Source organism: Taudactylus pleione, unplaced genomic scaffold, assembly GCF_031769625.1.
Source record: "Taudactylus pleione unplaced genomic scaffold, aTauple2 ptg000178l, whole genome shotgun sequence".
Lineage (NCBI taxonomy): Eukaryota > Metazoa > Chordata > Amphibia > Anura > Myobatrachidae > Taudactylus > Taudactylus pleione.
Window position 1 is genome coordinate 11,281,004 of NW_028284580.1, and position 72,089 is coordinate 11,353,092.

General features: G+C 42.5%; 1 protein-coding gene across 1 annotated transcript; it reads right to left on the reverse strand.

The window, feature by feature from the left end:
* Window positions 1–2,437: 2,437 nt before the first annotated feature.
* Window positions 2,438–52,852, reverse strand: NSG2 (neuronal vesicle trafficking associated 2). The gene is made up of 5 exons (XM_088475810.1): window positions 52,711–52,852; window positions 52,220–52,370; window positions 45,824–45,940; window positions 14,110–14,220; window positions 2,438–5,024 (listed from the first exon to the last, which is right to left on the reverse strand). The coding sequence occupies exons 2-5, from the start codon at window positions 52,346–52,348 to the stop codon at window positions 4,833–4,835; spliced, it is 549 nt and encodes a 182-aa protein (XP_088331936.1). The 5' UTR covers window positions 52,349–52,370; window positions 52,711–52,852; the 3' UTR covers window positions 2,438–4,832.
* Between the last annotated feature and the right edge of the window lie 19,237 nt (window positions 52,853–72,089).

Consider the following 72,089-nt stretch of genomic DNA (forward strand, 5'->3'; position numbering starts at 1 on the left):
ATCTAGGATTTACAGATAAAAAAATTACCCTACACCAGAGATTCCCAAACTCCACCATTACAGTCCACATATAAGGATATCAATGCTTGAGAACAGGGGACTAGTAACTCAGTCAATTAGATTTAACTATCTGGGCTCAAGCATGGATATTCTTAAACCCTGGACTGTATTGGTGGAGTTTGGGAACCTCTGCCGTACAGCATACCAGCTTTATCTAAAATATTTCCTGGTTTTCCACGTTCCTGAAATTTTTGCATGTACAGTATATGTGTGACTTATGCTAATACCACTACTATATAAGGTAACTTCTATTTACTTTTTGTAATACTTTATATGATAATTCCATGCAAATTATCAGCAGATGTGAATTCCCACAGTTCAGGAGACATTGAAGTATTCCAATTTGTGTCTTCAGGTGTTGGAAGCCTAGGAGTATTCAGGTCCAAATTGTAGTATCACTTCCTAACAGACAGTAGGATCAGAATGGGATGTAGTTAATATACCTACATGCGGCATCCCGGCTGACGAAATCTCGGCGCCAGAATGCCACTACCTGGCCAGAAGACTGGTGATTGAATACCGACAGTATTTGACATGCCGATGCCGGAATTCCGACAGCTGGGATGCCAAACGTAAGTATAGCGTTGCTGGTTAGGTCTTAGCCGCAGGGGGTGTGTGTTAGGTTTAGCCGTCTCATAGGGGCTAGGGTTAGGCTAGGGGAGGGAGAGGTTAGGGTTAGGTGCCCCCATGGTGGGTTAGGGTTAGGCACCACTGGGGGGGGTTAGGTTTAGGCAACAAGGGAAGAGGGTTAGGTTTAGGCACTAATGGGTAGGGTTAGGGAAAGGATGGGGTTGGGGGAGGGTTAGTGTTAGGATGTAGGAAGAAAGGGTTAGGGTTACAGGGAGAAGAGGGGTGGGTAACTATACTTACTGGACCCTTGTCAGGATCCTGAGCATCAGGATGCTGCTGTCGGTATATTTAGACAGCAGGCATCCCGATTGCCGGGATTTCATACCCATTCCAATCATAATGTACAGAGCCTAGCCCTAGACTGTATATAGGCAGCATCTGTTAAAATGAACATGGAGCTTTGCAGTATTCCCATGTAGTGTGATAGTCAGCAGGGAGGCAGGTGTAGCAGTTACAGCAGAGGCAGGATGATTTCTCTACAGATGCCAGTGTTTCTGAAAATTCTGGGGATAGAGGATGTTAATTATGAAAAGTTACATTTTGTGTGGAATTTTCTTTGAAGCATTCCCTGTATGATTCTATCTGGCTATGACTAGCAATATTTCTTACTAGAATAAGTTGGAAATATGTTAATAAAAGAAATGATTATTACACTTTTCCTTTGAAGGGCTGCACAAAGTCCACCAGCTCAAAGGAGATGTTTAACTATACACAGCAAACACATTTTCTATGGTACACCATCTTTCTACATATACTGTACACACGTACTATTATATAATCATATTAATGATCAAAATCATGTTTAAAATAAAGGTGGTGATGATCGCCCTTTACTTTTAAGACTTCTGATAATGTGAAAATAGGGGATATTACAGGAAATGGAATAGGGGGGTAGCCCTAACTTCAGAGGAGGCGCTATAATAAGGAGACATTGAAACTTTTAAGCTGGCCATACACCTGCACGATTTCGGGCCGATTGCCCGATTTTTGATGAGTCATAAGATGGATCTTGTGAAAATCGTGTGTTATTTTAGTAACATACGATCCGATTTGCGCTCCCGCAGCTCCTATAATCGGATCTTATGATCAGATGTGCAGCACATCTTGTCCATCGTATCGTGTGCGGATCGTACCGTTTATTTTGTTCATGCGATCCATCGTGCAGCAATTAAAGCCATTTCAATGACTGAATCCCAATGAGCGCATGATGCACAGGATCGATCATAAGACAGATCCTGTGCAAAGAAAAACAAGAAACATGCTGTCGGGACTGCCAGGGAGCTGCGGGGAGTCGGATGGTGAGTCGTGTGTTAATGCTCGTCATGCAGGTGTATGGCCAGTAGTAGATTACAAGCTAATCAGATCTTTGCCTTTTGTTTGTTAAATATAGAGATGTGTGGTTCAGTTCTCTAGAAATCCGAAGCCACCCAAATGTTGCGAAACTGGACAGATACTAGTTGTGGTTCCAATCTCCTGAGGACCTTTGGAGATATCGGAATTTAAATCCGAATTTTAGGTTTGGATTGCAAAAATGACATGATTTTAGCTGTTTTTAAAAAAAATTATAATTTTTTTTTTAAATTCCAGATCCAAGACCAAAACACGAAGATGCATCCAGACCCAAAATCAAAACATAACAGTTTATACATGAGGACTTGTACTTCTTTAGGTGCAGATGTAAATGTTATCTTTCTCATTGTTACTTGCCTTTTACCATCTTACCAAATAACATGACAAGTTACCACCGTTCAGACACATCCAGCTTTATTGTTCCTGTCAGAAAAGAGTGCAATGATCACATCTAAATACTCCAGTCTCTTCAAGCTACTAACAAGAAACACAGCACGAAATTAGAAACAATGAGTAGCCAAATAATTTTTTGCAGTGACAATGGATTTACAGGTGATAAGAAAGTGTGGCAGAAATTAAAGATGAGAATTTGGCACTATAGTCTGGGTACAGCACATATTACACCTTCAGCTCAAGTTTATGGAGTACAGTACATATGGTAGCACAGCACATTTCAGAAAGCTCTGCACAGTTCTCACTATTATAAAGGAAATTATCTGCATTTGGGAGAAATACACTAAGGATCATTTCACTGGACCCTTAAAAGAATGTGAAACAGCAAACAGCAATGTATACATTGTATGATACTTAATTTATATGGATTTGAAGCATGTGGTTGTATCCTTATGGTAATAACATGTCCTACAATCTTTCTTAGTATACAGTCTGACTGAGTGTTGTGAGGATTGCAATCAAATATCCATTTTGAGAATGTAATTATGACTAATGGAAATGCAATGTGCCTCTTACCATGGCAGGTAAATGTGTATTGTATAAAGCACAGTCAGTTGTAATCATTTTATTAATGTGACCGCTTACTAAATAGCATTATCCTAAGCAACAAAACAAACAAAACTAAAACAGCACTGCTGGAATATAGCTCTTTAATAGAGCTGCTAAACACACTTTATGCCTCTATTCTACACAAAGGATGTTTATAGAAGTGGGTAAAGGTACAGGTCAAGCTTCCCATGCAATTCAGCCAATTAGATGTAAGAAGAAATAAATAAACTCCTAGTTAGAAAACATTGATGGTAACCAATATACTATCCAAAGACCAATAATAAAAAAATATCTCATCAGTGCTACTGTATATCAAAAGAGGAAACGTATAGAGAATGTAAATATTACAATTGAAAACGTATCTCTACTTATATTGTTATGTGGATAGAGGGGATAAATTATGATTTAGACATAACTTTGCATGCAAATTATAATAATAAGCAAGCAACTAGTCATTGGGAACTAAAGTAATAAATAATTAGTTACTAATAATTCTTAATTAGTAACTAATAACTACAGAATTAGTAGCAAATAACTAGTAATAACTAATATCTCTACTAAATTTGAACAATTACCCATAATGTATTCTATTACTCAGTTGCTGATGTTTATAAGTTGCTCTGACCTCGTGTTCTAAGACTTGTAGATGGTTAGATTTTAAAATATCTTTACACCCCGCTCCCCCCATCTTGATGTAAGAAGATCTAATGAAAATGTAAACATATATACTGTACTTAATTGCTAAGGTTGACAGGGACCACACACATACCCCAATAATACCCATTTATTATACAGTACTGGATTTCTATTTAGTGATATACTGAATCTACAGCACAAGCTGTAGAAAGACTCATGAGCTGTACTATTCTCACCCACTTAATCATAGTCGCTTCATCATTTCATCTATTTATGGTTAAATCCATTATCACTGCTTAGGAGCATGCCCATGTTATTTACAAATTTGCCCAGTACCAAATAACTTTAATAATTTAATCTTCAACCTTTTTAGCCCTAACCATTTGTGACAATCAGAATGGAGATTTACAGTATTTATGGATGCCTATAATCTCATCTCTGCTTCTGAATGAACGTTAGTCTATTATTCATCAACAAATGTATTATTGTCCAATTTTAAGTTCAATAACACTTAGTTTATGATACTGCTATTGAATAAACTATTGACATTTGTATCTATTTCTCCCTGAACAATAGCATTCCATACACAATTAGAAAAGATGTTCCTTTTGTCTGACCTGAAATATTAAACTTGTATACCCACTGTTCATGTCTAAGCACATGATGAAATGTTAAGCTGTGAGTGCCACTTTTCCTCGTTTTGTTCATGGAACGATTATGTCAGTACTCTACTGGGTAAAGCTTTTCCCAACACACAGTACAACTGTGCCAGTTCACAAAGAACAATGACAACTATTATAATTGAGCACGAAGCAAGACATTCAATTGCATATGTTTGCATTGTCTATCAACAGTGTTTTGAATTTGGCAATGTTTTTTAAAAAAAACAAACAAAAAAAAGTAAAAATTCAATACATATTTTTTTCTTTCTATTTTTAAATTGCAAGTTAACAATAAACATTGAACATGCCTTTGTACAAGGTTGTGACTTGGATACAAATTAACAATAACAATGCACAAAAAAGAAACATATTCTTGTTGTTCATTAGTGACTTCCGCAAGTTTGTTTTTAGCTTTGCATCTTCATTGTGGCACCTTATCTGAGCCATGCCCAGGACAGTGGGAACAGGGAAGTCCCTTGTCTACGTGACCTTCTAGTGACCTTCACTTTTACTAGCCTTGGCTTCATGGTTACTGGATCCTGAAGAAAGCCATGGAGAGACAGATCTTGAACTTGTTTGCTTAGCCATGCTGTAGTGGCTAATTACAGTATAAAACCTTCCTCGTGAGTTGGAATCCTGTGCAGAGTAGTAAGCGTCAAGGGAGGATGGTATGCATCTCTTATGCTACAAACGAAAAGAATTGATATCATTATTTGAAATAAAATTATTAAAATTAAAAAGTTACTTTTGTTCATATTAAATATTCTATCCTTTCAAGAAAAATTAAATGTTCAAAGTAATGTATTACTTAGGGAAATAGTGTGCTTTGTATTAATGATGTAAGTAGTTAAGCATAACTACTTTTTATGGACATCAACATCTTCGTAGACACAGGTGTGGCATATTCCCTATACGCTGGTGCTACGGTGTACTGCCTGAGTTGACATTATCATGGCTGGATCCAGACATAGGTGAACCGATCTGCTGCTTGGGACCTTGAAATAATGAGGAACTTTCCTCCTTGCAGATACTGGTGGTTGACCTCTCTTCCAGGTCAAACCACAGTAATGTGAACTCTGTACCATGGAACAGGCTACTGATCTGTTCCTCCTTCTCATCTGCCTCCTTCATTCCCTCCTCCCTCTTCAACCCCACACCACTTGCAACACTCAGTACCGATGGAGAAGACCTGCCTGGATAATTTCCAGAAGGCAGACAGAGAAGTCTGCAACCCACAGCATTCTATGGAGTCAGAGTAAGTTTGTTGGAGTGGGGAGGTATTAATGTTATGTTGGAGTTGGTGAGGAGTTAGGGTTATGTTGGAACTGGGAATGAGTTAAGTTTTAATGCTAAGTGTATGTTTGGAGGAGGGGACGGTTAAAGTCGTGCAAAGACTAGTGTGTGTGGCGGCTAATGTAGTGTGGGAAATGGTGTGGGGCATTAATGTTATGTGTGGATTGGTGTTTGGGAAGGTAATGTTATGTGGGAATTGGGATAGAGGGTCTAATATAATGTGGGTAATAGAGTGAGGGGGGTTTAATGTTATATGGCCATGTACATGCCACAAGAGGTGCCGGGAGGGATCTGATTGGATCCCTCTCAGGAGGAAATGTAAATAGAAGCCCATAGGCTTCTGTTGGGTAATGCCATCAAAAGATGGCATTGGCCACCGCATCTAAGCTCTGTAATGTATTGCATTCCGGAGCTTGGTGTATATGTGGTAAGCGGCCAAACCTCTGAAAATGTAATTCTCAGAGGTTTGAAAAAATATGCTTTGCTGCATCCCGGATAGTGTCAGGGTTAACTTTATGCGGGGACTGGTATGTGTATGGTTAATATTATGTAGGGGCTGATGATGGGAGGTTAATATTACATGGGGGCTGCTGGATGTGGAGGTTAATGTAATGAAAATTGTTTAATTCAACTTGTTAGACTGTGCAAAACACATGAATTTTGCATTTGAAAATTATAGCATATACAGTATAAAGGTAAAGCATGCTTAGTATTCCCCTGCTAAACTAAGAGTATAATGTCAGAGATACTGGTGACACCAATGCATCCAGTAATGTCTTACATTCCTTAGAAAAAACAAGACTGCTAAATATTCCAACACCTGTGATTTCTCTTTCCCCAATGTGCTAATGTTTTTATCTTTATTTCCATAATGATACAATATTCATGTACATCATTTTGATTACGTACAGGGGCGGATTGGGCCACCGGGACAGCGGGATAGATCCCATTTGGCCGGTCCCCTCTCTCCTTTGCTGGGCTGCTTTACAAAGACCGCCGGCCGGCTGCTCTGACGGGCCGGCCGCTACCGTGATCGGGCAACAGTCATGAATGAGCTTCTGCACATGCGCAGCTTCTGCTCATTCAGCAATGAAAAGGCCGCGGGAGGGCTGCTGCAGCAGCTCCTCCGATGGGCCATTGCGGAGCACGTGAGTGACACCTCACGGCTCTGCCTCCGAGTCAAGCAGCCACCACGCCCACCAGTGCAGGAGACGGGAATGGGGCAGAGAGGGTGGAGCAGCTGCAGGACTGGCACGAGGACTCAGGGAAGCAAGCGGCCACGAATGCCACGGGTTGCTAGAATACCGGAAATCCCCATGGAGGTCAGTTGCTAGCCAAACACTAGAGAAGAGGGATCAGGGGGAGGCAACATCACAGCAGTGAGGAGGCCACAGAGCATATATACAGTATATGCTTAAATATAGACTGCACTACAGGATTCTTGTAAATAATCATAGTGTATTGGCATAAACGTTTCAGATCCCCTGTGGCTGTTTACTTGACTGCTTTGAAAAAACAGCCACAGGGGCTCTGAAACCAGGTGGTGTATGCCAATACATGTATGTATGTATGATTATTTACAAGAGTCTTGGAGTGCCGTAGTCTTTATTTAAGCCTGTCCATATTACTACTGAGGTCACCCAAGCAGTTGTATTTATCAGAGAGTGCCATTTGGACACATGGATGTGCACCAGGGAGGGGAACTGTAGCGGCATTAGCATAAAGTCACAGACGAACACAAGGAAGGCCGCAACTGCGTCCAACTCAGAATCATGCTCTATGAGGAGGGATTCCGCCCCCCATGATAAACCCCACCCCATCTTCAGACCACGCCCCAATTAGGGCTGCTTCCAAAAATTTCCCAGGCTGGTTTTCCATCCCAATCCGCCCCTGATTACATATGTCTATTTTTTTACTAATCCAAAATCACTAGGACACAGATGTGTCCAAATACATTTAGCCTCCTTGCACGTTAAACAGCCCTTCTAGTCATGCTGTGACGCGACTTGGTAGCACAGAGCGTCTTTTCGTGCAACTTTTTCCCTTAACCACTTAACTGACCAATTTTTTTACCATGAACTGCTCTAAAATTGTCGGGTTTGTTTATGATTGAATTAGGTCAAGAAGATCTATTTAACACTTATCCAACACGTTTTATTTTATTTTTTTACACAGTATACCATAAAAATAGCAATTATTATGGTATACTGTAGTGATGGCCATCGATGGGGTGGCATCAGTGCTTGCTATCAAGCACAGACCATCGATGGTTTTACACTATTGATGGTATAAAAAAATATATTTTATTATATATGTAAAATATCGATATGTATCGATAAACGATACTATTGTGGGCAGCAGGGGCTTTGCTATATATTAGGGACGGCCATCGTTGGGGTGTCGATTGATGGTTATCATCGATGGGTCCATCGGCGATTGCCATTGATGGTACAAAAACATCGATAGTGAACCATTGATGGTTTGCACCCCTCAATGGCCACCACTGCTGAGGGCACTTTGGGCTGCGTGCCCATCAAATACGGGGGCTCACTTATCCATTGATGTTGGAGAACAATTGGCTCCCTGCCATCAATGGCAAGACCATCAGCCATCTGCATTTAACAATCGATGGTTTCTAACACTCCGTGGTCGATGACCATCCCTACTATAGATGTCCCATATATAGTGTCCACTATATAGTGTCCCAGCTCCCCCTCCTCCACAGCTGGGAGCTGACAGTCTCCAGCGGCTGCTCTTCTCTCTGCAGCCACCGGGTGTGGATAGAGGAGGGAGCCGGGTGCTGACAGTTCCCGGCGGCCGCTCTTCTCTCTGCAGCAACCAGATGTGAACACAGGAGGGGTCCGGGTGCTGACAGTACCCAGCGGCTGCTCTTCTCTCTGCAGCCACCGGGTGTGGACACAGGAGGGGGGCCTGGTGCTGACAGTGGCCGGTGGCTGCTCTGCTCTCTGCAGCCGCCGGGTGTGGACGCAGGAGGGGGTCCTGGTGCTGACAGTCCCCGATGGCTTCTCTTCTCTCTGCAGCCACCGAGTGTGGATTGAGGAGGGGGGCCGGGTGCTGACAGTCTTCAGCGGCTGCTCTTCTCTCTGCAGCCGCCGGGTGTGGATAAAGGAGGGGGACCGGGCGCTGACAGTCTCCAGGGGCTGCTCTTCTCTCTGCAGCTGTCGGGTGTGGATAAAGGAAGGGGACCGGGTGCTGACAGTCCCCGGTGGCTGCTCTTCTTTCTGCAGCCGCCGGGTGTGGATAGAGGAGGGGAGTCGGCGCTGACAGTTCCCGGTGGCTGCTTTTCTCTCTGCAGGCACCGTGTGTGGATAGAGGAGGGGGGCCGGGTGGTGACAGTCCACAGCGGCTGCTCTTCTCTCTGCAGCCGCCAGGTGGGAGGGGGGAGCCGGACATGAGATGCGACCATGTCAGGGAAAGCCCAGCCTGGTATGGTCGCATCTGATGCGACCATGCCAGACAAGTGGTTAAAATCCTGTGAATAGGATGCACAAGCAGCTTATGCTAATTAAAATGATATGTGGCATCAGGGCTGCCATCAGAGATTGTGGAGCCCGGGACTAACAAATAGGCAGGGCCCCTCCTCTTGGGTGGAGAGGGGGCAGTTTTTCTGAAGTGGGAATTGCTGTTGATAATGTGGGTGGAGCTACAGCAGAGGTGGGGCATTAATTGGTGCGTAAACCAGTTTTAAAAAATTATCAAAGTTTGGGCTGTGGTGAGTGCTAACATGTCAATCTGTACTATAGAAGTGAGGGTGAGAGAGCAGAGTAAGGGTGTGGGAGAACAGGGTGAAAGTGTGAGAGCAGGGTGAGGATGGGAGAGCAGGGTGTGGGTGGCAGACCAGTTTTTCATGGTGGCAGAGCAGGCTGAGGGTAGGAGAGTAAGGTGAGAGTGGCAGAGCAGGCTGAGGGTAGGAGAGTAAGGTGAGGGTGGCAGAGTAGGCTGAGGGTAGGAGAGTAAGGTGAGGCTGGCAGAGCAGGCTGAGGGTAGGAGAGTAAGGTGAGGGTGGCAGAGGAGGCTGAGGGTAGGAGAGTAAGGTGAGGGTGGCAGAGCAGAGTGAAAGTGTGACAGCAGGCTGAGGGTGGCAGAGCAATATGAGGGTGGCAGAGCAGGCTGAGGGTAAAAGAGAGTAAGGTGAGGGTGGCAGAGCAGGCTGAGGGTGGCAGAGCAATATGAGGGTGGCCGAGCAGGCTGAGGGTAGAAGAGTAAGGTGAGGGTGGCAGAGCAGGTTGAGGGTAGGAGAGTGAGGTGAGGGTGGCAGACCAGGCTGAGGGTAGGAGAGTAAGGTGAGGGTGGCAGAGCAGGCTTAGGGTAGGAGAGTAAGGTGAGGGTGGCAGAGCAGAATGAAAGTGTGACAGCAGGCTGAGGGTGGCAGAGCAATATGAGGGTGGCAAAGCAGGCTGAGGGTAGGAGAGTAAGGTGAGGGTGGCAGAGCAGGCTGAGGGTAGGAGAGTAAGGTGAGGGTGGCAGAGCAGAGTGAAAGTGTGACAGCAGGCTGAGGGTGGCAGAGCAATATGAGGGTGGCAAAGCAGGCTGAGGGTAGGAGAGTAAGGTGAGGGTGGCAGAGCAGGCTGAGGTAGGAGAGTAAGGTGAGGGTGGCAGAGTAGGCTGAGAGTAGGAGAGTAAGGTGAGGGTGGAGCAGGCTGAGCATGGCAGAGCAATCTGATGGTGGCAGAGCAGGCTAAAGGTAGGAGAATAAGGTGAGGGTGGCAGAGCAGGCTGAGGGTAGGAGAGTAAGGTGAGGATGGCAGAGCAGGCTGAGGGTGGCAGAGCAGAGTGAAAGTGTGAGAGCAGGCTGAGGGTGGCAGAGCAGGTTGAGGGTAGGAGAGTAAGGTGAGGGTGGAGCAGGCTGAGGGTGGCAGAGCAATCTGATGGTGGCAGAGCAGGCTAAAGGTAGGAGAGTAAGGTGAGGGTGGCAGAGCAAGCTGAGGGTAGGAGAGTAAGGTGAGGGTGGCAAAGCAGGCTGAGGGTAGGAGAGTAAGGTGAGGGTGGCAGAGCAGGCTGAGGGTGGCAGAGCAGGCTGAGGGTGGCAGAGCAGAGTGAAAGAATGAGAGCAGGCTGAGGGTGGCAGAGCAGGCTGAGGGTACAAGAGCAGGAATCTGTCTCCACCACATTGGAAGTGGGATCCCCCGCTGCCTCTCCTGCCTACCTGAGCTCTTCACTATCGTGCTGCATCGTGCTTCTCCCCCCCGACGATGCGGCTCCTTACTCTCCCCCGGCTGTTCTCTGCCCGGACTCTCCCTTCTTGATGACGGTTGCTGGACTGCGGCTCCTGTTCCAGGCACGCCGCTGACATTTACACTCACCCGGCAAGAGAGAGGGGCCGGGTAACAGCAGCATTGTTAACTTGGTGCTGGCCGCAAATTAATCGGAGGACAGGCAGCAAATCAGGAGCCGCTGCTGTGACTGCTCTTGATTGGCTGCCGGTCCGCGAGCTCCAATTGGTTCGCAGCCAGCAGCCAATCAAATATGTCGCCGGCGCTTATTCACTCTGCTGCCAGCCTGCCACCCGGGCCCGGGACATTAGGCCCGGCAGTCCCCCCCTGATGGCGGCCCTGTGTGGCATGCCTATATTCTGTGTGCGACTGCAGCTCTATCTGCATGTGAAATGCTACATTACAGTGTGATAGTTGCTGTAACGTAGCATTTTGCATGCAGATATAACTGCAGTCACACACAGAATATAGGCATGCTGCATATCATTTTAATCGGCATAAGCTGCTTGTGCATCTAATTTGCAACACTTTGCATATAAGATTAGTGGAAAAGTTTACTTAAATATAGGGAGTTATTTCATTGTACATGGTAGTTATATCACTGCATTAAGCTTAAGTTTTTCAAAATTGCCATTATTTTGTCACGTGTTTTAGTGGCTACATTGTATTAAAGGGCCTGATCAGAGATGGACGCTGGGCTGATGTTTATGCAGATGAGTGATTATCGGTGATTTGCGCTTGTGTCTGAGTCGCACTGCGCATGCATCGTTTCATTACCATCACTCACAGTGAGGATTTATAAGCAAAGTGATTGACATGCAGGGACCGTTTGCAGGCGGCAACGGAGGTGTGTGTCTCAGCATGCAACTGCAATCCCATACGCAGTAAAATGGCTCTGACATCTCATTTGCAGCAGCCACTCTGAGCAACCATATAATTATTCAGAAGGACAATTATCAACTGATCAGGGACCAATGCTTATTCTTTGTACGCAGTCGCTTGGATGTATGTAGCCACCAGTGGGCGTCTCAATACAAATCCCAACGACTGTGTCATTTGCATATTTTCGCACAGCCGCTGCATACAAATTCGCAGCATCAGTGGCATTAGCAGACATCTGTAAATCAGGCACTGATTTGGCAATTATCTGGTTGCCACCCATTGCCATTCATTATGCTCACTGCCTCACCACTGGGTATTATGTAGGTGTGTAACTAGCAAGTGCAGGACCCCCTAACAATTTTGTTTTTCAGCAGTACCTTAACAATACGTATTTACTCACAGTGGAACTGAATGCCCAAACATGCACTGCATATGTGCTTTTTCCCTAAGTATGATCATAATAGCCGAGCTGGGTGCTTTGGAAAGAATGGACTTCCATCACCCAAATCCCTCACTGTTGGAGCCCATAGCAGCCACATGTTACTACAGGTGAAAATGCAGTACAGGTTGAGTCTCCGATATCCAAAATGCTTGGGACCAGGGGTATTTTGGATAACGGAATATTCCGTATTTTGGAATATTTGCATATCATAATGAAATATCTTGGGAATGGGACCCAAATATACACACAGAATGTATTTATGTGTTATATACACCTTATACACACAGCCTGCAGGTAATTTTATACAATATTTTCAATAAATTTGTGGCTCAAACTAAGTTTGTGTCCATACATGAAATTCATTTATTTTTCATATACACCTTATACACAGAGCCTGAAGGTAATTTTATACAATATTTTTAATAATTTGTGCCTTAGACAAAGTTTGTGTACATTGAACCATCAAAAATCAAAGGTTTCATTTTCTCAGTCATGCCAAAAAAATTCTGTATTTCGGAATATTCTGTATTTCGGAATATTTGGATATGGGAGACTCAACCTGTATTCAGAAACATATGTGACACCAGCTTTATTGTACTGATTTGATCACTGTAGAAACATCTCAGTATTGCTCCTCTAGGTGTGTAACATACCCAGAGGTGTGACTAGTATTTCTGCTTGAAGTTTAAACCAAGTAGTGTCCTTCTCCTCTTTGTACAAACGACTATAATTTGTATACAAATGTGTGCACTTAAAAAAATAATATGGTAAACGGTAAGTAATGCAACATAGTAAGTTCTATTAGGCATTTGTTTCCAGAAAATGTCCTTTTTATTTGAATGACCTTCATTCTGTATAGAGATAGCTGCTTCATTATATGCACCCCATGGTGCAATCCTGCAGGTATAGTGTTCTTTGCCTAGAGTACATCATAACATGACTGATGGTGTTCTATTACATTGCTGTGAGCCATCATCTCCTGCTTTAGATTAATACAGCAAAAACACAACCCACCCACTCATATCACCCACTTCTGTCTATTGTCCACCCACTTTATGTCATAATAAACATTACAGTGGCTTAATGTCTGCAGCAATAACACAACTCAGAATGTTTTGGAACATTGAGTCTTAATATAAACCTTAATACATTATCTCAGCTGCACCTATCCAAGTGTGTATTGTACATTATCGTGTATGCTCTGTTTATATTTCCTCTTTTATGTGTGACATACAGTACCTTATTATGCAAAGTTGAACAAGCAGTAGCAGAAGTATATGTAGATGAGTTTATGTATGTTTATCTTACTGTTTACATATGTAACCCCCAAAGTCCAGATTTTCAAAAGTCAGACCCAATGCATGGCAGCCAAATGGGACAGAGCTTACCAAATTATGGTATTAGTAATCAGTAAGAAAGAGCAAGGCAGGGCATATTGTAGGGGCATAAACAAATCTCATACTAGTTTTCTATATGGAGCATGGTGATATTTTTATTCTGTCTAATCCACATCGAAACACATAATTCCACTATACTGTGCACAAAGTTTAAACATTCTTAAGGTGCGTATCCACTAGCAGATAGTGGAACGACAACATTGTAATCGTACAGTCGTTCCTCTTCCCCTGCAGTGCCTACACTGAACGATATGTCATTCAGTGTAGGCGCCCTCTCTCATCCCTGAACATGGTCAATCTGTTGTTATCGGCAGATTGACCGGCATGTTCAGGCGATGATTGATGTCGTAAACGACCAGCGGGAGCGCACATCGCTGGTTGTTGTCGACATTTTCATGCCCGATTAATGAGCGATTGTACGATTACAATGTCGTTATCGTGCAAGCGCTCATTAATATCTGCTAGTGGATACGCGGCATTAGCATGTTTGGATTGAATAAGAAAAACATTGCATACTGTACCTTGTACACAAATCCATCTGGACAGCTGTGATCATAGGTAAAAGCTTTGTAGACCACAAGGAACACTATGCAAGCGAGAAAAGCAAGTGCCAGACTTATTAGGATGGTGACCTAGAAGGGAAAGAAGTCAATCAATAAATAAAATTGTGCGCTATCAGCAAAGTGTAAACCACATCACTGCAAAAAAGATCTGCACCGTCGCTTCCTAAATATAATTTTTAGGCCTTACTGATGTGTTTATTTAGCTTTACTTCAATCAGAAAGATGTTTTCAAGCTGCTATTTTGCCCGTGGGATACAAAAGAGGGACACTGCTGTACTGAAAGGATTACAATCAATGGGAGGAAATTGACAGCTTCCCTCTTGCAGAGCCGAGGAATGAAGACAAGTAAGCATCATTAGGACCTGAGTGTTCTTTCTGATCTTCCTGGAACCTGACATCACGTCTTTCATAATGCATCATGAATTAAATTACACAGTACATTTGAAGGTTTTCATAGAAAAGAAAACTTTTCAAGAGGTTTGTGCTTTCCGAACATCTACTCATGAGCACATATAGGGCATGATTCAGAGGTGGACGCGTCCACGGCTATGTCATTTACCGCATCTGTGTCTTTATGCTAATGTTGCAACCAATGATCTTCCTACTGAGACACCCACTGGCAGCGGCACTAATCCATCTTGGTGCATCTTTACAGCTTACCAAAACTTACATGCATGGTGCCCTGGAAGCCCGGACCTGGGCCTCCAAATAATAGATTTCAAATAAACAATTGTAAAAACTTATTATTTTATTTATCTAAGCAAAAACATCATAAAGCATCTTTTCTTCTTAATTAGCCCCCTTCCCCCCATTTTATGCCTGGAAGGAAACAATAAAAGCGTTACTTTTTATTTATTTATGTTACCAGATGAATATTTCAGTCACTTTGTATGTACATAGCATGTGGATAAGTGACCATTTATTCCTGAGACCATCTAAATCAGTGGTTCTCAAACTCGGTCCTCAGGACCCCACACAGGTCACGTTTTCCAGGTCACCCAGCAGGTGCACAGGTGTATTCAGTACTCACTGACACATTTTAAAAGATCCACAGGTGGAGCTAATTATTTCACTTGTGATTCTGTGAGGAGACATGGAAAACATGCACCATGTGGGGTCCTGAGGACCGAGTTTGAGAACCTGGGATCTAAATAAAGGTAGCCAGACTGTCTATTTTGGCCTGCTATTAAATTGCACTAATTTGTTTGGTAGATTGCAGCATTAATTGGCCAAGTGTGCCCCATGTTTTTTTCCTTTTCTTTTTTTGCAGCTTGGTATGAGTATGAGGAAATTATCTAGTTATATGAATTAAAATGTTACTATTATTCCAGGTATTAAGTCAGGACATGGTTTACATGAAAACTGAGTGACAGAAGAGGGGTTTAAGCCCAATAGGAGCATGGAATCCCTATGGATGTGCATGTTGCTATGATATTTAAGGAACACGGCACCATTAACGTATTTTCATTTTCTCTCTATTGTAACTCATAAATACAGTAGCTAAAACAGACCCACACATGCCATTTGTATGTAAGATGTGACATGCAAATAAAAATGTGTTTGCACTGCTTATGTCTCTTAATGATAGGTCACAAAAGATTTTCAGCCTTTTCATTATATCACTGATTCCAAAGGTCTAAGCTGCCCTGTTCTACAGTAGACTGTAAGCTCTTATGAGCAGGAGCCACTTCACCCGAGGGACGAGATGTACTAAGCATCGCATCCACGATGCCGTACAAACCGCCTATTATTGGGTACATACCGTTGATAATATGCACAGAAGGACGCGTACGGCTGGGGGAACTGGGAGGCATCCGACTGGATCCCTCTCAAGGGGCGTCCCCAAAAGAAGCCCATAGGCTTCTATTGGGTTACGCTATATAAAGATGGTGTTACCCACCGGGACTAATGCATTGTATTCCGGGTGCTTAGTATTGTTCATATGAGAATTTCGGTAAAACACCTGAAAACTGCATTTTCGGGGGGGTTACCTCTTTTCTGCCCTTAGTACATAGTGCCCTATGTCTCGTTTATGCACATCCTTCATGAGCCTCAAATGTTCCTGTTTTCATTTAATGTAGGATTTATGTTTGCATGATTTTTATACCAAATGACTCACACTGCAGAGTATCATGGCACTTTACAAATAAGAAAAGATGTTAACTAATACAGTTTTTATATTTACTAAAATTCCTACACAGGAATTCATTATTATTAACATACTCAAGAGAACATTAAAGCCATAAATCAAGATAAAAATGCTTCAATTAGCTACACATAGAACGAGAGTCAGTAAACTCTTTGTGATCGAATTAATTTTTTTCTTTTAAAAAGAAGGGGATCTGTTTCTTTTTTTATTTCTTTTTTTATTTAGTGTATGAACATCTAAAAAGTTATTATGACCTAGTTCAGACAAGAGAATCTAGGAATCTCAACAGAGGACTATGGTCCATCATATACAGTATTCCCCATGCTAATAGAGATAAAGCTATCTATAATTCCTATGCAGTGATGTGTTCAGCAAGGGACACAATGGAGGCCTTCGAGGAGACAGAGTATAGAAAGAGGCGCTGTTGCGATTTGAATTTTCTGACGGACAGCCAATCAGAGCTGGCCACAGTGAAATAATCACGGCTTGCCACATCATAGCTCCGTATCCTTGTGGCAGTTTGTATTAACAGCTGTGAAAGGTATTGGGGGAGAGGGAGCCGGACACAAGACTGTAGTTGCTGAACAGAAGAAGAGAAGGAAGATGTCGTGATTAACAGGAGAAGACTTTCTGGGAAAAATAAAAGGGTTTGCCAGCCAGGGTGAAAGTCAGAAGGCCTAAGAAGAAGAAAGGGGTAAGAAGCCCAGGGGCTTGCGGAGAACAGTGCCTGGCTAGCTAACAAGGTCCAGCTCTGAAGCAACCTTGACATCTGCGGGGAAGGACTGATGCAGAGGCGGCATTCCTTGCAAATGAGGTTATCCGGGGTATCCCTCCTGTTTCCACCATGGTTGGCTGACCAACTGAGGCCTTAGTGGGGTGCCCATTTCTTTTACCACTTGGCCACCGGGGATTTAGCCCTTCTTCTATTGGGTGCTGCAAAATAGATAGGGAACTAGGCCTGTAGGCACAAGTTAATTCCTGCATTTGGCCATAATGCAGGTTAAAGTCGGGTGTTAGGTCCATGCCAGTGGTTATAGTCAGAAAATTGGCCTGTGCATGCTGGTTCCCACATAGGGGTGTGAAGGGCATGCCAGCTCCCACACCATTTTCCATGTTTTCCCACGAAATTCCCCTGTTTTCCACCAAAAGTCAAGATGTGATGTGCCCTCTTATTGCATTAACATAGACATACTCTAACACTTACACTTGCACTGAATTTTAGACGAGCATTTTAGTTTTCACTGTTGAGATTGACTATATACCACTGTTTCTATATGATTTTCTGTAAATCTACATTAATACATTGGCCACTTCGTTTCTGAATATGCTCTGTATCTTTATCCTGCAATGGTGATAGTGAAAGGAAGATTTTGACAGTACATGTACTCAGTGGCGTCCCCCCACTGAATTACTCCTGGTGTGTTGCGCGCAAAAGGGGCGTGGCCTCACAGGTAGGGGGCGTGACCACGTGGCTCGATCCCCGTTTTTAGTCTCACGATGGGTCCCGGAGTTCTGGACTACCCCTGGGGACCAGTGTATTTGCAGAGCCGGCTCCCTCACAGTGTTGTAATGCTACAGTGCAGCACCCAGCTGCTGTCACTGAGGGGGCATCTGCACTCTGGTGTCACCCCTCGGCAGGTGACACCCGAGTGCGGCCCACACCCCCCTTGTGACGCCACTGCATATACCACCACGATCCTTGTTAAATAGGCATAACCAAGCTCTGGAGGTGGAAGCAACATAATAAATAGGCCTGTATGTCTGACAAATATTTGTTGCAAGTGTACCACATGCATAAACCATTTGTACCACAAGCTAGGAAATTCAACATTTTATCATTTGATTGGATCATTTACATTATAATATAACTTTCAATATGTATTTTTGTGCTAATTAAGATTAATGGAATGAAAATCTACATTATTTCCTGGGGCTGATTCAGAAGTGGAAACAGAAGCGGCAGAGTGTATTGGCGGATGCCCGTCTGCAAGGTTTGAGACCCGTACACGCTGTTATACCGATTGGTGCATCTTTAGATGCACCATCAGCAGCATCATTGAAACTTGCACCAGTCCTATGGCAGGAGAAGTTTCTCCTTCCGAGTATGGCCTCCTATGCGTGTGGTTGAGCGTCAGTGTACAGTCATTTTCACAAACACATTTGCGACACTCTCATAACATGCTAATGAGACAGACCATCTCCGTGTGTGTGCTAAGCCACCTCCTTGTCACCGCCCAGGAACACCCACATCATTTTCAAAACAGTTCTCTGTGCGTGCGCCTGAAACTGCAACTGCGGCTGTGTACGGATACAATAGGCAGACATGCACAGTGTGACTTTGTTACATGCACAGAAGCAAGAAATCGCTCCATCGCATCTCACATCGGCAGTGAATCCGCCGCTGTACCAGGCCCCATGGGCTTTATTTACAAAGGATGACAGCAAAATACAAAATGTTAAAGGTTGGTGAAGAAAATCCTGTGATTTTAACACTTAAGCAAATAAATAACAGTTGAGTTTTTTGCGGGGAGAGAAACATTTCAAACAGATGACCTTACAAAAAATGCATTTTACTCATTGCAAAGTATTTATTTAGCAATATCAATTATTAAGAGGTATTTTTGTATTAATATTGTTTTCACTTTACTAAAAATCACCACAATGTGAGGTCTAGGGCTTGGTAATGATTTGGGGGGACCCCATTTTTTTTAAATTAATTTAATTTTCTATGCATTAAATCTAACAAAGTCTGCAGAGATCATAGTGATCTGTGCAGTGCTTCAACCAAACTCATCTGCCACAGGCAGGTCCAGGGGCAGAACTATGGGAGACAATGGAGGCGCCTGCGACTGGGCTCTAGCTCTGAAGGGGCACCTCCTCCATTGTCCACAACATATTCACCCCATTTAGGGCTGTAACTATGTACCCGGAGTGTACTGTCATGGTCGCCCAATACATGGCACCCTTTCCCGGCACCTGAGAAGCCACCATACACTAGTGGAGAGCTCTGTGTCAGACCATCAGCTGCTGCCTTCATCTATCTATAGCCTGTCTGCATGCGAATTGCTACATTACAGTGTCAGCGGCTGTGACGGGGGGGTGTACCAAATTCTAACTAGCCTCCGGGCGTCTGGGATGAACTTACGCCACTGGGCAGGTATTCCACAGTTGTTTCAGTAGAAATTGCTGCCAAATAGAGCACGCCACAATGGGTTGCCATTTAGAAACTGCCTGGGATCGACGGTGGATTCAGATTAGACAAAAAATTGCAGATTAATAAACACTCAAAAATACACATGGAAACTGCTGTCAATCTGCGGTGGTTACCGGCGGTTTATAAATGACACAGAATCCGCCGCTACGTATATTTTGCCATTTTTATTGGGTGGAACTGAAATTACTTTACACAAAAACAACTTATCAGACGTGCTCCATTTGCTGGATACGCCTGGCCGTAGATATATGTAATATCCTATGCTGCTCTACGCTCTAGTGTATGAAGCAGGTTGATCAACTGTTGACACATCTAACCCATGAACTTTATATTTGTATAAATGTGGAGTTCAAGGGGAAAGAGCATCAACAGCCGTTCGGCATAGTTGGTAATTGATATAGACTACTTTTAAGACCTGTGAATCCTGTTTCCTGTTTTGTAAATGTAGTCAGTTCAGAACCATATTGTTATAGGAATCCTAAATATCAGACTGAAAAAACAGGTTGCAGAGAAATGTAGGTAATGGAATCAATGCAGTAGATTTCATAGGTCCCAGTTGGAAATCTGATAAATGTTTGGACTTGATTCACAATTCTTTTGTTCTCGAATGCCTCTTTATCAGGTAAGGCCTGTATGTAACATGAGAATCACACTGTGCCTATGAATACAACCGCCTGCACCCAGAGACAGCACTCTGGAATCAGAAACAGAAACAATCTGGGATCAGCAGTTAATTGCATGGAATCAAATCATCCTTCTCTGTGGCTTTCATCTGCCAACTTGAAACAAAATAAAGATGAAAGCTGAAACTGTGCCCAGTTTTCCACTGGCATCCTAACACCTAGAGAAAGTCGAATACACATGGAGTCTCTTAATTATGGGTTTGAAGGACAGCATTGTTATTTTGGTAAAACTGCAATAGACAGAAGGACAATGTTGCTATAGTTTATCCATTCTTCAAATAGCTTGCTGGCCAACTACAATATATATTATATAACAAAGAGATTAAATTTAATGCAGCAATAAATGTCTAATTTAGAGCTTATTTATCAAGCAGAGTATTTTTTCACACAGACACTATACTTCATTAATATGCATAACCTTGTTTTTCTATACGTATTAAACAGGCAAAGCCAGACGTGGGAAGGTGAAGTTGCATGTTATGAATTGTGTATGTGACACATGTGTACTTAAATACACTAAACAGGGCCGGCTCTAGGGCCATTCGTCTAGTGCAGCCGAACAGGGGCGCCACCCTACAGAGGCGCAGTCCTCCCACTAACTATCCCGATTTCAGCGGGACAGTCCCGTTTTTCAGGCACTGTTCCACCCTCCGGCCGAAGTGTCCCGCTGGCGGTCGGGAGCTTGGGGACACTTAGGCCCCGCCACAGCTCTGCTTTGCTAAGCAGAGAGCAATTGGTGCCAGTGAAGCTGAGTTGATGTTGCGGGCATCCATTCAGTGCAGGGAGATGGCTGGGGGCAGCCCAGCTGCTGACAGAGTGCTGGGCTCACCTCCAGCATTACATAAAATGGGAGGTATGCCATACAGGCACATCCCCAAAATGACATCATCTAGGAGTGTGGTCTACGGAAATTAGGCCACGACTCCTATACAGGGGGTGGGAGCACCAAGCAATGATCGCACAGGGCGCTACACCACCTGGAGCTGGCCCTGACACTGAACATTATAAAAAACATTATAGAAAATAAAACACAAAGTATTCAATACAAGGTTTTCCAATAGTTAGAAGAATATTGCCCATATTGAGTATTGAGTATATTCTGAGGTGGGAGTAAAGCAAAAAAGTGCAAGAAACTGTGGACCTGGAAAACCCATGGGCCTGTTTCAGAAATGGACGCTATAGTACAGCCGCTGAGTCTTTGCATGCAGCGGCTGTGCTAAAATATGCAATATTCACAGGACACATCTTAAGTAAAAAGATGGCAACTGCCGACCTCTTGGATTCACTGCTGCGTCTGAATAACTGTGAAGAACTGGACATCTGAGTACACTCAGGTTACTTAGGATGTCCGGCAAAGTCACGCTGCGGTAACCAGTGAAGCTGCGTCCAAGGAAACAGCCACTGGCTTCAGCATGCCCAGAAAACAGGGCTGACATGCACCATTTTCTGGAAAGCCAGTGCCCCCAAATGCCAGCAGAATGTCAATCGTGCTGCGGAATTGGGGCACTGCAACAGATCTAGGCCCCATGTTGCAATGCAAGGGGTGAAAATACATTTATGGTTTTGCATGCACGGTAAATACTGGCTGCTTTGCATGTAGCCCACAAACACTGGACAGCTTTGGACACTCCCCTCCCAAATCAATCTCTCTGCACATTTTACATCAGTCCCCCTGCAGTAAAACATGTTGTTACAATTCGCGGTCAAGACTTGTTTCCTTCCAGCAATGTTGTTCCTGTTCCGCCAGTTGCTAGGCGATCTGGACGGCCCCGGACGTCATGTGTTCTTCGCAGCATGACTTGATTGATTTCTTCCCCTATTTATACACGCTGGCCCTTTGCCGCCTCACCGACTATAGCGTTCCTTGTGGATCGCTCGGCTCAGCTGCATGGTCAGCGCTCCTGTATTTCTCCTTGTTTTGGTATCCAGCGACATCAGCTTCCCAGCCGCACCATCAGCTCCCAAGCCGTTACCGGCTTTGTTGCCACTACATTGGCTTCCCAACCACACTGTCAGCTCCCAAGCTGCTACCAGCTTCATTGCCACTCCATCGGCTTTTCAGCCGCACTACCAGCTCCCAAGCTACTACCAGCTTCAAGGCCGCAACACACCATTGGCTTTCCAGCCACAATGCGGGCTCAAGGATGCATCTCACCACCAGCTCACAATCCATACTACCGGTTCTCAAAGCTGCATCTCACCTCTGGCCTACAAGCCATACTACCGGCTCTCAAAGCCACATCTCACCACTGGCTCTCCAGCCACACCACCCACTCCAGGCCACTTTTCACCACCGGCTCACAGTCCATACTACTTTCCAGCCACATTATTGGGTCTCAAAGCCGAATCGCACCACCAACTTTCCAGCCACACCATCAGCTCTCGAAGCCACATCTCATCACCATCTCCGCAGCCATATCACCGGCTCTCAAAGTCGCATCTCACCACCAGCTCTCCAGCCACACTACCGGCTCAAACCCACATCTCGCCACCGGCTTACAAGCCATACTACCAGCTCTCAAAGCTGCATCTCACCACTAGCTCTCTGGCCACACTACCTGTTCAAAGCCACATCTCACCAGCGGCTTACAAGCCATACTACAAGCTCTCAAAGCCGCATCTCACCACCAGCTCTCCAGCCACACTACCGGCTCTAAGCCGCATCTCACCACTGGCTTACAAGCCATACAACCAGCTATCAGAGCTGCATCTCACCACTGGCCCACAAGCCATACTACCGGCTTTCAAAGCCTCATCTCACCACCTCCTCTGAAGTCACTCTATTGGCTCAAAGCCGCATCTCATCACCGGCTCTCAAAGCCGCATCACTGGCCTTGAGCCACTGCATCAACTCTTCTAATTGTACTACCAGCTTTAGCTGTATCATCGGCGTTCAAAGCCGCACCATTGGCTCTCATAGCCGCATCATCGGATTCTTGGCCAAACTACTGACTACACTCTCAGTTTCCAGTATCTTCCGTTATTCTCTTGGTTCCGAAGGTAACCAGTGTACACCCCTACTACTTCGAGTAATAAGTCGAGGAGGCCACTTAAGTGCTGGTGAACATCTCCCAGTTCTAAGGGAACAGTGGGTGGCTGTTAGTGGCAGAAGACCTCGCTAGCCTGGGTTCTAGGGGTTTACATGGAACAGTCTGGTAATCTGTAGCAATGGTTTTCCCAAAGTGCACAGTTGCTTGATCTTTTTTTCTTTACTCCAACCTCAAAATCAGGCCCTACAGCAGTGATTCCCAACCTCGGTCCTCAAGGCACTCTAACAGTCCTGGTTTTAGTGATATCCATGATTGTGCACAGATGGTTAAAGCAAAATAAATGAGGTACTAATTAAGTCACTTGTGCTCAAGTAAGGCTATCCTTAAAACCTGGACTGTTAGTGTGCCTTGAGGACCGTGGTTGGGAAACCATGACCTACAGTATGTATCGTTGAATACAGTGCAATATTTTAGCAGGAATTTAGTTCCTGAACTTCTCATTAACTATGACATAATGTCCTGGGTCAAAATGTATTTTCCATAAGATAAGTTTTATTTTAAAGACCCTTTTGAGTGCCTTCTTCTAAATACTATATATATGTATATAATATATACTGTATATAATATATATTAAATAGTTTTTCTATAGCTCCACCCACAGTTCCTGAACCTATTTTTCCAGAAAAATACTCTTGGTTGAATATATACTGATCTGCAGTATGGTTTTTTTGTTTTTGTTTTTTTACTGGGTTGGGGTGGGATTGTAGTTAGGTTTGGATTTAAAATGCGTATTTTACTAATTGGTAGGTGGGGGTCAGCTAAGTACAAAATAGGTACCATAGCTCCCATGCAGGAGTGTAGCTAAGACTTTGTGGGCAACAAAGCAAAATTTTGAAGGGGCCCCCTATGCTTTTTATAGAGAAGGAAACTTGTGCTTATTTGCTATCTTTATGTTCAGTTATGCAGTGTTGAACATGGTCTCGCCACCAGCACAGTTGGGGATTGGGATGGAGTCATAGTAAGATATGGATAGGGGATCAGTGGCACACAAGGGGAGGGTGGTAAAGTGGCACACATGCCCTTGGGGGGATCACTGGGGTGAAAGGGAAACTATGGGAAGAGATCAGAGGCACACTAGAGGATTAATAAGGACAGAGGCACACATGACAAAGTTCTGTGTGCCTCTATTACTGTGCAAGCAAGGGGAGAGGAAGAAGAAAAGAGGAGAGCTGGGGGTGGGGACACATGAATAGAAGAAGTCCAGCAGTATTGGTGGTCTTTAAAGTGAAGCTTCCTATGAGAGGGGGGGCAGGGGAAAATACGTTCCATGCCTCCATGTAAAAATGGTTCTGTAGCTTCTACATACGTGCCTACCCTTCTGCAGTAGCCTCCCGCTGATATCACTTGTTTCTAATCATAAATGGTGCTTCAACCAATCAGCTCCTAACTGTCATTTTTCAAACACATGACAGTTAGAAGCTAATTGGTTCGAGCACCATTTAAGATTAGTAACGAATGATAACAAGGATATCAATTGTTGATAAATCTGGGCCAATATATCTAAGATACGGTGAAAAACTGCTGCAGATGGCATATTGCTATTGAGTTATTGAGTAATTTTGTAGCCTTTTCCTATCTTGTACATGTCTATAACTTTATCTTTCATTTTCTTAAAATGCTCTTTGGTCTTCATTTTCACAGCATTCCTCCAGATTCACAGTATGACCAATGTTATACAGGGTCTTCTGTTCATAAAATCTTACTTTTTTAATGATTCACAGGTAGAAGCTAACTGAAAGCTAATTGTTAGGGCAATATCTTTCCTCTGTGTAAATTTGGATTTTACACAGCACATGGGGATGAATATTTATGATATCAACATTATTACAGTTTTTATTTTTACAAAAATCTGCAGACATATATAGGGGAATTCAATATGAAGCGAAAACTCAGTTTTTGCGTTAATATCGCACCTATGACGTCATTATCGCAGGTTTTAGTTTTACACTGTATTCAATTTCAAAAACTTTTCGCAGGTCTTTGAAAAAAAACGGGGATAACTTTTCACCAATGAATAGGTGGCGAAAAAAAGTGCAGATTTGGGGTTTAAATTGGGGTTTAAAAAAAATAGCCTGCACCCCTGGGAATTACATTTTAAAAAGAACAGTGTCAAAAAAAAAAAATAGGGACACCCAAAAAAATGTATTTAAAAATTGGGGTGAAAAAAAAATAAATGGGAAAAAAGTGTTTAAAAATAGGGAAATAGGTTCAGGGCTATTCTGCAAGTATGCGGCAGGTGTTTTCTAGAATAAGCTATTAGGGGCAGGTGCATAGTTGCAGAATTTTTAAAAACTTACTTTAGGGACATAAAAATATGCTAGTACCCATTTTCATGTACCCCAAATTTGATGGGACCACTTAAAAAAATGAAAAAAATAACCTAAGTGCTCTTCTGCATCACTTCTTCAATGTCGGGAAAAAAACACCTGCTGCGGCTATTTAAATCCCCGACTTTCATTTGCAGGCTAAAACGGGGGTACCCATAGTGATCCCCCATGTTTATACAACTTTAGGGGGGTCCTACAATTTTTTCCAGGAAAATTTCGGAGTTTATCGCAAATCCCACTTCGCCAGGTCCCGTTTTCGTAGATTTTATATTGAATACGGGGATAAAGCGGGCGCTTGCCCGATACTTTATCCCTGAAAAATCTCCGATGTGGAGCGAAAAGTCCAGCACGGACTTTTCACTCCCATATTGAATACCCCTCATAATGAATGGTGAGTTTGAAAGTGAACTTTAAGAGTTTACTGTCTGGAATACTCTGTGTATAATTTGGAATACAGACAAATCTGTTGACTTTTTCAAGCCACTGTATATACTGTATCTCTAAGGGCTCTATTTATTAACATTATTTTTACTAAAATAAAGTGAAAAAGGGTGTTTTCACACCCTTTTCACATTATTTTAGTTTCACCTGTAGTTATTACAGGGCAATTGGAGTAGAATTAGTAAAATTCTACTCCAACCCCTAGTATCACTTATTTTTAGTAAAGCAGATCTCATTTCCCATAATTGTAATGGGAAATGTGATCCGACCAGAGTTACTAAAAATAAATTGTAAAAAAATTCTGGGGGAAGCCCTGTGATAATAACGCCACCTGGAGGTGGCGTTATCCAGGGTCTCCCCCGGTTACCGGGCTCCCACTCTGCTCTAACGGGGAGAGCAGAGCCGGGAGCCGGTACCAGTAATCAGCTATGTGGTCTAAACAGACCGCAAGCTGATTGGTGTAAAAAAAAAAAAAAAAAAATTTAAACATTTTTTTTTTACTTGCCTGAATCCAGGGACCGGTGATCGGGCCTCCGGTGATGGCTCTTCTCCGGTCAGCTGGTCTCCCATAGTGCACTGCGGCCCGGTCATCAGGTGATCGGGTCCCAGTGCAGTATGGGAAATCACCTGATCGGGAAGCCCAGAGAAGATCACCGGAGGCCAGGAGGATGTAGGTAAGTGTAATAAAGGGAGGGGTGGTCTCGGGTGTCCGCGATCGTGGGGGGTGGGGCTTAGCGTCAGTGGGGGGTAGCAGTGACGGTGGGTCGGCGCATGCGCGGGCTCTTAGTCGTGGTATTTTTTCCGAAAATACCGCGACTTGAGTGCAGATGGGATCCGCAGGGACAGAGCTTTATCACAAGCTCTGTCCCTGCAAGGGATTTATAGAAAATCCCTGTGATATTGCCTGAATTCGAAATGCGAATTCACTCGGTAATATCACACTACAATCCGCATTCAATATGCGGATTGTAGTAAATAGAGCCCTGAGAGAGATATACCAGCCCATTGTTTAGGCTAGAAGTTCTCAAACTACCCCATTACATACCATGTTTTAAGGATATCCATGCTTGAGCACAGGTGACTTAATTAGTACCTCAGTCAATTTGATTTAACCATCTGTACTCAAGCATGGATATCCATAAAACCTGTAATGGCAGAGTTTGGGAACCTCTGGCCTAGGCTGTAAACGTCATTCCAATAACATACCCTTATATTACTAGATTTTACTGTAAATTGTTTAGGCTCACCTCTGTTAGGCTCTACATAGTTTTGCAAGACTGATGCATGTTTTAAGTGACATCTGCTGTTATGTTATTTTATATGTATGCAATTTTTATATTTATATACGTATATAAAAAAAAAATCAAAGTTTAAACATAAATCAATAAATCTGAATACCAACATAGCCTAAAGGGGTGAAAAATCTTAGAATCATGCAAGATATGATGCAGTGATCGCAAATACGTGCTATAGTGTATATTTGACCTCACTGAGGTTCGGGGACTCACTTTTTCAAGATGGTTGGGTCCTTGGGGATGCGCTTCGCTGCTGCAGGAGGCAGCAGAAGATGGTATCTGGCGTGGTTGCACTGGGTGATTCAAGTCACAGTGGGTAGCGAGTTGGGGTTTCACAAGTGGCCTTCTCATATCAGTAACATCAACGTACATCATGCCATCTTGCCCTTGCGGCCGGTCTTGCCAGCCGCAGACTCGGCAGCTGTCCTGACACGCCGAGGGCTCTCAAGCTGTTTAGGAGATCACAAGGGCTAATTTATGCACGCCCATGCAATGGCATTTAAACTGTCAGACATGTCTGCGTTTTATTAACCACCCCCCATTACCTCCCCCAAACGCTGTCACTCACTTTGCAATGGATTCCTCCATGCTTCTGTAATCACAATGCAATCACTGCGCACGCAGTGTGGCTTACATTCATGCGCGATGGCAAACAGTCGCTCAGTCTGCCTACGTAATCTCCATTGTGTCCATCTCTGAATCAGGCCCTATGACTTTAAGTAATATAATGTTTTGCTTTTTCCTTTCTAACATTGTCTACATCTACCCAGATCCCAGGAGGGTATTGGGAAATTAAAAGCCCAATTCTTCCAGGCGTGTTTTTCAATCAGTTCTCCCTCTCCCCACCTCTCATATAGATTATCAAGCAACTGCTGTTGTTCCACTTGGAATATATGTGAGCACTGCATGCAAATGTTCCCTTAATGTAGTTTAGTTTTACTTATTTATCAGTCAGTGGTGCTCCTCTGCATTGCACAATGAATAAAACAAATGTCAGCCAGCTAACCATTTCCATTATCGGTTTCTTGGTAAAAACAATAAAAAAACTACACACAGAGGGCCTGATTCAGAGGCTATTTGCGTGCGTTCGCTCTAAATTAGGGCGTTTCTTTTTGTTTGTTTTTTGTTTCGGCCTCCAGGTCGCTCGCATAGCTGTGGGTGACCACCCACAGGTTTTGTGAGAGGCCTGGCGATGGTCGCGATTAGGGTGGTAGGGTCTCAGGTCTTGCAAGCCCGAGTGGACTTTCTGCTCTAATAGAGCAGGAAGTCCACTACTGACATCACGAGTGATGTCAGTAGGGCCGCCCACAAACGCCAGGCGTTCCTAAGGGAACGCCTGCGTTTGTGCAGCCACCCCCCCTCCCCGCCTACAAAACGGGGTGAGCTGTCAATCAACACTAACAGCCACCTCGTCTTTTAGTGAGCCCCGAAACTGCCATCGCTCACTGGGGTTCGCGCAGGCGTACGCTGGAGGCGGCGCATGCGCAAGGGCCAAAAATCATCCTGCTTGCGAGCGCTATGAACCTGCGAGCTGGTCTAAATCAGGCCCAGAGACCTTTCCCACACTCTTCAGTAGTCAGACGTTTGAAGATGTGGGAGTTATTAGTATCACAGAGTGTGTCATTTTATGCGCTCTGCCCATTACAAGGGTGTACGTGCGTATGTGTGTGTGTGGGAGAGGGAGCTGGCCTGGGCGATGGGGGACGAATGTTCCCTTTTGCAGCATTTGATGCTGCTTTCCAGTGCAACGTATAGTACTTTACATTGGGGGTTTTTTCAGACTGGACGTTGCCACACCTCCCAGCTTTTGTCACGTCGCCTTCAGAACCCGGGCTTGTGTGACTGTCTCATTGCCCCTGGCTGTGAACTCAACGTTCACAATTTTAAAAAACAGTGGTAGCTTTGTCCTGGCTATTTTTTATGCTAATATGCAGGCTTTCTGAAAATAAATATTGCTTTGGTGTTTTATTTTTTTCTTAAATGTTTTTTTCTTCTCAAAATGTTTTTAGATAATAACATTTACGTATAGCTATTTCTACTAGTGATCAACAGTGAGTAGCAATCAATCTTATGTAACACACAATACACTTGGGGCCTCATTCAGACCCGCTCGCAAGCGCTTGAGCGCTTGCAAGCGGTTCGACGTTCGGCTCTGCGCACGCGCAGTGGCCACACTGCGCGTGTGCAAGCCCCGGAGCGAGCAAGAAATTCTCTCGCTCCGGGGCTCACTACAAAAGGTTTTGTAGGCGTGGTAGGGGGGTGGCTTCACAAACGGAGGCGTTCCCAAACTAACGCCTGCCGTTTGTGGGCGGTCCCACTGACATCACCAATGATGTCAGTGGGAGAGCTTCCGGCTCTAATAGAGCCGGAAGCTCTCTGGGGCTTGCGGCAGACGAGACCTTACCACAAGGGTCTCGTCGCAAGCCCCGATGGTCTTGACCATCGCGACCATCAACCTGGCCGCTCACTAAAGCTGTGGGTGGTCACCCACAGCTTAGCGAGCGGCCAGGAGACTGGCTCTTTTTAGAGATGCGGCCGCCCTCATTCAGAGCGAGCGCTCGCATTTTGCTCTGAATGAGGTCCTTACTGTATACTAACAACATAAAAGTGTTACCAATGGTTCAATTCCTCATCTATGACTAATTATTTGATTCAATTAAAGTAACCAATTGAGACAGTTTGAAAAATATAATTTATTATGATTTTATAGTGCTATATTTGATTTTGTGGCCTTTTTGAATAATATGACAACAATTTGCAAAACTGGGATTTCTTTCTACAGATGCATTCTTTTGGGTTATTTAAATCAGCAAAACTTACACAAACTATTGTTCTGTATCATATAAACTTAAATACAGTCTGAGGGTGCTTTCTTTAGATTGGTTACCCACTCCAGAGGCACCTTATGTAAATTATTATATAGCATTTGACACACAGTAGTAGTGAGCACTCGTAGTTGTGGTCAGTGGGGGTTCAATGGAGAACACTCTATTGACTCCAATGCATTAACTTTCAGTGAACACAAGCAAATGGAGCTGGCAGCATCAGAAAAACAGCAATGCTCATAACTTAGGACCAGATTCTGAGTTGCATGCTTCTGCTGCTGCTTTTCCCTTAGGTTGCAGCATTTCATATTCTAATGTGACAATCGGCGGAATTGAGTCACAAATCTGAGCATCTGAAAGTGCAGGCATATACCACCCCACTGTTCTAATGTCCACAAATGCAACCATTATCACTGGTATTGGCAATTACACCAACCCCATGCTACGGTAGGTGCAAGAGATCCATCAGAAACAGGCTTCCTGTACCCTTACGCACGACTCAGAATCACGCGGAGATGTACATACACGTCCATGACTCTTCTATCAGAGATAGCCATTCTGTGCTTCTTGATACTCACTGCCACCCAGAAATGATTACTTCACACTGATCTCCATTCACACAAGATGCAGCTCACATGCACCTGCTTACGACATCGGACACATCGTGCGGCACACGCATACACCGTGTTTTGTGATTCAGAAGCATAAGCAGTTGGTTCAAAAAAGAGAGATGCGTCAATTTTCACAGATGCATTTGACTCAGAATTAGGCCTAACTAAAGTGCAAACACTAGTGGTTATAGGGTCACTGGAACTTATGCATTCCTTTCCAATAACTCTTTTATTGGCTTTATTAGCTTTAAAAAATGTGAGTAGATAGAAATATGCACTTTGATGCTAGTAGGTAAGGACCTTACAGGGCATTGAATTATTCCCTGCACAAGAGCGAGTATTGACAGAAGCATATTTATAGGGGGAATCCACTTTGCGATTTTTATGAACGATTGAACGATAACGATCGTTTGATCTTTCAATCGTATGCAAATCGTTTGCAAAAGTGTCTAAAACAACCAGCGATGCGCGTGCCCGCTGGTCGCTTAGACATCTATCATCTTTCCAACATGCTGGTCAACCTGATGATATCGTCAGGTTCAGCATGTTTCCAGATTATTGATGACCCTGCACTGAACGACTGCTGGTTCAGTGCAGGCTCATCACACGACTGACAAACGAATAAACGATTACAATGTCGTAATCGTGCAGTCATTTTCAGATCTTGTAGTGGATACCCGCTTATTCCCTGCACAAGAATATCTTAATTGTATTTCTGCTATTATTTACATGCATTAGTAGAATAACACTATCAAATTATAATAAACAGGTAGTTTATTATAGTAGTACATATCGTAGAAACATTACACATACTGAATGTACAATAATAACAGAGCTCCTACTTCTTTATAATTTAGGGCCTGATACAGAGCTGCTCACACGATGTGTATGCAAATTGCGTAGGCGTGCTGTCGCACAGCAATGCATTAGCACACCCAGTATTTCTTAGAGAGTGATCACATAGTGTATGCAGACACCCACCAGCCTGATTTAAGATACCAACTTGTGCACATCATGTCCAGGAAGTGTATGCAACCATCAGTACATCGGATGCTATCGCAGCGCTTGAGGTTGACCATGCCCTGCCGCAAGCACTGCGAGCACTTTAGTGTAAAAACAAGCCAGGTGACGTGTACTATGATGCTGTCTTATAATTATGCACACCTCTAAAACCCCGTTGAGATGCTCAGGCACGCCTGCGTTTGCACCCACTCCCCCGTTTTTAATGGCCAGCCCCTTTTACAACCTACAAACGGCTTCTCCTGTCACTCACTCTGCTGTGCTGTCTATGCGCAGAGAGCGAGTGCACTGTGAACTTTCGCTAAGGTATACACATGCGTACAATGCTTACACACTACATACCATCGACAGCAGCGAGAGTATGCATCTTAGCGAGCGGGTCTGAATCAGGCCCTTAGTCCCATGACTCTTACACAACTGTATCATATTCTTTAGAAATTAGTGTCAAACAATATAACATAGTAAAGTGTTGCATAGCATATAGGAAATCAATACACAGATCATTTTTTATTACATAGAGTAAGATTCTGTATGACACCATATTGTCCTCAGGAGTTGAGTCTGGCATGCAGGACTAGTCTTTGCGGTATGCAAACTGAAGGTGCCAGTGTACCACTGACATTGAGGGCACCACTTGTGATCTGTTTTCTACATACATGACAGATATTGGAGAAAGGACGGCATTTGGGGACATAGAGGGGAATCATAGCCAATTATGTACTCTCCTCCACACCTCCACAGCCCTAAATACTAATGTAATAACAAGCAAGCAATTTCATAGAATGACAAGAGATCAATTTTAATCCAGTGTTATCACACCCAGTGGTTTCAATTTGAGCATTTTTATTTCAAACATAATTTCCTCATAGATAATGCAGAGGAAGTGATGTGCAAAAGAATATGAGGGAAGCAACATAGCACTGAACAGCCAATATGAACATTCTATTATTATACTCCAAAGTCATTTATATTGTCAACTATGATTATATTTATTTATGTCAAATCAAGAATTAGATACTTCCGTTGTCTCATTTCCAAACTGCTCTTTCAGCATAAGTTTTGCCAACAGTCTTCCTTGGGGTATTGGTCTGTCTGCACAACTTAATTAGGTTATGGTGTATTACATAGTTTTGACACATAAAACGATCCCTTCTATGTGACATGAAGAACTTGAGTCAACGATGTTCAGTAGCAAAGATTGGCCTGAAATAGTAGTGCATATGAGAACCTTAGTTGTCTTTCCCTATTATTTTGTAAAAGCCTATCAAAACTTTTTTGTATAAACTGAATGTAAGCACTGCTTCCATATTCTTATTACTTATTTCTGAATTGCACTTAATTGTAAACTTGTACCATACTTACCTAATGTCCCAGAATTTCCTGGAGACTCCTGAATTTGGGGGAGTTCTACTAGATCCCAGGAGAGTAGCCAACCATCCCAGATCCCACTCACTCAGGGGCGTTTTAAGAGAAAAGGGAGCCTGTGTGCAAATTCAGTGCATGCCTCCTCCTCTCCCTAGCGGTGCCGCGGTGGGTGGTGCAGCAGTAGCTGGCTTAGGGCCTGATTCATACCCGCTCGCGAGTGCACAGCGCTCGCAAGTGGGTCGATGGTCTCTCACTGCGCATGCCGGAGCCAGCTCCGGCTTCCGCATAAGCGAGACCCGGCCAGCGATGGGCGCTCCGTTGCTACGGGTCTCACACTAAAAGGGGGCGGCTGTCGATGGTGATCGATAGCTTGCCCCGTTTTGTAGGCGGGGAGGGGGGTGGCTACACAAACGGAGGCGTACCCGGAGGCGTTCACCAGTGATGTCAATGGAGAGCTTCCTGCTCTGTTAGAGCAGGAAGCTCTCTGGGGCTTGCGACAGACGAGACCCTACCACAAGGGTCTCGTCGCAAGCCCCGATGGTCACAATGGTCGCGACCATCGTGACCATCACCTGGTTGCTCGCAAAAGCTGTGGATGGTCTCCCAGTGATTTTTGCTGCTCTGCATTGCCGTCCCGATGCTACAGAGTGGGAGATGCTACTCTGGAGACAACGAACAGGTAAGTATAAAGGGTGCAGTGTGGGCCTCCTGGACGCATGTGCACCGCACACCCCGATCCCATTATAGATACGCCCCTGCACTTACTACTCCCGTGAAGCAGGCATGATAACGCAACTCACTTTGAATTACGTCATCATTACCCCACAACACACAATATTGTGGCAAAGGGGGACAGGACCATAATGATATGGAAGAAGTGAGATGTGCAGTATCCCAACCTTTATATATTAAAGATAATTCTACCTTTAATCTCAAATTCTACCTTTAATCTCTAATACTACTTGTATTTGTTTCCCATAATTATTTTCCCATTGCCACACATCAAGCTATTGGGGAAGTGTTATTGTATATTTATTTTTATAAAATGGTATTGTATATTCAGACAGATCCCACCAACATGATTGGACACACTAGGGAGAGGATGTACTAAGGGGTCAAATTCTGTGAAACTCCCATTTTCTGAGTTTTGGCCACATTTTCATATGTACTGGGCTCCGAAATGGGTAATCCCATCTTTAGATGGTGAGGTTTTGGGGCATGTGTGGTTGTCTCTTTGACATGAGGTGTTTTGCAGTATATGACTTGGTGGAATTTTGTAAGAAGTTAGTGATCTTGGTGGCATGCAATAAAATTTTGCAGCCAGCAAGTAACATGTGGTGTCATTTTTGGATTATTGTCTTTTGCATATCGGCTTAATGCTAATTCAACTAACACTCTGTTGAACCTGTATAGTGAGTGAGTAATTGTATAGTGAGACATATGATTTTATATGTTTAGCTTTTTATGTTTGCACACATACATTTCCTGCATTTGCATAATAAATAATACATAATAAATAATCTGTATATGTTTTGGAAATATTTTTTTTCTTTAGTTATCAGTCACTAGGGTTTTTTTTCTGTCTCATCCTTTTAGTTGTCAATATTTGCATTTTGTGCTGAGTGATTTGGGGGTCACGGTCATATTGGGTTTATTTATTGATTCTAAGAATAATGTGTGGGGCCTTTTGAAGGTTTAATTGCTGTGCCTGTATCCCTGAGCTATTGTATATCACACAGAATGACTCCAGATAACACAGATCTTCAGTAGTACACTGCTCTGAAATGGCATAACATTTAAGCATAACAATACAATAAAACATGTTTTTATGCTTAATCACACACCATCTCAGTACACATTGATAAAACTGCACTTTAGTAAGCCTCCCTTTTAACCTTAATCCTTATATAACCCTATTACTAGCCCTAGGGCCGTAGTTAGGGTAGTGCGGTCGATGCCATGGCACAGGGCACCACAGGTCAGGGGGCGCTGTTTGGGCCTGTCGAATTTCTGTTTATTATGATTCTCACTTGTAGCTTCCTCTTACTTCATCCCCAGCATCTCCTGGCCTCCCCTATCTCTTCCCTGGCCCTTCCCCATGAGGCCATGGCCCTTTTTTGGGTGCATCATGTCCCTTTGAAAAATGAGAGGGGCGCCAATGCTCTTTCTGGCACAGGGCACCAAAAAGTCTAATTACGGCTCTGACTAGCCCGTCCTAAATGTATCCAAGCTATAACAAAGTGTCTCCCTGCCTGCTCCTTATGTGTTTTATTATTAGTGGAAACATTATTTTCATGCTTACACTACTCTCTTTGAAAACTTCATATACTCTTCTGGTAAACAGTTGCAAGTTATCCCTCAGGTGTTGCCAATGGGAAAAGGGTCTCACTTTAGTCTTATAGTAATGCCATGAACAAAAAGCATTATCATGATAAAACATTCATCACATTTTAATTTATGAAGGCAGTTGTACACCTGTCATGCAGCCATCCCAAACCTTGTTAATTAACCTAGCTTTTACAGTCCAAGGAAGCTGGTAAAAAGAAACAGCACTTTTTAGAGCAGGCTTTAAAGCCCCTAGAATGTCTTTGTGGCCCTTATTATCATAGAACCACGCACTTAAGAGGAAACCAACCCAGGCTGTCTGTCGCTGGATGAGATTTTGTGGAGGGTTAATGCTGCCAAATTGTTACACAGTGCAGCATCTATGTTATGGGCAAAGGTAACTGTCAATCACCTGCAGTTCTCTGTCCCTATTCATGCATGCATTTTATGCCAAATGACTGACAGTTACCTTGTCTCACACTATTCAGCATTTTTATTATTTTGAATGAAGATTGTGATAATGAGAGAATTAAATTCTGTGTGTCATGTCCCCTGAGGTGGTAACCTGATAATGGTATTCATTTTTAAACCTGCCCTAATACAGCTTGTTGTATGATTAAAATATAGATGATAATGAGTTTAAAAATCACTTGATTAGAGTGCTAAAACTTAAATTTTTCCATTGATGTTAACAAAATATATCAGCTTATAAAGAAATGAAGATATGGCACGGCAGGGTAAGTAATATCTTTCCACAGCACAAACATTAAGTTGAACAATGGCAGGCATAGTGAGGGTTATAAGATTCTGGCCAGACAGATCTCTCTGGTGTATAGAAGATACAGGGAATACATTTGAAACAGCAAAGAGCAGAGTAAAAGACAATCTTGCTAATGAGGACAGAAAGGGAAGGTATAGGAAGACAGCTGATATATGCCATGTATGCCCACAAAGCTGCCATTTACATGCAAAAGTTGCTTTTGCCTTGCTTTGCGCTTTGTCATAAATCATCCTCACAATTACTAGACAAATCTGTATTTAATCTTTGAGCACAACAGGAAGTAAGTCTATTACCCAGCTGTGTGGTTCCTCTGCACGACAGGCTGTACAGTAAAAAAGCAAAGCTACCGCTTGTATAAAGATTGCAAGAGAAACAATGTCACCCACATGTCCCCACTTCTACGTTTGTTGAACACTGTGATGAAATCATTACCAGGGTTTACACAGTCCTGCCACAATTTATAATAAGTTTAGATTTGACTGATTTCTAAGTGAATGTTTTGCATATCTCGCCATAGCAAAAAAATATAAAAATTGTAAAAAAATTATCTAAAACCTACCAGACAAAACACAACCTGCATATTATTGATAAGGTGCATTGATATATTTGTATAGTCATACAATGAAGTCAGAGGCTTAGCCATGGGGGTGCAGGAGGAGCAAGGGCACACCTGGGCCCCCACAGGGCAGCAAGTTCTTGCAAATAGAGAATATTGATTCCTAGTCAATCCCCATTCACCGTCAATAACTGTTGATGGCAGTGTCTTGGAAGTGATGCTGCTTATTGGGGAATGGAAAGGAGAATTCTCACCTTATGAGAGTATTATTTCACAAAGTAATTCAAGATCCCGAGGAACATAGGCCCTCATTCAGAGGCACGCGGAAGAAGCGAGCGCTCGCTCTGAATGAGGGTGGCCGCATGTATGTTTTAGTGCGGCCTCCTGGTCGCTAGCTAAGCTGTGGGTTACCACCCACAGCTTTAGCGAGCGACCAGGTTGATGGTCACGATGGTCAAGACGATCGCGACCATCGGGGCTTGCGACGAGACCCTAAGGTTGGGTCTCAGCAACCACAAGCCCCATTGAGCTTCATGCTCTGATCGAGCAGGAAGCTCCCTACTGACATCACTATTGATGCCAGTGCGGCCGCCCAAGAAACGGCAGGAACGCCTCCATTTGTGTAGCCATCCCCCCGCCCCGCCTACAAAACGGGGTGAGCTGTCGATCACCATTGACAGCCGCCCATTTTGTAGTGAGCTCCGGAGCAAGAGAATTTCTCTCTCGCTCAGGGGCTTGCGCACGCGCAGTGCGGCTGCTCTGCGTGCGCAGGGCCTTAACATCGACCCGGTTGCGAGCGTTCAGCGCTTGTGACAGGGTCTGAATGAGGGCCATAATTCCAACCACTAGCATGGTTTAGAGCATGTATGGGGAGAGTAAACAATATAAAATATGCAATTTGTGTAATATAAAGAATCCTGTGCATATTACATAAAATGTGAATTTTTGGGAATTTATGCAAACAGTGTAAGATACACTATTAGTGTATCAAACTTGCAGCATAAAACTTCAATGTACTGTATCACGCCATAATGGTCTTGATTTAGAGGTGGGGGCGCAGTGGTGTAGCGGCTGCAACTTTTGTTGCAGCCACTACTGCGTCTGTATGACAATTCTGTGGTCCATGGATGTCCTATTGAAACACCCTCCAGCCACAGAGGAAATCCGCTGATGTGTGTACAAAGTAGTCATGGGCACGGACCCCTGTGATTTGGTTTTGATTTTTGCAAACCATCCTCAAATGTTATTGTTTTGGTAAAACCACCCTCAAGTGTTTTAGTTTGGATTTGGTTTTGGTTCTGGATTTCTTTAATATTGATAAAAACAGTTATAATCATGTAAATTGAACTTATTTACATGTAATCCAAAACTCGAGCCGGGACGTTGTTCTACTCGGAACCCAAAAAATTAATCAGAGCCAGGACTCGGTTTGACTCAGACCCCAAAGTTCATGTGTGTTCGTTTTTCAGGAGAACCGAACCACACATCTCTAGTACAAAGATGCATTATTGGCAGATCATTAGCTGCACCATCGGGCATTGTACCTGCCTATGGCAGTCACAGAATTTCCATTTATCAATAGCTTCCGGTGTCAGTGGAACTGCGTCTCTAGATGTGACCAAGGGCTCTATTTATTAACATTATTTTTACTAAAATAAAGTGAAAAAGGGTGTTTTCACACCATTTTCACATTATTTTAGTTTCACCTGTAGTTATTACAGGGCAATTGGAGTAGAATTAGTAAAATTCTACTCCAACCCCTAAGTATCACTTATTTTTAGTAAAGCAGATCGCATTTCCCATAATTGTAATGGGAAATGTGATCCGACCATAGTTACTAAAAATAAATTGTAAAAAATTACCGGGGGAAGCCCTGTGATAATAACGCCACCTGGAGGTGGCATTATCCAGAGTCTCCCCCGGTTACCGGGCTCCCACTCTGCTCTAACGGGGAGAGCAGAGGCGGGAGCCGGTACCAGTAATCAGCTGTGTGGTCTAAACAGACCGCAAGCTGATTGCTGTAAAAAAAAATTAAAAAAAATTTAAAAATTTTTTTTTTTACTTACCTGAATCCAGGGACCGGTGATCGGGCCTCCGGTGATGGCTCCTCTCCGGTCAGCTGGTCTCCCATAGTGCCCTGCTGCCTGGTCATCAGGTGATTGGGCCCCAGTGCAGTATGGGAGATCACCTGATCGGGAAGCCCGGAGAAGATCACCGGAGGCCAGGAGGATGCAGGTAAGTGTAATGAAGGGAGGGGTGGTCTCGGGGGGGGGGTCGCATGGGTCCGCGATTGCGGGGGGCGGGGCTTAGCGTCAGTGGGGGGGAGCAGCGACGGTGGGTCGGCGTATGCGCGGGCTCTTAGTCACGGTATTTTTTCCGAATATACCGCGACTAGAGTGCGGATGGGATCCGCAGGGACAGAGCTTTATCGCAAGCTCTGTCCCTGCAAGGGATTTATAGTAAATCCCTGTTATATTGCCTGAATTCACAATGTGAATTCACTCGGTAATATCACACTACAATCCGCATTCAATATGCAGACTGTAGTAAATAGAGCCCCAAGTCACCTTCCAGGAATGCCCATCAACACTGCATGGATCTTCAAGCAATTTTGATATGCGTCTCCCTGGTTATAACAAATGGGATGCATGTGCAATGCGTCTCAGATGCATGCACCGAAGTAAAACATTGGGCACTTAAATGTCTTACTAGGATCCACCTCTGAATTACGCCTGAGACAGTAGGATAACCCCATTTTATAAATAGAAGTGATACACTACTTCTTAGTCATATATGTTTGAGTCCCATAAGGAGTAAGTGATCGTTGTAAGATATTTTTTTTATTTTGTCAAGTTGTGTTTCCATGGACTCAAGAGAACCCCTCACAAGGCTCCAAGGCTTACAGTAGGTGTGCAATAAATGAAATAATGATGGTTGTGTGGGGATATTTTTATTTATGATAAAAAATTATTTTAATTCTGTGTGTGCAGGGCCTTGGCAGGGCAATATTTCACCCTGTGCCAGCCCCACCACTGAACATGTGATGTCATTATGTCACAACATGGCCACCAGGACCAGGAATCCTCTGCTGTGGATCTCGAGGCTGCAGAATACCATTCCAGGCACATTGCAATCCAGATGCTGGTGTCAAAAAAGAGCAACTGTGTCACCCATAGGCTCTGCACCTTTTGTGGTGGAACTGCTCACCCATCCCTAGTTATGGTTCTGCGTGTTTTATTAACTTCATTTCTACTTGACAAACTACAGGTCCCAGCATGCCCTAGATGACAAAGTTTTCTGCTGTTATGCCTTGGCAGCCATGAGAATACTGGAAGGTATAGTACAAGTATTAGAATTCCCAACCACTTAAAGATGGCCTGGATTTTGGGACCTGTAGTGTGGTAAGGAAAAATTATATTTTCACCATATATTCATTATATTAATCCACATCCACCACTCAGGAGTATTGGAAATTTCCCAGTGCTATCAAGATGGGGTTTGACTTCTTTTGTTAGCCTGATCCTCATATGGACTTTTATCACACTGATATTTAGACTTCCAATGCTATTAATGATGACATCAAACAGTGGACCTCATTCAGACCCGCTTGCAAGCGCTGAGCACTCAAGCAGGTCGATGGTTAGGCCCTGCGCACGTGCAGCGGCCGCACTGCGCGTGCGCAAGCCCCGGAGCGAGAGAGAAATTCTCTCACTCCAGAGCTCACTACAAAAGGGGCGGCTGTCGATGGTGCAGGGAAGCTGCCTGGGGCTTGCGGTTGCCGAGACCCAACCTCAAGGTCTCATCGCAAGCCCCAATGGTCTTGACCATCGCAACCATCAACCTGGTCGGTCGCTAAAGCTGTGGGTGGAAACCCACAGCTTAGCTAGTGACCAGGAGGCCGCACTTTAAAAGAGAAGCAGCCGCCCACACTCAGAACGAGCGCTCGCATTTTGCAAGCGCCTCTGAATGAGGGCCAGTGTGTGGGGCACAATGAGCAAAGCAGCTAGACTCACTGGAAAAGGTTGCTCCCTCTGGGACTCTCCTGTAAGGGGTACTTACAAAGTCAATAAGTATGCCTGTGCTCCAGAAAGAAGATATAGAAAACATTGCACAGCCATGGTGTCTCGAGGACAGGACTAGGGAAACACTGCCCAATGGGAAAATATAGCCGTATGCTGTCCAGCCTAGGTCTGATTGGCTCTATTGTAGGAGTACCCAATGTTGTGCATATGGACCTGCTCTTCTCCATTTTTAACCTTGCTTATTTTTTTTTCAGTGCAAGAGGGCCTTGTTCTGACTGTGTGAGTATAAATGTCTGACAATTGTCTCCCAGACCACGTGACTGGTTGCCATGGTTGCTTTTTTCCCAACTGAACAAGAAAGTGGAATAATTTAAGGAAGTGAATATAAACTGCTGCTGCATAAGTTATGAGCACCCTGGAGGAGGAAAGTAATTAGGAATACATTAGAAATTAAAAATATATGTCCCTACACAATAAGGGATTTCATTAAATTCAGCCATTTAGAATAAGCTTTAGAAGAGTCTGGGCTTTATACAATGATACTTGTCAATGAACAAATAATGGCAAGAGTGTCATTGTAATAGTAAACACTGTTATGATTTACCGGTAATTACGTAATAACTCCTGCCATGTAAACGTAGATAAGGAAGTTGCACAATTTTCCAACATAAAGCTATAACATTTATTAATAAGTAAGTGCACAACTGTTTCTTATTTGTGCATTTACTTTGGAAGAATAAAGGGCCCCATTCATCTGCCGGACGTTTCACCGATTCCCCGATCTGACCAGAATCACTGATCCATCGGTTGGAAATGCAGATCGGCGACCATCAACAATCACTGATCTGTCTGGCAATCGGTGAAATTCTTCATGTTGAAAATCCCTGATTTGCTGATTCCGATCATACACTGATTGTGATTTGCCCGACCCTGGCGTCTATGGATCGGGGAATTGCTCCAATACATTGCAGATGTATGGGGGCCTTTAGATGCAGCACTCATCTGTGAAATCATCTGTTTATGAGAAACAAGAAAGTGATACTCTGCGTATGGATTGTTCAATATCGGGATGTTATGAAAGTAGAGGACGAGATCTTACTACTATGGAGGTGCAGTGTGTATTCTGACTACAGTGTAGGCTCCCAAAATGACCTATACAACATATGTATGATCATAGTATGCAGGTTGTTTTAGACATCACCACAATGTTTACTACATGTAAAATGTTAAACCTCAATAAAAGTGATGAAATCTGTTGAAGTCCAACTATTTAACCACTTTGGGTAACTCAATAACCAGGTTCAACAGTATGGATCTGAAATGACTGCATGAAAGTGGGCAAATGGTAACATACACAACATGTTTATATACAGTATATGCTTCAATGTATTCACTAAAGTCCAATCTGTTTAGATAAATGCTACAGTGTCTGCCTCATATAGATGTACTATAGAAAAGTGACTGAAATATATTGTATGCATTTGTACCAAGGTCACAGAGACTTGCAGTACTTATTCAGTCTGACAATACAACTTTTCTATCACAAAGCAGGTTATCAGTATAACAACTGACACAAAGGTATTGATATATATAGGTAAATACAGTACATGATTTATATTGCCTCCATTATAAAATATTAATAAAGTATAAGTGTCTCAATATATTGCCTCCTTAATAATAAAATACATTAATATTGGCTGCTTGATAAATTATTATTGCCCCATAATTAAAAAGGTCAATGTTATAAACCCTAATACATACTTACAATTTTCTTTTTTTCTATTCTGATAGGCCAGATATATCAGATCACATGTTGTCTTACCTGTCAGAACCATGTTTAAAAACAAATCTGTTTTTTTCTGGCAGTTTGGCCAAATGTGCATGTAGTTTGGAACTTTGGAAACTGCGGCACATGAGGCTGTAAATCCAGTGGTTTGGCTCTGAAAACTGGGCGGACCCATTCAGCGCATGCGCAGAATGGGTCCTGCGTTGCTTCATGCAGTGCCCCCTGTTACTCAACTTACCTAAAATACCTAAACTAATAAGATGCACTATAGTGTATCTTACAATACTGACATATCTTTTCTGTTGGAGTACCCCACTCAGACTGTTAGAATATGTATAAATAGAGGTGCCCCTGCACTACTTAGTCATTTGCATTAGGGCTCATTAGGGAACAAGTCATTTCATGAGGGGTTTAGTTTGAAAAGCCATGGATACCTACAGTACATGGACAGAAGAAGACCCCAGACCTCCAAATTTGTGCATTATACATGAGCCACTATATGTCTGTTCATCTCTAGAACACTTCTACAATTTTAAGAAAATTTGAATTTCTTCAGAAAATGTGAACAGAACTACGGCAACGTTTTGTGAACATGATACATATTGCACACCCCTTTATCAAAACAAAAGCATTAGCAAACACCAGCCAGTACAATACTACAGAGAGGGTGTTTTTATTTTGATTTTAAGTAATCATCATTACATTAGAAACTGGTAGTAATGGATCATAGGTATGCAGTCATATGTCGACAGTTATGATGTTGATATGTTGAAAATGTCAATATTTAACATGTCAACATCTGTAAATTGTCACCATGGTCAAAATGTTAACATAGTTTGTATCCTTTCAGATAGATTTCACTATATGTGAAATGTATTTACATCACAAGCTTTGACACTTTGAAAACATTCTAATCTACAAATGAGAAATATCTTTGAGCACTGATATACGGTACCTCAAAGCTCTCAAGTAGATCTTACTATGCATACTGTATGTGACTGTGAATATTCACCTTTTCAAATGGGGGCGTCATATATGCAGGTATGATATCTATCATCCAGAATGTTTGAGACGGGATGTAGTTATGAGACCGGTGGCCGCGATGCCGCTGGTCTCAATATCGACATCCAAATTCCAACAAGGGACTTAATATAGGCATCGCAATACCGACGCCTATCTTAATCCCGACGCCGGAATGCCGAAGGACGCCAGCCTTAATGAGGTAAGTCCAGGGCACCCATAGCATTAGCTGCGCGGGGGGGAGATTAGGTTTGGGGGGCGTAGCGAGGTTAGGGTTAGGTTTTAGTGGGGGGGTTAGGCACCCCTAGGGGGGAGGGCAAGGCACCACTGGGGGGGGGTTAGGCACTAAGGGGGGAAGGTTAGGTTTAGGCACTATCGGGGAGGGTTAGGCTACAAGAAGGGAGGGATAAGGTTAGGGGCGAGGGTAAGTATACTTACCTGACCCCTGTTGGGATACCAACCATTGGGATGCCGCTGTCGGTATTCTGAGAGGGGGCATCCCGACAGCCGGCATTACAAACCCATTACCTTTGAGACTTTCTGGTAGGTAAGTACAGATAGAGAGAGAGAGAGAGAGAGAGAGAGAGAGAGAGAGATAGAGAGATAGAGAGATAGATAGATAGATAGATAGATAGATAGATAGATAGATAGATAAGATAGACTACTATTACATCCTGTTTACATGAAATGTTTAAGTCTCCAAAGCTTTCATTGTTATCCTGAGTAGATCTCCCATGTTTCTTCCCAGGATAGTCAATTTTTATCAACCTAAAATATTTTGCTCACACTACTTATTTTCCCAAGATTCATGCTGTTAATGCACCATTAATGTATACTGTGATTGTTTAACTGTACTTGCAACCCAAAATCAAATAAGGGTGGATTTTTATAAATAAAGCAATCTTGAAATCCAGGACACATGGGTATAGAAATATTCTTTCCAAAATAAGGATAACCCTTATTGAGGGGCTGGGTGTTGGCAATTCATGGGAAACCCCATAGTTCACATGCTAACAAGTGAATATACAGTATACTATATTATTATGGAGTAAGGGTGGATTCAACTGACCCTTTTTTTTTTTTTAGCAAAAATGATTGTTTGCTTAATACAAATTGTAAAATAAATCTTAATATTATTGTGCGCTTGTGCTGAAGCCAACATTAAAGTAAATAAAAGACAATATATTATTAAATTTGAAATTCAAATGAACCATAAAATCGATCCAGATTTAGGGCAAAATTAACTAAGTGGCGGGTTCTAAACCCCGGAGGTTTGGTGGCGGTTTAGCTGCGTTTTTGCTATCCACAGATTTACTAAGGCCAAAACCGCTAAAAAACTGCAGTCAAAAAACATTTTACAATAGAATAGAACAGGGCTATGGCTAAAATTACTAGGCAGCGGTTTTGGTGTCATTTAGTAGAAACCGTAGCCAAACCGTCGGGGTTTAGAACCCGCCGCTTAGTAAATTTTGCCCTAAATCTGGACCCAGGATAATCTGTTTATCTCTGTTTGTTTCCTGGAATTTGGAAAGATATGTTTCTTCAATGAAAATAAATTCTGATTCCTAATGAAATTAAAAACAGTTTACTAACTTTATTACCATCAATGCATTGCTGATTGAATAAACACACTTTTGAACTTTTGCTCTGAACAAACTTTTGCTCTGAAACAGTACTGAGCGGAATTGCAAAGCTGCACGCAAGCAGCTTTGCAATTCCGTCCTTGCAGATATGGTAATGCAGCAGGTGGCATCAGAATACTTATACAAGCAGCGTTGTACAATGTAACATCGGATAATCTGCGGGAACATTGGCCTGCTAAGTGACCCATAGGGTCACGCAAGCTGGCCACTGCAGATGAGAGAAAGAAGCCAAGATTTCTCTGTCAGCCGACGGACATTCTGGCCTCTCCCCCCCCCCCCAATGGTGACCGGAAAACGGATGCTGTTGCCGCCCCCTCCCACCAACAAACGGCAGCAGACTCTCAATCACTGACAGTCTGCTGCCGAACTGCATGCGCTCACGCAAGACCCGTACTGAACGTGCGCAGTACGTGTCGGGCGTCTGCACAGATTCCCAACCATCAGAAATCTGCGTTCAGCAGTGCACTGCTGAATAAGGGCCAAAGACTTAATATGTATGAGGCAGGCAATCAAATCACTATAAAAACAAATCTCAGTGACTAGAATGTAAATAACATACCTTTAACCTTTCAGTCACCCCATCGGTGAAACTGACAGTGAACTCTGCAATTTTTGGCACTCTAATTTTCTTGTTCTTTTGTTCAGACTGGTACTCTGTCCTTGTTTTAACAACCACCTAAAACATTAATGAGATAATATTTTATTAATAAAAAATAACCTGGCAATTGTATGTTAAAATTAAACCTTCCACTGTTTTTTTACTAGACTGTTAAAAACATGATTAGTTGTTCTAATAATATGATTGGGATGGCATGGGTTTTGAAAATGGAACCATGAGGAATTACATACTGTAACATTAATATCACACGCACTACATTTTTGAAAAATATATTTTTCATCAAGATCTAACAGATGATGGAATATTATTTACTTTAAAACATCCACTGTGTTATAAATGTGCTTAGTTGCTTAGTTCACAATGGTTGTTTAGGTAAATTTATTGCTCAGCTTTAATGCAGTGAATCCAATTTAGTCATTCTGTCCTACATGACAAAAGTGCACATTGGGCCTGATTCAGGGATGTACGCAAAGGAGATTTTTACGCAGATCGAGTGATTGTTTTGCTATTGCGCATTCGTCAAAGTCCCACGTGCAACAATTGTCTTGCATTCCACATGGCGGTCCGTCAAGAGGCACGGCGGGCCCCGGTAAATAAGGGGGCATGGCCTAATCTCGCCTGGCATGGCCACGCTCCCTTATCTAAAAAACAAAACAGAAACAATTTTTGCCGCTGCACGCTGGCGAGGGGGGCGCAGTGAACCCCCTCATCCCAGTGCATAAACAGTGGGGGGCACGATCAGCTTGATTGCTCCCCCCACTGGCATAGGAGACTGCTGTGGCTGCTTCTTAGCAGCTGAGAGCAGTCTCCAGGGCAGCCCAGGACACAGCAGAGTGTGCTGGGCTGCTGTGTGATGTAAGAGAGGGGGAGCGGTACCGGACCCAGGCCCCAGCCGGGCTCCTCCAGCAAGCCCGGACCCGGGTAATTTGTACCCCCCCCCTCTCAGCGCCCCTGTCCACACGCACAGGTACTGTAGTCACCATTTGGGGCTGGTAACAGGGAGGGTGGTTAGAAAAACACAGGTGTGCCTGACCGTTTAGATGCCGTTACATGGCAGTGCATAAATTAGCCATTGCGATCTCCTTTGCAGCATGAGAGCTCTCTGAGTGTCAGGAGAGCCACTGTAATTGATACAGATCAGACATGTCGCAAGGGCTGTACGGGTGGCCAATGTGCGTCAATGTTACCGATTTTGCACTGGTACCCGACGTCGGACGCAGATGACAAGGCAGCAGTGGGCGTCCCTATGCACTTGTAAGTTTTGGAACCATTAGCATAGTTTTGCAGCTGTGGTCCATGCAAAATTGCAGCTGCAATCGCATTAACGTCCATCCCTAAAACAGGCCCATTGTGGATACTTTGGCATTGTTTTCCTAAGTACCTAAATACCAGTCCTGTACCATCGATGAATATACCAGCCCTATGTCCTTATCATCTATAAAGTGTATCCGGAAAGTATTCAAAACGCGTCACTTTTTCCACATTTTGTTATGTTACAACCTTATTCCAAAATGTAATAAATAAATTTTTGTCCTCAAAATTCTACACACAATACCCCATAATGAGAACGTGTAAAAAGGTTTTTTTGCAATTTTTGCAAATTGAATAAAAAAAACAACACTAAGAAATCACATGTACATAAGTATTCTCGGCCTTTGCCATGAAGCTCAACATTGAGCTCAGGTGCATCCTGTTTCCACTGATCATCCTTGAGATGTTCCTACAGCTTAATTTGAGTCCACCTGTGGTAAATTCAGTTGATTGGACATGATTTTGAAAGGCATACACCTTTCTATCTAAGGTCCCACACTTGACAGTGCATGTCAGAGCACAAACCAAGCATGAAGTCCAAGGAATTGTCTGTAGACTTCCGAGACAGGATTATCTCGAGGCACAACTCTGGGGAAGGGTACAGAAAAATTATCTGCTGCTTTGAAGGTCCCAATGATTACAGTGGCCTCCATCATCCATCACAGTGGCCTCCATCATCCATCTGCTGCTTTGAAGGTCCCAATGAGCACAGTGGCCTCCATCATCCATAAATGGAAGAAGTTCGAAACCACCAGGACTCTTCCGCTAAACTGAGCGATCGGGGGAGAAGGATCGTTGTCAGGGAGGTGACCAAGAACCCGATAGTCACTCTGTCAGAGCTACAGCATTCCTCTGTGAAGAGAGGAGAACCTTCCAGAAGGTCAAGCATCTCTGCAGCAATCCACCAATCAGGCCTGTATGGTAGAGTTGCCAGACGGAAGCCACTCCTTAGTAAAAAGCAATTGACAATCCACCTGGATTTTGCCAAAATGCACCTGAAGGACTCTCAGGCCATGATGAGACAAAGATTGAACTCTTTGGCGTGAATGCCAGGCATTATATTTGGAGGAAACCAGGCACCGCTCATCACCAGGCCAATACCATCCCTACAGTGAAGCATGGTGGTGGCAGCATCATGCTGTGGGGAAGTTTTTCAACAGCAGGAACTGGGAGACTAGTCAGGATAGAGGGGAAAGTGAATGCAGCAATGTACAGATACATCCTGGATGAAAACTTGCTCCAGAGCGTTCTTGACCTCAGATTGGGGCGACGGTTCATCTTTCAGCAGGACAACGACCCTAAGCACACAGCCAAGATATCAAAGGAGTGGCTTCAGGATGACTCTATGAATGTCCTTGAGTGGCCCAGCCAGAACCCAGACTTGAATCCAATTGAACATCTCTGGAGAGATCTGAAAATGGCTGTGCACCGACGCTTTCCATCCAACCTGATGGAGCTTGAGAGATGCTGCAAAGAGGAATGGGCGAAACTACCCAAAGATAGGTGTGCCAAGCTTGTGGCATCATATTCAAACAGACTTGAGGCTGTAATTGCTGCCAAAGGTGCATCAACATAGTATTGAGTAAAGGTTGTGAATACTTATGTACATGAGATTTCTTTTTTTTATTCAGTTTGTAAAAATCACAAAAAAACTTTTACACGTTGTCATTATGGGGTATTGTGTGTAGACAAAAATGAATTTATTCCATTTTGGAATATGGCTGTAACATAACAAAATGTGGAAAAAGTGACGCGTTGTGAATACCTTCCGGATGCACTGTATATACAAATATATAGATATAACTCACAAATATGCACAAAAATCTCACAGACTGCAGCCTCTTGAAACAAGGAGGCTCGTGTCACTCATCCAAGAAATCAATATATAAACAATCAATGTTGTAATGTATTCTCTCATGTATGATCGCATAGCGCCACTTTTGAAACATTAATGTTTGTTTATATCCTTATCACATTTAGCAGCCCTGTACCTTACATGTACTCTCATAACAGCCCTGGACCATCACAGAACATGCCATCCCTCTGTCCTTATTATTACATGACCTAGCATTGTGCCGTCTTACCACTCCTGTATCATCACTGAATAGTCCAGCCTACTGTATGTCCTTATTACATGTACTAGCTCTGTACCCCAATACCAGCCCAGCACCATCAATGAATATGCCAGTCAATGTTCTGATTACATGTACTAGTCCTGTATCCTAATACCAGCTTTATACCATTACAGTATATGCAAGCATGTGTCTTTTTTACATGTACCAGCTATGTATCTTCCATTGATGTACAGGTCCACACTTTATTTGCAGGGGTTGTTAGCAAGCGGCAGTTGTAAAGTGGTATGACTTTCCAAAAATGCCCAAAATGCAATAGAAAATAAGGTAATATTATTGCTATTTTATGGAGCCCCAAGTATTTCATAACAAAAAATCAGCATTGACCAGAACCATGCCAAGAAAGAAATGAAAGTTTCCTGCTCACAATGTGGATCTTGTAGAGCATGTTTGGGAGGCATCACTGAAGCAGAGATACCTACTGTACATGATTATTTGCACTTTCCAATGATACTGACAACCCCTGGAGAGTGCTTTCTCACTCTTCCTTTACTTTCCTAACTTATATTCAGTGATGGCAACAGAGATTGTGATTTTCTATTAAATAATTGCATCATCTTACATTTATGTTGCATCTTTGAATATGTTTAAATTAAAGTTAAGATGCAATTAGTGATATTTTTTAAACACAGCACAGTACTAAACTGTATACAATATCTAATTGTGTGCTGAAGAGTATTTTCCTTTGCTCATGTGCGCACATCTGTAATTACATACAATGTGCTAAGTTTCAAAATTCATCTCAAGCAGCAAGAAGGCTAGCTTCACTCTTGCCTATAATGTAATTACAAACAGAAATTACAAAATTAATCAAACACAATGGGAAAAACATACTCATAGAAATTCAGGGCCTGATTCAGTACGGATTGCAACAGTCTCACTGCGATGATATGCTAATCCATTGCGATCGCTATGCCATCGAAGCACTACATAAGGACGCCCACCCTACCTTACACACATCCGTAATATTTAGCAAGACTGCAAAACCATCGGTAACATCAAGTACATTCGGAGCCTCACGCACACTTGCACAAGGTCAGACCTTACTCAGGAATTGCTAACTTCACTGCACGCAGTGAAAGGCCAAGTTGCGTATGGCATCGCAGTGGCTAATTTATGCACGCCCCTGCAATGGCGTTCAAACGCACTGACACGCCTGCGTTTCACCGACCACCGTCCCGTCACCTCCCACAAATGGTACTTCCTGTCAATCACTCTGCGATGGGTCTGCGTAGTCACTGCGATCGCAGTCCCGATTGCAGTGGCTAGTCCACGCACTGCGATGCATGCTTATAGCAGAATGCAACACTCAGCCAATTGCATGCGTAATCGCAGTTGTGATCCTTGCTGAATACAGATTAGATATCACAGTGGGAGTATCACTCCATAATAAATAGGTGTGTTTTCACAGAGAAAAGGAAACGGGGCACTAACAAAATATTTAGTCATAATTGCTCATAAATCACAGCATTATAAACAGACAGGAGATACTGTGAGAAGTGTAACCCTCTGTGATTAATAGTGGCCAGTCCTTTTTTGAAAAAGAAACTTAATAGAAAATGAAAAGCAAGTAGCAGTGAACAGAGCAACAATATTCTTCTCATATGATTTTCTTTTCACTGTAACAACAGCAAACATTATACAATATATCACCTTTTGTAATAATTGATTATGTTGTAATGTTTATATTCTAAATGCTAATTATCCACTATTTCATTATAATCATCATCCTATTTGAAAATATTACTTTGTCCCTGAAAATGAAAGTGACAATATTGATTGAAGTAGCCAGCTCTAAGGGTACTAACCGTCCATGGGTATGAGTAAGAGTTCTAATTGGGCATATTTATTCATAGGAATACTAGATGTGTGTGTAACAAGACTGTCATTGTGTCTATCTGTAATGAGTGAGTCATGTTTCCACGTAAGAGTATTAGCAAGCCATGTTTATGTAAAACAGTACTAGGCAACCTATGCTTATTCTGTTTGTGTGTGATTACATGCATACAGTACAGTACATATAAGCACTAATATGCATACGTGTAAAAGAGCCCGCCAAGTCTATATAGCGGAGGCATTATTTATCCCCTTATAAAAAAAGTCTATGATAATTAATCATATGAGTAAAGAAAATAAACCTATTTCATTATTTGCATATAAACACAACAGAATATGTATCTTGCCACTTGTAAATTATAAACTTCTATCAGTGAACATTCTATTTTAATGAATACACTTTACAGTAATATTCACTAACATTTTTCAAATAAATATTGAAAAACATTACTATTTACATACTTGAAATGACTGTACAAAAGGGATAAGCATGTAATAAAAAAGCTATATAGTATTAATGAATACATTAACATATTAAGACTATATATGTTTGTTATATGAAAATTTGAGGGCCCTGTATGCTGCAAGTATGTTCAGTTTCACAGTACTCCTCTTTAAATGGCCAGTTATAAAACATATGTATGTTTAGCTTATTGTGACCATTGTATTCATTATGTGAAGTGATGTTTAACAGAAACTTTCATTAATTGATTTTATGCACTCCCAAAACTGTGTATATTTTGGAATAAAATAATGATGATCCACTTGGAGCACTGAATAACTAATATGACTTGCCATGCCTGGTTAGGTCCACCATTAGACATCAAACAGCCAACTAATACTAGAATATTCTTCACTAACAAGCTATGGAATCATGCAGGACCAAACCACCTCCCATATGTATGGTATATAGCTGTGACCAGTAATGCATCTCTTACACATACATTCCTCCATAACAATGTATTGCATGTGTCGTTCATTTCAGGACCATGCATGAGAAATAAGGTCCAGTAGTCATACTGATATGCTTTCCTATAACATCCATTCATAATGTTACCTTTTCTGGGGCAGAGAACTGCAGATGATTTACATCCAAGGGTGTGATCAAAGGCACCGTTTGAAATCCATCTTCACCAGAAGGATCCTTACTGTTTTTGTCACTCAGGTTACTCCCCAGCTTCACCATTCTTATTCCTCTATTGCCAGATCTGGAGAATGAGGACAATGTCTAATATTAATATAAATAGCATGCTACGCATAAATGGAGGCGAGCAGTCCTGACCACAATACAAATCCTGGTTATAATAACCATCAATCCAAAAAACCAGGTTCTTTCCCGTCTCTTATTATAGGACTGTGTAAAGTGTATATGTTTTTGTATCTTGCTAAATGATGGGTTAAACACGATGATGGTTGAGCATATACGTTTGCATGTGACATCGCTAACACATACATGCATCTTTATTTGCCTTTGTGCAGTCATTCTATCTTACTACAGGCAGGGAGTGTCTATAACCAGTGTATTTAATAAGAAGGAATAATACTCACAGCGAGATGCTTCTTCTCAATGACCAGGCTGGTGGGAGCAGAGCTGAGCGCTGTCCGTGGTGCTGATGCAGACAACGATCCTAGAACGGCGGCTTCTGAGAGCTACTAGAGGGGAGCAGGGCGCCTATTGCAGCACACTCTTCCTGCGGCACTCAGTCTAGAGCAGCTTTTCCGTTCAGCTGTAGGCTTGCGCCATCTGGCGTCGGATAGGAACAGCTGCATGATTCTTGCGAAATGAACCGTACCCAAAACACTTAACCAGCAGCAATGCCTCCTACAGTGAAAATAAAAGGACGGGGATGGCTGGATCTTAATTTATTTACATTTGTCTAACTGTGTAATTGTCTTTGCATGCTAAATGAAATGTGGCTATGTTTGCATGATGAGTCGTGCACATTACAGAGGATTACCACATTACAGCTATAGTTTTGCCGCTGTTTAAAACACGTTGAAAATATGCGTCATGTTTCCTTAGGAACTAGATTAGGAGTACGCCATTGTCATAGTCTACTTCAAAAAAGAAAACTGATCGATTTATAAATACTTGAAGGGCAGATTCAATTACCCACGGGATTTACCGTGCAGCTGCAGCTCTGCCCTGAGCTACTGGCCACTATCGCACGTGGTAATCCCTAAGGGTGCACTTAAGGGCATATATATTCAATTAGATGTAAGGTTTACCACCCTGGAAAAGCTCCAGGTTTCACGCCCAGTGCTATTTAAATATTTGGCATTTTCCATGCACGGTAAACCCTGGGATAAAATGTGGTAATCCATAGATGCAGCGTAAACTGCTGGAATGTATGGGTTTCACCACACATGAAACCTAGAAGAAGCATTTAATGCAAAATTTTTCTCACCTCTCCTAAAGCTAAAAGGAATAATCAGGGTTATGCAAGGGGATATAGGACCTAATTGAATAGTTGTAAATTAGCCACAGGGGCTAATTGGATATGCCCCTTAATGCTGATTTTGCTATGCAGCCTCTGAACTTAAAATGCGTCAGCCGTGGGTTTACCACATGTGGAAATTGCCAAATAGTTGAATAACTCTGGGCCAGTTCCACATATCATTGAATCTGCTGCAAAAAGTCTATTGTCAGCTATGTTCACCACTCTGTTATAGTAGCACATGTAGGGGAAGGGGGGTTCTGAGTACCCAGAAATCCCCCGAAAGACCTTGTTCCTGTCTCTGCACCAGCCGTGAGCCACCCACCTTGATCGCAGGTGCCCAGCCACTGCCTGTTTAGCTGGCAGTGCTTCTGCGTAAGGTAGCTAACATTTCACCTGACGTGGAATCGCTGACAGCTAAACCGGAAGGGTTCAGCCAGCACGCAGAAGGAGCATGGGAGAGGAAGGATCACAGTCACCCAGCAGCCCGGCACCTAGGAGAAGGTTCGAAGCTAGCAGCAGAACCCACCTGTGTGTGTGTGTGTAAGTATGCTATGTGTATGTATCTTCCATCTGCCCGCCACCATGCTGCTGCAAAGCCTGTCCCCATTCTGCCGCAAGGCCCATGTTGCTCAGTGGCGTTACTGCAGCAGGTAGCAGCAGTGCCCACTTTATTAAAGTTGCTGCCGGGAGCGTGACCGTGATGCCAGCATCACCCTCCCTGGACCCAGAGCTTCAGCCTGCTACCTGCCATCACCACCCCCACTGGCTCCCTACTCCGGCTAAAGGTGAGTAGATGGGGAGAGATGGAGAGACCCAGGAGAGACAGAGACATAGAATGAAAAGGGGTGGGGGGGCACACAGAGACATAGAATGAAGGGGGGGCACACAGAGACATAGAATGAAGGGGGGGGCACACAGAGACATAGAATGAAGGGGGGAGACACACTAAGAGGCCCATTTATTAATGATCGCATTTGCAATGCAATCTGGGCATGACATTATCGCCCATGATCGTATTGGAAAATGAGATCATATCAGCTGAATGTGCCATCCAGCACATGCAGGAACAGAGGCTCCGAAAGTAGCCCATCTCTGCGATGTGCCCAGAGTGCTCCCGGGGCTGCTGCGCATGCACAGTCCCATGGACTGCACATGACTGGCCGCTATTGCCGGGGGAGGGTTCCGGAGGATTCTTTGCAGTGTAGCCCATAGGCTACGGATAATGCCATCTTCAGATGGCATTAGCTGCGGGGGCCAATAGTCGGAATGCATCTATAAATCTGGCAGCATCGCATCCTCCATAGAAACCTATGTGGGATGCACTGCCTGCGGGAATGGAGGGATCAAAGCAGGTATCCTTCATACATCTAACCTATATATTTATAACCTAATTTTTGCAGTTAACCCCAGAAAACGGATGTTTTGAGAAGCACTCTTGACTCTTCTCCTCTCTGTTCCTGACGCCATCCCTTTGCAGTCCTGACTCCTTCCCTTTATAGTCCCAACTCCTGTAATCCATATTTTTTATATTATCATAATTTATTTATAATATGCCACATTAGTGCCATAGAGTTGAATAAGGGGAATACAATTGATGAACTATACTAATATCATAAGAACGTTGTGCCTGTCTGTTTATTTCAAGTTGGCGCAAAAACTACTAAACCGATTTTCATGAAAATGCATAATTTTGTATAATTTTGTAGTGTAAACTCATAGAAATAACAAGCATATTGTTTAATCTCGATTCGTCAAGGTAAAGCTGAGCAATAACAAAAACAACATTTATCGACATCATCAATGCAAAAGATACGTGTGGCACCATGCACACGGCCGGTAAGGGGTTGGGGGAGAGGTGCTTTGTGCCATTTGCATAGGATAGGCTACATAGCAGTCTATACACAGGGCACACAGTGACATTGGTGTGAGTGGTGGGTGAAGGAGCTGCTGCCACCAGTCTGTATAGCGCTGCTGGCCACATGGGCCACTCCAGCGACAGGGCCCCTATGCAAAGCCATACAACTAGAACACCTTAAATAAATAAAAATGTTGGTAGAAGCGATTTCATCATGGGTGAAGCCGCAGGCAACAGCTAGTATTTTATGAAAGTGGTACAAACAATTTAACAATTTAACATAAATCCATAATTACATTGTGCAGTTAGCATAATTATGTAAAGAAGACAGAGTGCATGCATCTATGGGTGATGATTTTTTTGCAATATAGTTGCATCTCCATCTGTGGTGAAAGACAGTAACTGGGTGGCAAAAGGATGTTCACAAATAGGCTAACATTAGTGATGGTGTGTCGTTACAACTGTAGACTAAGCAGCGCTACTGTAAGTGTAAGAGAAGATATCCCTGTTTTCAGACAGATCTATTGTACCTGGGATATGTCTGGTGCGTGTGCACTGATAATGATGACGGCTATGAAATCAAGTGTATGGATCAGGGATGTGCAGTGTGTGTAGGCAGAGTCTCCCCTGTCATACTCATGAGATTTGATATAAAATAATTAGAATAAAAAGCTTTTCACTCTACTTGAATTGGAGGAGGTAATTAAATCCGCCCCATCGGGAAAAAGTCTGGGCCCAGATGGCTTTACTATCAATTATTATAAGGCCTTCAGAGATAAAATAGCTCCTATACTTCTGCAGGCCTTCAATACTGTCTTGGTTGAGACCCCTTTCTCTCGCCAATCCCTAGAGGCTCACATAACAGTTATCCCCAAAGAAAACAAGGACCCCTCCCTATGTCCCAGCTTCCGACCAATCTCCCTGCGTAACGGCGACATTAATTTATTTGCCAAGCTCCTTGCCAACAGATTGAAACATTTCCTACCCTCTCTTATTCATAATGACCAAGTAGGATTTGTTCCGGGTCGTGAAGCTAGCGACAATACCTCCAAAATTATAGCGCTCATACACCACATCTCAAATTCGGATGCCCCAGCTATTTTGTTGTCTACCAATGCTGAAAAGGCATTTGACAGAATAGACTGGAGCTTCATGTCAGGGGTACTGAGCCATCTGGGACTGGGTCCTGTCTGCTTTCAACGTATTCTGGTCCTCTACCACTAGCCCTCTGCTCAGGTCAGAGTTAATTGCTCCCTTACTGACTCTTTTTCTATCAATAATGGGACTAGACAGGGCTGTCCTCTGTCTCCCGTAATTTTTATTCTCTGCATGGAGGCTCTGGCAAGGTCAATCAGGTTGAATCCATATATAACAGGCTTTCGGCTAAGCAATGGCGAATATAAACTAGCTCTTTTCGCCGATGATTTATTGGTCATGTTTACAAATCCCGTTATCTCCTTGCCGAACCTAGTTGATGAATTTAAGATTTTTGGAGACCTCTGTAATTTTAAGGTCAACTACTCTAAGTCGGCATCTCCTCAGATGGTAGCAGGCCTTAGTCGGCGTTTCCATTTGCCTGGCATACTTCTCAACTGAAATATCTGGGTGTCATCATTACTAGGGACCTTTCTAACTTATTTGAGGCCAATTTATCTCCCCTTTTAAATAAAACTACATTCTAATCTACATTTGTGGAGGTCCAGGCCCTTCTTGTGGTTCGGGAGGTTAGGGGTTCTAAAAATGAATTCTCTCCCCAGGATTCAGTACCTGTTGCAGACCCTACCTATTAAGCTACCATCTAGTTGGTTTGTAGAGGTCCAAACACAGAATCGGTATGATTTCCTGGTGGCTGCATGGCCGGGAGTTCGAATCGCGGCAGCGGCAGCCCGACAAAACAGCAGAGCCCGGCAGCGGAAGCCCGACAGCACTGGAAATGCCTATCGTCCTAAGGTAAGTATCTACTAACCTAACCTCCCTAACCCTCCTTTGGGGTACCTAACCCTAACCTCCCTCCCTGTGCCTAACCCTAATCCCCCCTCTAAGTGCCTAACCCTAACCCCCCTACCCCGCTGCCTAAACCTAAGTCCCCCGGGGGGGTGCCTAACCCTAACCCTCCCCCTAGCCTAACCCTAACCCTCCCGGGGGGGTGCCTAACCCTAAGTCCCCCCGGGAGCCCTAAACCTAACCCCGATCGGGATGCCGGGCGCCGGTCTCCCAGTGTCGGAAAAATGACAGGCGTCTAAATTTAGACGCCTATCATTTAACCCTCATCAGGATAATGCAGTCGGGAAGCCGGCTGTCGGGCTTACGTCAGGCGGCTTCCCGATTGCGTCCCCCAAACACTGATTAGGCAATTTGTCTGGGGAGGTAATAGGCCTCGTTTGAAGATAGACATCCTGTTCTGTCATAAAGACAGAGGAGGGCTACGTCTCCCTAATATTCGAGGATTCTACCGGGCCTGTCTCCTCCATAGAATTTTAGAGTGGTCCAGGACAGACTCCACTAAACAATGGGTGCAAATTGAAAAGCAAGCGCTAGGGATTCCTAGATCAATTGTTCCATGGCTTCCCTCCCTTCCCAGTTCTTCCCATCATACTTTTTTTCCCCACTTTAAAATGTTGGAAAACTCTGAGACGGTCTCCCTCGATTTAATCACTTCATTCTTCATTCATGTAATTTCTTTTTAATGAACAATTCCCCCCGGGCATTGATGGTAAAGCTTTTTATTCCTGGTTCCAGGTAGGACTCTTTAGAATCAGACATCTGATGAGGGGTGGCAGTTTTATTCCCTTTGACAAAATACGGGAGAAATGGAACCTCCCATTACGGGAACATTGGTGATATCTTCAGGTGCGCCATTTTATAGGCTCTCTTGCTCATTTTGCAGTTTTTTGCCTATCTCTTACTCCTTTTGAACAACTTTGAGCTGGCTCAGCCCCCCCGACACATACTATTTCTCTAATCTATAATTTTTTGTCAGCAGACTCTAGCCTGCCCTTACCTAGTTTCTCAAAAGTCTGGGACCGTGAAATTGGGGCAGATCTAGGTGAAGTTAAGTGGGAAAAAATATTTAAATTAGCCCATGCATGTTCCTCCAATGTTAATTGTTGTTGAATCCCAATACAAGCTTCTTTCCCGTTGGTACAGATGTCCGGACACTCTCTCTAAAATGGGAATAGGTGTGCCTAATATTTGTTGGAGGTGCTCCAATGCCCCGGGCAACCCTCTCAATATTTGGTGGCAATGCCCCAGTCTCCAACCTTTTTGGAAGGAGGTTCTTACTATATCTGCAAAAATTTTAGAAGTCCCTACAGACCCTTTGTTTTGGTTGTTCAATTTATCATCCAGACCCCTCTCAAAAGAAATATCGGCTGTGTCATTTGAATAATGCAGCTAAAACAGTTATCCCAGTAAGATGGCGTTCCTCTTCTCTGTCAACGGTGATGGATTGGTTCAACATGATAGATTTCTATATGGATATGGATGACATACTGACTTCTGCTGACAGGGGTTATGAGTCCTTAGGAGACACCTGGTTTCTGTGGTTGGATTTTAAGGAGTCTGCTACTTTTAAGACTATTTTTTCCTGCTCTCCCCCCTAGATTTTATGGATATATTTCAGCGTGTCGGACTATGGCCTTTGTTAGCTGCTATATTGGCTGTTCTGTAACTTCACTCTATATCTATCTTAGGTTTAAAAGGTTTATGTAAATTTGAATTTACACCTTCAGATCGAAAGTGAGTACTTATCCCCATCTTCTTCTTTCCCTTCCCTTAACTTCCCCTCCTTTCTTCCCTTTGTCCTGATGTCCTTATATTTTTATTTTCATACTGTGTTGGAAAGTACTATTGTTTTTGTGAGTATGTTTTATATATATATTTTTTTTTTTATTTAGTGATGGATTTGTCACTGTTTTTTGAAAGTTTGTATTATCTATATTTTGTTGAATTCAATAAAATACAATTTGCATTAAAATAATTAGAATAATACAAAGAAGATATTTATAACTTATAAACATCTTATTTGTTTATTGAAATAATTTTTATAGTTAACATTTACCAGCTTTGTGGAGCTCCCTGGGACTGCAGGGAGATGGGAGATGTGGCAGCAACAGCTCAGCCTCGCTTCTGTATAGTCAGACACTGCTTGCAGAGCTGGGGGCATGGCCACACCACAGGCAGTAAGCTGCACAGAAAGAAAACTAATAAAGGCATGCATCTCAATATGGGGGGGCATGCCTTGAGCACTGGTGGACACCTTGGATGTGTCATATGACCAGGAAGTGCACTACAGTGTTTAGAGATTGGAGCACAGTCAGCAGAAACAGAATACACAGTGATGCAGGTAGGAGAATCAATGGACACTGAAGCTTAGTGTAGTGAGGGGAGAGTTACAGTGACTAGGTGGTGAAACAGGCTCCCAGCATTCAGACCCATCTCCATGTGTGCCTCCCCAGCCATTGACCTCACTGCACGTCACTGGTATTTATAGGAGTGGTGCAGTGGCATAAATGCATACAACTCTAAATAAAGGCAAATATTCGCATTGTTATCCATGCACTCAATATGGGTGTAATTACAGCTGACTTACATCCAATTCCACATCAGCCCCAATATAGCAATAAAATCACAACAATAAAAGCAACAAATACTGTAATAAAAAAAATATTTAGCTTTTCATGCATTGAAAACATATAGAGATTGGTATTTGTTTGGATTCAAAGCTGAATTAAGGGTGGGAGGGTGCGATTCCCCAACTGACCCTCTATTTTACTGAAACCATTCACAGCCTGTGGTTATATTTCCTGAAATTAGAGACAATTGAAATCTATCACAAACTTTTTTTTTAATATTGACTACTTGCATGGTAGAATTCCTAATATGCTGTATATTGCATTATGACTCTCTGGGATTTATATACTGTAAATATATTTAAAATGAGCAATGTAGAACGTGAGGATATAATTAGTTGGAATCTCAAACAAAGTGCCAAATAGCTTCAAAAATGTTCCAAAATAACACCCATGTGGGTGCATCGTACAAATGTTTTTATAAATTGCTGCTGCCTATATCCATTGGGAATGAAATGCATCCTCTACAGAAAAAATGTAGTTCTTTGATTTTTTTTTTTAATTGTATGATTGGAAAATCCCATATCTTAACCCATCTTTCTTTATGGAGACTTTAAACTCTGGGCACACTTGCAGCACCATATACTCACATATTGCCACCTCTGATAATAAAGACAACACCACAATACTCCTGGGCTTGGAGGATGCCATGGAGAGAGTAATTGCGTATGAGCTGCTATTCTGTGGAGATGGTTTCTGCAGAGAAGGCTATTGTGGCCAGACTGTTTGACAGGGAGAGGGTGATTATGGCTGCATTGTGACCAATTGACATCTCTAAATAATGGGTCTAAGATCTCGGTACTGCTGTAGGAAATATCAAGATTGTTTATTGATGGCAAAAGTGAGTGTATGTAGAGGGGTTTGGGTGTTTTCAACAGTAAAATTTATGTCTTCTTTGGTTCAGTCTCAGATACTTACGCACCATGTGCGCTCATTACTGTATGTTCAACAAACACGTTCGCTATTAGGCATCAACTGAACTACAAAAACATGTCTAATGCAGAAGAATCAGTTAGCTGTCTTGTGTACACAAAACTGAAGATAAAATGTTGCCTAAACAACCTCACAATCTATAATAAAGCAAACAAAAAGGCAACAATCAGTGTCAGCAGGGTGTTTCACAGTCAGTTTGTTAGCGCTGGTGATGCCATCATAATCACGTGCTATTTGCACCTGTCACTGGCCAGCTGCAAATAATATAACTTTCCCAAGTGCACAGTATACAGTATGTGCAAATTATTGGTCTACATCTGTTCACAATTATGCAGCCATGTCCTGCACTTGCTCTTTGTTAGATCGCTGTTCTAATATCGCTGCAAGTTTAGACTATTTTAAGGCAATTGGGAAAACGTATTATTGTGCCCTCCACAAACTCTATATAATATTGCAGATAGTGTCGCTGACACAGAGCCAGATTCTGTTTCAGACATAAGTGGAGATGCGGATCTTGCAGATATTTGCTTACTGTGGATGCGCCAAAGAAACATCAGCACATGTGCTGGAACATGAATATGCACATGCATAGAGTTTGCTAGCAGGTCTGGCTCGAGACATGTTCGACCAGTGTGGTCGAACAGGGGCACCAGCCCCATAGAGAAGGGATGGGGAACCTCAGGCCCGGGGGCCATATAAGGCCCTCGGAATCATTTGGTCTGGCCCTCTGAGCTTTTTCTGCTAGTCTAATCTGGCTAGCAGGGTGCCTAGAATGGCACCCTGCAGCCAGAATCTATGCAGCAGTGCCGCCTGGAGCGTTCTTAGGACGCTTCAGACAGTCACACCGCTGCTCTTACAGCTCCCCGTAGAATACTCAGGATGCTTCGGGCATTACTGTAATCATCGGCTATTGTTGCCCCGTCCCTGTGTGACATCACACGGAGGGATCATGGCCTGCACCGGGCCCGCAAATTATGTTTTATATATCAAAATGGCCCTCGGCAGAAAAAAGGATCCCCACCCCTGCCATAGAGAGTGCACCCCTCCCAGCCATTCCTGATTTCAGTAGGACAGTCCTGTTTTTTGGGCACTGTCCCGCTGTTCCACTTGCGGATTGAAGTGTCCCGCGGGCGGTTGGGATGTTGGGCACCTCCACAGCCACAGCTGTGCCGGCCCCTGGGAACAAGAATGGATGCTGCATGCAAAAATTCAGGGAGAGAGCTGGGGGCAGCCCAGCTACTGACGTAGTGCTGGGCTCTCCCCCAGCCTGACATTAAATGGGAGGTGTGCTATACAGTCACGCCCCTAAATAGCATCATTTAGGGGGCATGGTATATGGTTATCAGGCCACACCCCTTTTCAGATGCACATGGCAAAGCCACGCGTGAGATTTGGGGTGTCTGGGTCCCTCGCCGCACAGGGCGCGGCTCATGCTGGAGCCGGCCCTGTTTGCTAGTGTGTATATATTGATCCATCTGTCGAGGGGCACACTATCCTTAAAATGGACATTTCTGGCTGGTAACTGGACAAGCATATAAGCCCACAGAATTGTTACATATTGGAGTGCCCTGGGTATGTACGGTAAGCTAGCCTATGCCCGATCATAGAGTGCGAACAGAAATTGGACACCTGCTTCAGATGGATCTTTTATATCCAGCATGGGTTGGGTACAAGTCCAGAGACTAGTGATGACTGCTGAGGCTGCAGAAGCAAAAACAGAGGCCACAGATACATTAGATGCAGAATTAGGCTTAAAGTTGGCATCAAAATGGGTACAAATGACACAACAAATTAGTGAATGCAGAAATTGGGTAGTTTGGCACTTATATAGAGCTGTACATATGCCCAGATATGTCATATTTCCATGGGTGGCATATGCTCTTTGCATGCATCATCATCATCATCAAATTGTATTTGTACCTGCCCTATAGCAGGTGTAAAATATCTCCTTCTAAATGGGTATATGCACATAACTACAGGTCAGAATAAGACACCTTTGTGTGAACACACTCTTACTGAACTTTGCCTAAGTGAGGACACCTGTTCACATCTCTGTGTTGACTCTCCAGTCATAGTGCTTGTTGTGTCTGTAATGCATCATACTCTGCACCCATACAAAATATGCCACGCCAACTGCAGGACAGAATTTATGCTTGCATTAAACAACACAGCAATGTCCCAGGATGTCACTCTGCATCTGTCTGACGAGCAAGCTTTAAGTAAGAGGCTGATACGAAAGTTTGCAAAAAAATCTCCAAAAAGTGAACATACTGTATGAGTTTATTCTGTAATGAATGAAAAATTATTTAAGTGGGACATTTCATTATACATAATGGAAGGGAATTTGCCAGCTTCTTTTAGTCGTGTTTTCTCCTTTTGTTTCATATGAGCATATAAGTGAGGTCATGGAGAGTTCACAAGCATCTGGGGAGCGAATAAGGAGATTCTATCTCCAAGTTTGGATGATACAAAAGGAAAAGCTTTAACACAAAGACAAAATGTAAAATAGTCTTTATCACAACTTCTGACACATTAGTGCGATCAGAAAGTTGGGGGATTCATTATATTTATTACACAACTATATATTTGTGATTGATATGGGTCATTTACATATACATTTGGGGGTTTGTAATACAGATACTTTATACTGATATTTTAATTTTGAGAATACAATATTTATTTGTGAGATACATGTAGACATATTCACTGAGTGTTCTATATTACTTCTGATACTTCTATGCTTAGTACAACAGTATATTCTTTGAAGCAGAGTGGCACTTCATACAGCAGGTGTCAACTGAGGAGTGCCTCTTATCTTTAGAATTAATAGATAAATACTTTATTTTAATATCTTTAACCATTCATTTACTGGAAATCTAATATATATATATATATATATATATATATATATATACAGTCAGGTGCATAAATATTGGGACATTGACAGAATTTTCAGATTTTGGCCTCTATTCACCGCCACAATGGCTTTGAAATGAAGCAAACAAGATGTGCTTTAACTGCAGACTTTCAGATTTAATTTGAGGGTAATTACATCCAAATCAGGTGAACGGTGTAGGAATTACAACGGTTTCTATATGTGCCACCCACTTTTTAAGGGGCCAAAAGTAATGGGACTATCAACTCAAAAGCTATTTCATGGACATGTGTGGGCTATTCCCTTGTTATTTCATTATAAATTAAGCAGATAAAAGGTCTGGAGTTGATTCTAGGTGTGACATTTGCATTTGGAATCAGTTGCTGTCGACTCTCAATATGAGATCCAAAGAGCTGTCACTATCAGTGAAGCAAGCCATCATTAGGCTGAAAAATCAAACAAACCCATCAGAGAGATAGCAAAAACATAGGTGTGGCCAAATCAACTGTTTGAAACATTCTTAAAAAGAAAGAACGCATCGGAGAGCTCAGCAACACCAAAAGACCCGGAAGACCACGGCAAACAACTGTGGTGGATGACAGAAGAATTATTTCCCTGGTGAAGAAAAACCCCTTCACAACAGTTGGCCAAATCAAGAACACTCTCCAGGAGGTAGGTGCATATGTGTATAAAGTCAACAATCAAGAGAAGACTTCACAAGAGTGAATATAGAGTGTTCACCACAAGATGTAAACCATTGGTGAGCCACAAAAACAGGAAGACCAGATTAGAGTTTGCCAAACAACATCTAAAAAAGCCATTACAGTTCTGGAACAACATCCTATGGACAGATGAGACAAAGATCAACTTGTACCAGAGTGATGGGAAGAGAAAGGTATGGAGAAGGAAAGGAACTGCTCATGATCCAAAACATACCACCTCATCATTGAAGCATGTTGGTGGTAGTGTCATGGAGTGGGCATGTATGGCTGCCAATGGAACTGGTTCCCTTGTATTTATTGATGATGTGACTGCTGACAAAAGCAGTAGAATGAATTCTGAAGTGTATCAGGCAATATTATATGCTCATATTCAGTCAAATGCTTCAGAACTCATTGGACGGCACTTCACAGTGCAGATGGACAATGACCAGAAGCATACTGCAAAAGCAAACAAAGAGTTTTTTAAGGCTAAAAAGTGGAATGTTATGCAATGGCCAAGTCAATCCCCTGACCTGAATCCGATTGAGCATGCATTTCACTTGATGAAGACAAAACTGAAGGGAAAATGCCCCAAGAACAAGCAGGAACTGAAGACATTTGCAGTAGAGGCCTGGCAGGTAAAGCACTTGTTGTTTTCATTTTAAAGCCATTGTTGCGGTGAATAGAGGCCAAAATATGAAAATTCTGTCAATGTCCCAATATTTATGCACCTGACTGTATGTATATATATATATATATATATATATATATGTATATATATATATATATATATAGAGTGAAGTTGTGTTTAGGGACAGCGCACAAATGTAGTGGTTCCCTCAATGGGATATGTATAGAGCTAAAGTGTAGTGAAAATATGGGGTATGTAATACAAGTCACTGATCCTTCATTAAAGGTGGCAGCAGTTTTCTTAGTGTTCCGTTATGGCCAGCGGATTAGGTGATTTCTGAAAAAGGGGGTTAAAAAAGACATGCGCCTGATAGTGTAGTATATTCGGTATAGTGATAATTGGTGCTCAAAATGAATGTGCATACCAAAGGAAAGAACTTTAAAGCTTATCTGGGTTCCAATGATATGGTTCAAATGTGGATGGGTAAATGGGATGTCATCTACTGGAACACCTTTGAAGAGGGCTCGTTCAAGCCAGGGAAAGAGAAAGTAATATAGCATAGTATGTTTTTATACAGAAATAGCGAGACAGGACTACAATTAGCTGCGTACCATATTTCGTAGTAAAACAAGCATGTAGTATGTGTCACCAAGGTATCTCCCAGTATTCATTTTTCTCCTCAATAATCCTTGGAGTAAAAGCTGTGCACAAGCTTTGGGATAGACATAAAATAGGTCCCCCGTCAGTGCATTTATCAGTGCAGTAATTTATTTGGATATATTTAACATCAGTAAACAAAAAAAGAGGAAATACAAAATGGGGTAAAAATAAATGTTTTACTACAAAATATGGTACACAGCTAATTGTAGTCCTGTCTCGCTATTTCTGTATAAAAACATACTACGCTATATTACTTTCTCTTTCCCTGGCTTGAACGAGCCCTCTTCAAAGGTGTTCCAGTAGATGACATCCCATTTACCCATCCACATTTGAACCATATCATTGGAACCCAGATAAGCTTTAAAGTTCCCTCCTTTGGTATGCACATTCATTTTGAGCACCAATTATCACTATACCGCATATACTACATTATCAGGCACATGTCTTTTTTAACCACCTTTTTCATATATATATATATATATATATATATATATATACATATATGTACACACAATGCCAATGAAATGGTTGCAGACCTCTATTCTTAAATGACTGGTAGATAGTTGCAAATGCAGAGTTGAACATGTGCCCATATGAGTAGTGCATGTTCTGCGAAGCCTGAAAATATAAGCCATCTGGCTTATTGAACTAGCTAACTTTGACCCCTTGGATGCAGAGGACATTGATGAAATCACCACCTGTGATCTGGACCCTGCCTCAACCAAGCTTCTAATTGTTCCAGTATTTGCGAAAATAGCACAATGCTCTTTGCAGATAGGCATTTTTGCTGAACCACTAAAGAAAGTAATAGTAAAACCTCTCTTAAAGAAACCTTATTTAGATCCTGGTTGCATGACTAACTACAGATGGGTATCAAACTGTTTTTTTTAAAGAAAGATTATTGAGAATGTTGCAGAACTCAATTGGAAAACTGTCTGTCATCCCATGATATTTATGATCTATTCCAGTCAGGACTCAGGAGACTACAAATCACTGAAACAACCCTGGTGTGTATGCATAATGATCTCTTGATAGCAAGAGACAGAGGTGAATTTGCAAACTTAATCCTTCTGGATCTGTAGCATTTGATTCCGTGAACCATGGGATTCTAATTGAAGAGCCTGGAAGGTTTCTGTATACTGAATCTTACAGTTCTTAGCTGGTTCAAATCATTTCTCGCTGGCAGGTCACAGAGAATGACTTCAGGAATTTACTTATGGTCACCATTGCTACTGCCATACAGATTCCAAAGAGTCCTATACTATCTCCCAAACAATTTGCATTATTCAAGCTACACTGGGAGAAATAATTAAATGTTATAGCCTGGTCTATCAAATGTACCTGTCCTTTGTTCTGTGCACTGAGAAACTTATACCAATCTTAAATGGTTATCTAGTTGAACTCCAGCAGAGTGCCATTTGGCTGTGACTCAATCCTAATAAAACAGTGGGTTTTATGATTGGACAACACCATCAACCAACAATACTACAGCTTAGGCAACCTAAGGGACTTATAGGGGTTCAGAGTTGCAATACACTGAACATATGTTGAATCTTGTTGTTCTGGATTGTGGTTTGACTCTTTAATATCAGGTGTCATCCATGATCAAATGCTCATTCTTTCATCATTGAAACATAGCCAGAATCAGTCACTTAAATCCATCAGAAGATCTACCTACACTAATACATAAATTTGTATCATCACACTTGGACTACTGTAATACCCTATACCTGGTTCTTACAGCAAAATAATTGTACTGCTTGATGCTAATACAAAATGCAGTAGCCAGGCAATTAACTAACCAGGCTCATTCCTGTCACATAACACCTATTCACTACTTCACTCACTGACTGCCTGTAAGATGGTGACTCTATTTCAAGATTAAGTCTATAAAGGTGTGAATAAATCTTTAGTGCAAAATATATTGCAGCCCAAGAATAGCAAAAAATTTGGTTACCCTATAAACTGCAGGGGTAGAATTCGTAGCAAAAAGGTTATTGCTTCTTAGGCGCTATATAATACTCAGCGTTCTATTTACTAAGCTGTGTTAGGAGATAAAGTGAATGGTGATAAGGTACCAGCCAATCAGCTCCTAACTGCTATGTCACAGGCTGTGTTTGAAAAATGACAGGAGCTCAATGGCTGGTTCATTATAACCGTTCACTTTATCTCCTAACACAGCTTAGTAAATAGACCACTCAATATGATAAAATTGATAATAAATTATTTTATTGGAGACATATATGTTGAGACAAAATAGAATAAAAAATATATAAAAATAAATAGCAATACACAAATATGTATAAAAAGCACATGTAAACAGTTCCAATGGGACGATCAATAAGCACATACAATGTATAAAACAAAGTGCAAGTGCAAGAAAATTGAACAATGGTAGATTACAGCAACATATGCATGAAATTGGTACTATAGAGCATAAATGTGCATGAAAATATGATAAAACATCAAATAAGCACTTTCAATGTAAACAGTTTAAAGTGCAGGTGTGCATATTATTGCGATAAGCTTAAATATAGAGTTCTTACCCAGGATAGGTGTTGGAGCCACAGGTTAAAAAAATGCAAGGCACAACCGGAGTATCCTGCATAGGCTCCTGAAGTCCACTCCAATCTGGTAAGAAATCTGGGCACAGTTCAATTGTCCAATGAGTTTCGAGCCACACCAGGCTCTTCCTCAAGGCTTGACACTGTGCTGAGTGGTCTCCAGTTTTTATACTGAATGTAGTCCCAACCGCATGTACCGGAAGTGCGTCATCAGGCACTTCTGGTTAGCATGTTCCTGGTGCATCCAGAAGTGTCTGTGGTTGGCATGTATGCGACTTCCAGTAAGCGTAGGGAGCTATGACAGGAAATTATGTGGGGCTGAAGGCAAAAAATCCAAGAAAGCCGCAACCAGACGTGATGTATATTGAGGGCAGGTAGTTCTGACATTTGAGCAGGAAGCATGGGTATTTGTTCTTTAAGCAATTTAGTTTAGAGAGGAATCTCATTGGTATGGTTGTACTTTATTTATAGAAATACCTTATAAAGATGAAAAAAAGGGAACATGTTATTAAGATGTTTGAGAATAAGTAATTAAAATAATTAATATGCATAAAATATTAAAGTATATAGAGATTAAATAAAAACATGTGAAGGATTTATAAAAACCATTTTAGCTCAAATTCCTTGTTTAGGCCTGTTGGTATAAGTGTTTTTAGTTGGTAAATCCATTTAATTTCCTGTTGAGCTAATCTGGTATCCATATCCCTATTTTTCCAAGAATTTTTTATAGTTTCAATGGCAAGGAATTGTTTAATGTTATTAGTAGAACTATTATGACATTATTTAAAATGTTCTGATAGGGAATGGGGATCTAGTCCTTTTTTGCTCTTCCTTAAGTGTTCTTGCATTCTAGTTTTTAATGCCCTTGAGGTTCTCCCAATATAGATGAGTCCACAAGAGCATTCCAATAAATAGACAACATATGGGGTATGGCAAGTTAGAAAGTCTTTGATGTGGTACTCTGTCCCTTTAATTTCAAATTTGGTTATTTTTGTGTTGGTGCTTTTAACAGTTTTGCACATTATACATGTACCACACCAGTGGAACCCCTTCGTTCTGACTCTAGTTGGGGCATCATTATCCAAGGCACTTTTGAGTAGTTGTTTTTTTTAAATTGTCGGCTTTTTTGTAAACAAAGCTGGGTTTTGCGGGTAAGATGGAAGAAAGTACTGGGTCTTTATGTAAGATGTGCCAGTGTTTCTTGAAACATTTCTCTAAGAAGCAATTACGGGATCAATATTTGTTAATAAAGGAAAAATCTTTGTTATCCATTTTTTTCTTAATATTTACAATAAGAAGAGATATTCTATCTAGACTAAGAGTCTCTTTTTTTGTTCTTTCCATGTCTTCTACATTATAACCTTTTGCAATAAAATTAGAGCTCATGGTTTCCATTTGTTCAGATTGTATGCTCTGTGAAGTTTTGCTTTAGCCACATAAACTGGCTTTTTGGAATGCCTTCAAGCCATCTGCTAAGATGTTCACTGTCCTTGTCAATGTAGCTATTTGTATCAGTAGGTTTATGATAGCACCTTGTGTTCATGATCCCTTATTTGATGTAAATAGTAGGGTCAAGGAAATTGATCTCCTCCTGACTAATATGGAAGGTAAGATTTATATTGAGGCCATTGTTATTCAGCTGTTCACAAAATGCATTGAGTTCTACTAAATTTCCTTTCCAAAAAAATAAAATGTCATCTATGTAACAGTGCCATGACACCAGGTTCTTACACCCAACTGTGCTGTGCCAGATGTTATCCTCCTCCCATTTTGCCAGGAAGATGTTGGCATAGCTTGGGGAAAACCTGGGGAAGATGTTGGCATAGCTTGGGGAAAACCTGGTGCCCATCGCTGTACCGATGCTTTGAAGGTAGTAATCGTTGTTAAAGAAAAATAAGTTGTTGCGCAGAATAAATTCTATGCTCTTCTGGATGATGGATATTTTTTTCTCACTGAGATCTGTCTGTTGGAGATACCATTTGGTGGCTTCTAATCCTTTTCCATGTTTCATTTGAAGGGTCCATTTTTAGAAAGCTTTACGAAGTTAATTTTAGATGACATTGACAAAATTTACAGCAAAAATACATACATAAGTGTAATCTAACAAGAAAAGAAAGAACCGCTGTCAAGTAGTTACAAAAATACAAGAACATAATTATCAAGCCATCAGATAAAGGCAGCAGTATAATAATCCTTGATAAAACCTGGTACATACAAATAATCTATACAATTACAAACTCAAATTTATAAAAAAAAATTATTAGTAGGCAGTGGGAGAGATGAGTTCCACCATCTCTCCAGGGCCACTTTAAGCCCTCACTGTGTCAATATGAAATACAGTAGTAACTCTCTCCTTTGTGCAAGCCTATCAGTAAGAGCTAAACATAATGTACTCTGCAGGGAAACCTATTGTGTAGAAAGATCTGCACAAGTTTTGGCAGCTCATTTAGACAAACTAGACTCTACTCAGAACATATTTAATAAATAAACATAACATAGTTATTATCTACCAACAGAAATTATCTGCTTGCACACAGTCAAGCAGTCAAGTCAAGTGTTTCTGATGACCCCACCTGTTTAGACACCATGAGCACCTCCTGTTTTATCTGCAATTCGTGCTGTGTATTCTATTTGGCACATTCTTCCTCAAGCAAAGTTTCATGGAGATCATAAACTTTGTTGGGGATTTCTCAGTGTGCGTTTCAGTTTGAATTCCAACCAGGGAATTTCCCCACAGAGAGAACTAGTGTTGCCTATGTGATCTCTCTCCTCTTCGTTCAGGCATTGGCTTGCACATCTCTTCTATGGGAAAGTAATCCTTTGCTACAAGGTTACCCAAACTTTCTGAATTCAGGGTCTGATTCAGGTTGGATCACAAGGCTGTGGATGCCTGCAACTAGTCAATGATTGTGTTCTGCACATTTGTATGCATCGCAGTGTGCATGTGCAAGCTGGCCACAGTGATCAGGTATGCGAAAGCAGTCGATACGCAATGCAACACTCAAATGATTGACAGCAAGTGCTATTTGGGGGTGGACAGGGGGGGTGGTCAAAGGAATGGAGGCATGCCGATTCATTTGAACGCCATTACACGGGCATGCATAATTAATCCTCAGCGATGGCATACGCAGCCTGAGCTCTGCATGACCACAGGAAGCTTTGCCGGTAGTTTGGTATGTCAAGCTCAACCACAACACTGAGTATGGTTCCGATGTTACTCGTTGTTACCGATATTTTTGATGACTTGCGGATGTATGTAATGGGAAGTGGATGGTTTTATAGGCTGGGGGTGTCTGGTATAGTGCTGCAATCACATTCATTTGCATATGCTTGTGTGGGTATGTGCAATTGAACCTGAATCAGGCCCTCATTTCAGAAATTACTTGATGAGCCAGGCCACATGTTATCAGCTGCCTCTTGAATTCTATGGGATAAATGTAATAAGTTCTACGTTTTTGAAAGTATGATGCGAGTTTGTTCCGAAACTTGTAGTATGTAATAGCCTGTGAGTTGGAAAGTGTGAGATTATTTGAAATGCGAGTCCATGAGAGTTTTATGCTATTGTTACTGCGGGAAAGCTTGCAAATTGTAATGCGAGTTTCATTACAAGGTGCAAGTGAGCCAAAGTAACCATCG

Coding starts and splice junctions, on each gene's coding strand:
- NSG2 (XM_088475810.1), bottom strand. CDS start 52,348: ATGGTGAAGCTGGGGAGTAACCTGAGTGACAAAAACAGTAAGGATCCT. Junction 45,941..52,219: donor AGTTCTCTGCCCCAGAAAAG/GTAACATTATGA, acceptor TTAATGTTTTAG/GTGGTTGTTAAAACAAGGAC. Junction 5,025..14,109: donor CAGATGGATTTGTGTACAAG/GTACAGTATGCA, acceptor TTTCGTTTGTAG/CATAAGAGATGCATACCATC.